The 72,089-nt window shown below is 39.3% G+C and overlaps 3 protein-coding genes across 5 annotated transcripts in view; 2 read left to right on the top strand and 1 right to left on the bottom strand.

The window, feature by feature from the left end:
• Positions 1-14,991: 14,991 nt before the first annotated feature.
• NUDCD1 (NudC domain containing 1) lies at positions 14,992-52,488 on the bottom strand. The gene is made up of 10 exons (XM_071553976.1): positions 52,278-52,488; positions 43,256-43,410; positions 32,412-32,597; positions 29,973-30,156; positions 28,217-28,396; positions 25,796-26,003; positions 23,759-23,903; positions 22,366-22,491; positions 20,113-20,272; positions 14,992-19,025 (listed from the first exon to the last, which is right to left on the bottom strand). The coding sequence occupies exons 1-10, from the start codon at positions 52,393-52,395 to the stop codon at positions 18,733-18,735; spliced, it is 1,755 nt and encodes a 584-aa protein (XP_071410077.1). The 5' UTR covers positions 52,396-52,488; the 3' UTR covers positions 14,992-18,732.
• Positions 52,489-52,584: 96 nt separating this feature from the next.
• ENY2 (ENY2 transcription and export complex 2 subunit) lies at positions 52,585-59,642 on the top strand. Its single transcript, XM_071553977.1, has 5 exons — positions 52,585-52,683; positions 53,089-53,182; positions 55,393-55,463; positions 58,394-58,468; positions 59,375-59,642. Exons 2-5 carry the CDS (start codon positions 53,115-53,117, stop codon positions 59,449-59,451), a joined length of 291 nt encoding a protein of 96 aa, XP_071410078.1. The 5' UTR covers positions 52,585-52,683; positions 53,089-53,114; the 3' UTR covers positions 59,452-59,642.
• Positions 59,643-69,558: 9,916 nt separating this feature from the next.
• The window catches only part of EBAG9 (estrogen receptor binding site associated antigen 9), a 19,902-nt gene continuing 17,371 nt past the window's right edge, over positions 69,559-72,089 (top strand). For 2 of the 3 annotated variants that reach the window (XM_071553973.1, XM_071553972.1), the window contains exon 1: positions 69,562-69,722. The gene's annotated coding sequence lies outside the window, so the exon portion shown is untranslated. Of the gene's footprint in view, positions 69,723-72,089 lie in introns of all 3 variants that reach the window. The other variant, XM_071553974.1, reaches the window with a different exon arrangement.

The following is a 72,089-nucleotide window of genomic DNA, read 5'->3' as shown; positions in this document are numbered from 1 at the left end:
GGTGCCCTCCTGTGGGTCAGATTCTTGCCCGTGGGAAACTGGGACTGCACTTACTCTCACTGACCTTCTTCCATTCTCCTTCAGTTCTTGTACTCGGGCTGCAAGGGCACGGGTGGGTTTCCCATCCCACCGTCCCATGTCTTCTCCATGTTTGGCCAGGAAGTACCACATCTCAGTTCGTGAGGTCTGTCCACTTCCTCTGGCTGGGGGGCGTCTGGCTCTGACTTCAGAGGTTCTCATTCGCACTGGTGCCACTTGGAGACTTTCCCTAATTTCCTCTCTGATCGCTTTTACCTCTGCAGGCAGCGTCTTGAGACTCTCAACCAATGTCTCTACAGCAGAAATACGGGCCTGCATTGGGCTGTGGGTCATGCTTTCATATATCCGGAGCTTATTTGCTACTGCGCCCACTGTTTCATGGTTCTCTTCCCTATACATGGATGCCAGGAAATCGGTGTATTCAGCTGGCCCCGAGCGTGAAAGGTCCCACCACATATGTGGTGTGCATCTGACCTTGTCAGGGTCATTATTGGCTTGCCCACCTCTTCCAAAAAGCACGTCCATCATTGCCATCTCCCTCAGACGTAAAATTCCTTCTTCCATCGTCTTCCAAGTCTTCCTAATATGATGTTCCTGCAGGATTTCTCTATAAACAAACTTCTCTCTTACACTCGTTAGAAGTCGTGCCCAGAGTGAAAGGGGCTTTGATTCCCTCACGAACACCTGTTCAATAGCCACGTCCTGGGCCAGAGCCCCCAAAAACCTGGCTTCAGCACCATCCAGTTGTAAGGTTTCACCCATAAGGTCCCAAACTCGGATCAACCAAGTCAGGATGGGCTCACCCGGGTGTCGAGCAATGTCTTTCCGCAAACTACGGAGATTATCAAATGACAATGACTCAGTGATGATCTCAGGCTCTGGGTCTGCTTGCTGTGGAGGTGCAGCAGCCCCCTCATCGTCTGCTGGATGGTCTAATTTGGTCTTATATTTCCTTTTCTGAATAGGGGCAACTTCCATAGGCTTGGCCTGTCCTCCTGGTTTAGCCTCATCCTTTTCTCCCTTCACTGTGGCATCAGGGGTTTTATTCTCTCGCTTTTCCCCCTTCACTGGGCTAGGTTTCTGAATGCATTCTGGAAAAACCCTGGCCCTACCTTCAAACATTCTGTAAGCTGCAGGGATACAACCCTGCAGAAAAACCATAAAGATATCTCTGGCATCCAGGGAGAATTTAAACATCTCAAAAGCTGTTGTAGCAGACTTGAATGGGGAATGGACAAAGGGTTGGGAGAAGAGATTCCCCTTTGTTCCTTCCCAAGGGTCCGTACTATTATCACTGAATCCCCAGAGGTAGCAGCTTAGGTTGCGGCAGGAAAACAGCCTGGAGAGCACCACCCACATGACATCCAAAGGCATCGAATTCATGGCACCATGGCACCATAAATCCAGAGTAAGAACTCAATAGTAATTGTGGCTATTTGAGTTTTGCTCATTGATTTGTTGATAAGACTTAAACCTGCCGCTCCTTTTGGCATGAATTTGTACCAACAAAAAGCCAATATATTATACAGGATGGTCCTGATGAACTCTAAGCTCAAGACCCACATGGTGCCACAAAATAGCAGTTATCCTTCTTTGTTTACAAGCCCCACACGTTGGGCGCCAAGAAATGTCTCGGTTTGAGGGGAAAAACCAAAATGTTTTACCCACAAGCAGGGGAGGGGCCTCCTCCTCAATAATCACACCACTCTTTATCAAATTTAAGAAAAGGAATTTTAATACAAGAAGGATAACTGCTATATATATATATATATATATGTAAACAGACTAGTGCAACCCACTTCCCCAACACCATAAGAGGAAAAAAAAAAAACCAACAACAACAAAACCCAGCAGGTTTTCCTCCGGGAGAAAAGGTTATACTTAAGTGTCCTTGTCACAGCCCGCTGGCTGCAGAGTGAGTTTCAGTCCCTCTCCAGCGAAACAGACGAGCAGTGGGCTTTCAGATGGACTCAGTCTCTTTCCCCTGTGTTCCCCGTCCAAGAAGCAGACAGGTACGAGCAACCAGCAGCAAATCCAAGGCAGGTAGCAGCACGGCAGGAAAAGGTAATCCGAAGTAGGCAGCAGCAAGACAGCCAGGGAAAACCCCAGCAGTAACCAGCAGGGCAGCCTGCCTCCTTGGAGCCCCCACTCCCCCGTTCCGCCGAGCCAAGACTGAGGAGAATATCCAAAAAAAAAACCAAAAGAGACAAACCTGCCCCCACCCCAGCGATCACAGTTAACTACTTCTTTTGTTAACCGCTGGCCTGGGCAGTTAAGTGGCAGGGGAGAGAATTTACATAATAATCCCAAACTACAACAACATAACAGTTGGTTTAGGTTCAGTAACCATGAAGTAGGTTTGTGGACACATTTTCAAGCGTTACTTAGAATTTTGGTTTGCTTCTGAATTGCAACCAAATTATTATTGATTCTTTCTTGTTCAGGTTTATGTAAGAAGCAACTAGTGTTGATAACTTTACACATGCCTTCCTGTCAGGCTAGTAGGAAATTGAGGGCTATTTGATTTTGAAGTACCATAGGAGACAAACTATGGACTTTCCTTGTGAAGCTGCAATAGCATCTGAGGTCTGATTTTGGATGATTTCAATGACAGTGTTTTTTCCAGTTGACTTATTTTTAGAGATGGAATCTCCAGGTCTCTGGAATTTCACAGGACTTTCTAAAGTTTGTTTCATTTATTAAAGTGCCAATTAGGGCTAATTGATTTCCTCATCATCAATTGCTGGTATTCAAGTACAAATACAGCATTTAGTTTTGTGAAGGATTTTAGATATGTGACTAGGTATCTTATACATCTACAATTTAACATTTTCATATAATCTAGACAACTTCATAGATTGCATGGAGGCAAATTGTACTGGGGTACAGTGCTAAAACACCCAAACTGGTGGCAATTGTTGTTCAGACACAGTAATTTCAGATAAGTCCTTTTGGCAGAATTTCATGTAGACTCACCATGCAGGTCAAAGCCAAATATATGGAGCTTGAAACCCAAGAAGAGCGAGTAAAATACTCACACATGTGGCAGAATTCCCACTGATGTTGATGGGTCAAGAATTTTTCTGATTTCAGTATCATTTTACTTTTACTGGAGTTAGAGTGACAGCTTTTGCAGGTTTCTGAATGAACACCAAGAAGTAGAGTTTACAACTATGAATTAATATTTTAATCAAATGCATTTAAAAATATTCATCTCTGAAGAACTCTGGTTGGTTATTTTGCAACAGTTCAGCACCTTCAAAAGACATCTTTTTTACTTCTTCCTCTTTGTTTTGACCTTCTACAGTTCCAAGGTCCAGAAGAAACAGAGAAAACTAGATAAAATGCATATCTTTTATGAAGAGGGAAGAAGACATTTGAAATTATAGATCTAGCCAGCTAACAAAACAGGAGACAAAATATTTTTATTAAAATTCAATACTGAGAAACAAAAAGAGCTACATTTATATCCAAAATTCATAAAACTTTTTGACACTGAAATGATGTCCTCATCAGCCAGCCAAGGAATTAAACTCTAGAAGAAACAATATAATACAAAATTAAATGAAAGGAAACCTCCCTAGTAAGTCACTTTCAGTGTCTCAGTGACATTAGGAAAATGTCTCAGCCAAAACACTGTGTAAGCTTCTGGATTACAAAATTTAAAAAAGATATAGACCAACTATGAACCTGGAGTAGATAGAAATTACAAGAGCTTAAAAACTAGTGATTAATAAGAAGGGGTTGAAGGATTTGAGATTTGATGTAGAAAAAGTTAGATTAAGAGATGATGAAATAACTATTTTCCTATCTTTAGGGATCTGATCTCAGTAAAGTGCTAAACCTTACAAAAATACATTTGCATCAGAGGCTCTCTAAGTGAACTCTTCTGGGGCTTAATTTTTAAGTTGACAAAACACTGGAACAGATCAGCAAGGAGAATTTTAAATCTCCTGCACCAGAGATTACATGTGTGTTTGCAGGAGACAGTACATGTACTCAGCAGTAGCTATGCTCAGTCTTACAGTATTGGAATTTTCAGCTGTAAACTTGTTCTGATATCCTGTGGCAAGAGCTCTCAAGAACTAAATAAATTAGACCAAGTTACTCCGAAAAGGAGGCTGTTTTCACTTTTTGTTCCCCTGATATTTTTGTTCCTTAACTTGTGGCACCAAGCAGACTTATTTGACTTGGGAATCAGTTTGGCTACAACGTATTTAGCTGACTTTGTGTCGACATTATTAAGTGCTATAATGCAAGAGGAGCTCCTGAGGACCTGATGTTTATATTGCATGAGAGTTTCTTTTGAACCAGATCTAATCTGATCCCATGGACCAGCTCCTCATTTAGCAGTTCAAGCACATCACATGAACTTCTGTAGCACAGATGTGCTACAGATTCAAGCGAAACCAATTTTTCCTTTTCCAGGATCACTCCATGGTGCAAACCAGACCACAGTAAGTGGGGCTAGCCACAAAATTCACTTCAGAAGACCGAAAACATTAACATAGTTGAACATTTGTTAATTCAGGCTGGCTATATTCTGTGAGGCTCTATACTATACAGATCTGGAAAGATTCATGAGATCTGCAGGCTTTGAAACTGCTCCACACTGGATTGATGCACATACTTGATGAATTTGACATTAGGGGTGTTCCCCAAGTCACTGTCATTAATACTGTGACCACATGATCACAATAGCTTAGCTAAAAGTAGAAGTAATTTTTACTTTGCTGGACACCAAAATTGATCAGTAATAACCATGTAGGAGTGCTCTGATATCTACCCTCAGTTGATAACATTGTTTCCAAAAAAGACAAAAGTGTGTACCTGAAGTGTTCTCCATTTAACTACCAGTGCCACATGCTTCAAATATGGTGAGCTGGAGCATAAAGGAAAAAAAAAAAAGAAAAGTAAGAAAATACTTGGTAACATCATAGAAGGCTCCAATCAGAAGGTGAGGTCATTTATCTAAAAGGTAGTCACAAGTAGAAAGTTATGAAGTAGAGGCAGTTAAATGCCACCCTGATGCCCGATCACGTCAGGTCTTGGAAGCTAGGCAGGGTCAGGCCCAGTTAGTACTTGGATGGAAGACCTCCTGGCAATACCAGGGGCTGTAGGTTTTAGTCCTGAGGACTTCACTGTCACCGTCCGAGCTTGCTTGGCCATGGCAGATGAACCTTAGGAGCAAAGGGCACGGACAGTTCTGCGCATGCTGTGCCTCACCTAAAAAATTCACTGTGCAGGCTTGAAGGACACACCCACGTGACTAGAGCCCTTCCCGAATCTTCAGGCAAGCTTGACATCTGGGCTGGTGAAAAAAAATTCCAAGAAGGTCAATACCTTGAAAACATGTGTGGTAGAAGAAATCTCTGTTGAAACAAGAAACTCAAACCAGAATAGGGTAAAGATGGATAGAGATGGGCAGTGACGAAGAGCATCCTCCATTTGTTGCTTTATTTCATTCCTTCCACCACACCCTCCTACTAAATTCTTCTCTTTCTTCCCTTGCCTCTATTTTAAAATTCTCTGGAATATAATTGTGAAAATACTAGACTGTTCCAAGGACTTTCCAGTGCTGGAAACAAATCTCTCCATTGTGGAAGCAGGAATTATAACATCTGGTCTTCCTGCCATTCAAGCAATAACGTCGGGTTTTTCTCAAGGCTCTCAAGAGGAAGAACAGGTCACAGTTCTTTTGTGATAAGCCAAAACTCCAAGTGCACCAAAATATTTTCACTATTTGTAGATTAAAGTTGTTGTTGACTTTTTCCTTTACATGTATTTTATAGACACACCTTTTACATTTTCACCTATGTATAAATATTCAGGGAAATTCCCTAGTCTGCAATTTTTAAAAATCATCTCAAATAAACACCACATTAGGTAAGAAATTTTTGTTTTCCTCTAGCCTACAGAAAAATTCTCTGGCACCAATTTTATAAATACAGAGAATCCTGAAGGTGTACCAAACCCACACAATTCCCTTGGTAGTTGCACAAAATCTTCCATACAGTTCCAGACTCTTACCCAGTGTCTTGCAAGGAAAGTCCTGTGCTATCTCTGACATTTTCTCCTCCTGAAGAAAAGGAGGCTCAGGAAAAACCTTATTACTCTCTCCAGCTATCTGAAAGGTGGTTGCAGTGAGGTGGGTGTTAGACTCTTCTCCAAAGTATTAAGTGACAGGACTAGAGGCAATGTCCTCAAGTTTCACCTGGGGAGGTTTAGATTGGATATTAGGAAAAATTTCTTTACTGAAAGAGTGGTCAGGCATTGGAATAGGCTGTCCAGGAAAGTAGTGGAATCAGCATCCCTGAAGGTGTTCAAAAGCTGTATGGATTTCTTATCCTTTCCTTTACATTATACAAGGAAAGAAAAACAACATCCAGAAAACAAAAATAATTAAGAACTGTCTTTCTTCTCTTTATAATAAGAATAGGAATATCTATTGAAAATGGGAAGCTCAGCTTTAGATCACTTCACCTGAAGTGTCTCTCACTACCCTGCGGACATGATACATGCGTTCAGTGCACATCACCCACCATGGAAGTGTAGGTCCCTTGTTGATGGCTGTGGCAGGAGTTTGGACCACGTATATTCACTCTCTGCCAGTATAAAGCTCCAGCAATGGAGGCTGATTACATGATTTGCAACAGTGCTGCTTTACTATGAAACTGATGCTCACACCTGTCCCCATATTGACAGGCCCTACATTTTGGGTTGCCTTCAGGAGCTGCAGCTCTGATGTTCATCCCCAGGCAGGATCTGGACACCAGATTTTGGTTTCCACTGGCTCAGGAGGCAGAGGACTGGGGTGGCCAGCCTGAGCTCCCCACATTGCTCCTGCAGGGTGAGACCTGCCCATGGGACCAGGCGGACAGACACCATCACCATGCCAGTGCTGATTTCATGACCACATTCCTTCACAGGTCAGAATAAAAGCACAGGAGGTCAGCATTTCAAGCCACAGGGCACGTTTTGTCTGTTGCAGTGACCAACCTTGTACTGGGCACCAGAATACAGCTGTGAAAAACTCCCTGTCACCACTGGATGTGTCAAGGCAGCCCTGTGACTTGCAAGTGGCCAGTGACTCTTAGCCACTTCAGACACAAAACAGCTACACCAGGCAGGGTGGGTGTGTTGAGAAGGGGATCTTTAAAGCAGTTTGATGCATCATCCAAGTCCTGTAGGAGAAGGAAGGCAATGTCCAGAAGTGAACTGACAGAAAACAGATATGAGCAGCAAGGAAGAAAAAAAAATCAAACCAAACCATCAACGGGCATCTGGGTCAGGATCTGAAAAGGCAGAAATTTAATTAATTTCAGACTAGATAATTAGCTAGATTTTTAGCCATGATAATTTAGAGTGTGATTTGTGATGCCTTCCTGTCATTACTGCTGAAAGTGAGCCTGAACAAATCCACTCTCTCTCAGAAAATAAAGACAAGCCATCTAAATGAACAAAGAATGTTTGGGCACTGCAGCATTACATTTAGCCAAGAACTAATCAAAGCAGAGGTACTCTTGTTTTCTAGTCCTTATCTCATCTGAAAATCCTCTTGCATTTCAGATGTGCCAGCACGTACAGAGGGGACAGAGTTCCATCTGTATGATGTTGTTTTTGCCCATGTAATTCTTCCCCTGTCTCTGCAGACAGGGTGTCACAGAGCACGTGCGCATCCCTGTCCAGCCGCATTTGTTCCTGTACCTGTCCCAACATACAGGCACAAATGGTGCTTTCATGCAGGGAATTCCACCTCCCAGGCTAGACTGAGCCTCAGTGTATCCTATCAAATGTTGAGTTTCTAAGATTTCCACGTACAGGCTGATATTCAAGGCCAGAATCTGCACCATCATCCTGCTAAAACTCTCCTCCAGTATAAGTCCATACTGTCCAGCAGCCTGGAATCCTTTCCATCCTCATGCTCTTTGATGCTGTCTCTGTAATTCAGTCAGGCTTCAGAATGGACACAGACTGTGTCTATTTGTTTTTAACTATTTAGCTAATGATATGCACACTCCTAGGAACAGATTGCTCCACAGGTATTAAGACCAGAGAATCAATCTTGTTTCATAGAAATTTCTTTGAGGGACTTGCTGAAAAAGAAAATCAGCTTTGACTGATGCCTTTGCCTCAGCTGTGGCATTTCTTGTTTTGTTGTTTTTTTTCCTCTTCCTAGCACCTTATTTTAATAGAAGTTATAAAAATCTTATTTTGCAGAGTACTTCATGTCTCTATTTAACTGGATAAAAATCAGTGAACATAGAAAACCAGGCAAAAATAAATAAATTTTATATTTAGCTAGAATATAAATCTTTTAATTTAGATGAGAGCATAATCAAGCTGAGAGCATCTTCACACTCCATGACAAAACATTTATTTCCCCAAAATTCAGTGAGCAACATTTGTAAATGGAACTTGAAAGCCATGACATATCAAAGGATTAAAGATTTCTCTCACAGAGCATGAATGGCTTGTGTGCAACACACTAGATGTCTCACTGAGCATACCACAGAAAACACACCATGGAGATAAAACGATGAAAAAAAAACAAAACAAAGAAGAGAAACCAAGTTGCTGAGATCTATCTTTTTTGATGTAGCAAAAGAAAAAACTGTAAATTTGAGTCTTAGGTCATAGGTTTTATTCCTGCAGAAGTGATACTTTTAGGACATAAAATATCTCTCTTTTGTGCTCATTCTCAGATTTGGATTCATCTTTTTTGCCTTCTCCCCTCCAGTCTTTCTAGTAACCCCCCTGCAGGTGCCAACCCTCTCAAGCAGAGAAAAAGAGAGCTTTCATGGGCTGGTTTGCTGCCAGTAAAGGCATATGAAAACCACAAATAATTGTGTCTCAGTTTTGAGTGTTTCCAATATTGTGTTTCTGCTTTGGCAGCAGAAAGGGAAAATTCTCTCCTAGTAGAGAATTACCCCTTGGAATGAATCCACACCTGATGGTCTCTGAGCGAGGGTCTCAGAGGGCAGGACAGAGTCAGGAGGAACTTCCCTGACTTACAGCAAACAGCAGCAGGTTCAAAGGAAATCCATGCATGGATTCCAACACACTGAAAAGGAGAGCTCTCCAGAATAGCTGCATTTTCAGAGTTTAAATGAAACACACACCAAAAAAAAGTTCTAAAAGTTCCATTCACCTCCTCTCACTACAAACCATTGTGAGTTTCTAGGGCTTCCTAGGAGAACACAACCATCTCTTATCAGCTACATAACTGAGGAACATAATGACTAGCAAGAGAACCAGGTGGAATGAAGGATCTTCAGCCTCCATATATGACATGAATTTCAGCACATCTTCAGTTATGGTGGAGCTGGCTATTCACCAGAACAAAAACTGCTTCACTAAGAAATGTTTAATCCTGTAAATCAAATATGTTTTAAAATGTAATTTACTGAGAAAGCAGATCACTAATTTATTTCTCATGGCATTTTTCAAACAACCCTTCCTCTTTCTTTCACATATAGCTGCAGTGATGAACTCCAGAACTCATTTGTTAATGAGGCTGACCTATATCCAATTCCTTAGCTCTCCTCACCCTAAAAAGACTAAGTCTGACTGTAAATGAATAAGTTTGAATCTTTTCCAGGAAGGAGAAATCCTGGCAGCTGCAAAGTGCCAGAATCTGGCATGAGACCCTGTGTAAACTGTGTCTGAGCTAGCATGTCAGGGAAAAGGCAACCTATGCATCCATTTCTCCATCTGACTCACAAGCACCTATGCATTGCTCATCTCAGTCAACACCAGAGCAGACTGAAAAAAGCAAGCTTTAGTATTTCCCCATGGGATCATTTTGTAATCCTGCATTAATAGCATTTGAGCCCAAAGGAAAATCCAGCCCAATAAAGTTTAACATGAGAGCAATGAACAAAGAGGTGCCTCTTAATAAAACTGGTGCCACCACTGCCATCATAGAACACCTGTCATGGTTTCATATACCTGTGTTTTAAACCTAAAAATGAGAAGAAAAGAACAAGCTCTGCCAAGTAAGACAACAGTTTTGTTTTTGTAAGCAAGCACCATAAATAAATGCATCTGCATAAATAAGAATCACCAAATCCTCTAGTTTAAACTGTCAGCTGGAAAATAGTGTGAACCTCTAATTCATCCTATGTATTAATCTTCAAAAAGTGGTAGCTAAGGCATTTCTACTATAATATAGAGCTGAGCGTACAGAGTAACTTACAAATAAATGGATCCCAAACAGCTGATGATGTGAAGGCCTGAACTTGCCAATATTTACTTTCTGGATGTAAGTGAAAACTAGACGAGAGCCCTAGCAGCAAATAGGGGTGACATCCCTCTAGAGAACATTAATTGAACCAAGTAGTTTATGATTTATGTCATATCTTTACCAGAAACAGCTTTCTACCCATATTAGATCTTGCCCTATGTTTCAACACTGTTAACCTGAAGACTTCTAATGGATTTTAAATCTTTAAAGTTTGTTGAGGAGATCACTGGGTTGCTGAGTTTCTGGGCTTCAGTGTCAACAAAGCAGTTAAAAAAATTAATCTGCCTAGTAAAGTCACAGGCAGAAAAATTAAAGTTGCAGCAACAAAGAACCTGTTTCAGCATCCCTACACTCACTTTCATTTCTTATTAACTCACCAAACCAAACAAAAACTACCCCCAAAACCCCAGAAGATGTCATCTGGACAGAATGACTGCTCTGGGCTGTTCAAGCTTAGAGACACACACACATTGCCCGAAGCCAGGAGGGCTTATTCATCCTGCTTTTCTCTGGGATAGAGTTAATTTTCTTCCTAGTTGTTGGTACAGTGCTGTGGTTTGGATTTAGGATGAGAGCAATTTTGATAACATGCTGATGTTTTAGCTGCTGCTGAGCAGTGCTTACAAGTTACTCAGCACTAAGGCAAAAGCTTTACAGCTTTTCATCCCATCCTGACATTGAGGAGTCTGGGGGTGCACAAGAAGCTGGGAAGGGACCCAACTGGGACAGCTGACCCTAACTGAACAAAGGAATATTCCATATTATACAGCATCATGCTCAGCATATATTCCAGGGGGAAGTCTGGCAGAGGACCATTGCTCAGGAGCTGGCTGGGCATGGTCTGTGGGTGGTGAGCAATTTATTTTGCATCACTTGTTCTGTATACCGTATTAATAATGTTATTATTATTATTACTATTAGTATTATTATTTTCCCTTCAGTTTCTGTCTTATTAAACTGTTTTAATCTCAATCCACACATTTTACTTTTTTTCCCCCAGTTCTCTTCCCCATCCCAGTGGCAGTGGTGAGTGAGGGAGAGGCTGTGTGGTGTTCAACTACCTACCATATTAAACCATGACAGCCATAAACCACACAAAGCAGGCTGAGATGTGTGCGTTTAACTGCCAGCACATGGCAGTTCGCTCTAACTGAATGGCAGAGACACCAAGAGCTGAGCATGACCAGGCAGATGAGAAGGAAAACGAGTTGTGCCATTTGGTACCAGTGCCACTGCTGATCACAGAGCCAGCAGCCCAAAGCTGAAGGGCTCAGGGCTACAGACAGCAGAGCACTGCTGCCTGTTTGCTCATAACAAAGCATTAAGGAATCATGTACCTAAAAACAGTTGCTTAAGGGAAATGAGAGACAGACAGACTGAGCCTTGGCCTGACCACCTTATTATATGTTTTATCTTTCAAATCCAACCACATACATACCTTATATTATTGTTTTAACTTCATACAGTCAAAATCTCTGCAGAGCTCTAAGACAGCAAGGGTTGGGTTCTTCAGGATGCTTCTTCCTATGCTATAATGTTGCTGAGGAAAGATAAGGGCTGCTAAACTCAGGAAGCAGTCAGAAGTGGTGGGGTTTAAGCAGCTGCACTCCCTTTGCATTGGCAGGTTGCTTTTAATATAATCTTTTAAAGTGCTATGAAGCACTCCCTAGTCCTCTCTGGCCTTGTTGACTTTGACCGCCGCCAGGATTTAGGAGGCAAAGCTCCACTTTCTTAGTCAGCATCACTCAGGATTGCAAAGTGAACTAGTTCTTACAGGTTTCAAGAAATTTAGTTCACATAATAAAGACAGAATAACCAACTGAAAATGAAATACTAATGAGAAATGCTAATCATCTCCAGTTCCAAATTAATATTCTCATATGTTTACCTACAAGTCTGTGAATAATTCTACTAGAAAATTTGAGTTGTGGGAACTCATTAATTGCAAGCATTAGTCACCTTGAAGTCAAAGCCACGTAACTGCTCTGTCATGGTATAAATCACATTTGATACAGAAATGTATCGCCAAGAATCAATCTACTGTGTGCACTTTCTTTCCTAAGTAGATACTGCAGTCAGTTAGCAGGTTAACTTATTTCTGCTATCATAGAAAATAGATTTGTGATGTCAGACAACTGAGCAAGAGCACTAAAATCTGTGTAGACACATTGGATGAGTTCACACAGTGAAATGTTGTGCTTAACTAGCCCACAGCTTCCTGTTTGGGCATCTGAGACCTGTCAGTATGTTGAATTACATGGACCTCAGGGACTGCAGCCATGCAAACAGACAGAGTGAACCTTTCAAAAATTAGCTGACTTCACTTTTCCCCCACTTCCCATTGGAACAGAGAGCAGCTTAAGCAACTTGCACACTAATTTTCCTCTGAAACACAACTAAGTCAGTGACAGATACACTGCTGTCCCCACGGCATTAAGAAACACCAGGTTGAAATTTTAAGGATATTGCATCTGTTTTTCATAGCACAGGACAAAGATTTCTAAGAACAGAGAAAAAGATATTGGGTGTACTTCCCAGAAAAAAACCCCAGTGAAACAACGATAAAGCAGCCTGAGTTTTAGGTGTTTTGGTGTGGGTTTTTTTTCTGTAGTTTGTTCATTTGTTGTATGTGAAAAGGAAGATTTTTGTCACATGACACATTGGATTCAAAGAGGTTCAGAAATATGTTGCTAACAGTAGCAAATACTTTTTTCCTTGAATATTTAGTTAATTACTATCCTTGTGAATTTTTCCGACAGCAGCAACCACCTGGAGCTACATCAGGCTAGAAACAGCACAAAAAGAGTGACTCCAGTCACACCAGCGTCCAGGTGGTTTTGCTGATGACTTACCCTTGTGAAAAGCATATAAAATAGGAACAGAGGAAGTCTTAACCACAAATATTCTCTTTCTGATTGATCCAACTGCTTTGAATGGAGTATTGCATATACCCCTAAGAGATTTTAAAAGGAAGCCTGTATGTATTTTATCTTGCCTAAGCAACCTTATTCTCCTGTGAAGACAGGCAGAGAGTATTGGGGTTGTTCAACCTGAAGAAGAGATGGTTCCATGGAGACTTTATAGCACCTTCCAGTACCTAAAGAGGGTCTACAAGAAAGGTGGATAGGGACTTTTACAAGGGCATGTACTGATGGGGCAAGGGGTAATGGGTTTAAACTGAAAGTAGGTTTATATCAGATAATAAATAGAAATTCTTTACTGTGAGTGTAGTGAGGTGCAAGAACAAGTTGTCCAGAGAAGTCGTGAATGTTCCATCCCTGGAAGTGTTCAGTGCCAGGCTGGTTGGGGCTTTGAGCAACTTGGTCCAGTGAAAGGCATCCCTGCACACGGCAGGAGCATTGTAACTAGATGATTCTTAAGGTCCTTTCTAACCCAAACCATTCTATGATTCTGTGATGATTCTGCACCGATTCCCACATTGTCACTCTTTTTAGAATCTGATATTGCAACTCACAAAAATGTCTTCAAAGCACCTATTTTGGTTTAGATGGTCACCAGCACTGATCAAATCAAGATCCTGAGTTCCTGGTCTCTTTTTGACTAGATGTATCCATCTTGTACCTAATGCCCATGTTAGATATCACATCTGCAAGTCTAATTCAGTTATTCAGAAAATTCCCATAAATTGTTCAAACTAAAATTACCATTAGGTACTCTATATTTATTAGAGGGGATACATAAAACAGGGAGAATGAATGGCTTCAGAGAGAACAATCATTAAAGGCCAATCAGCTGCAATTTTAGTGCCTGAGTCAACTGAATTAGTATTCAGTGTAAGTTATTTATTTTCACACTGAACCTCAATCGTTTTAATAAAAATAAATGCTTATTGGTCCTCCATCATTTCTGCCAGTTTGAGGCATCTAGTCAGTGCTTGGCCCCTGAGCTGTTTCAGTTTGGGTATAAACTGAGATATATCATATTTAATCCTCAGCAGAATTAAAATGCCACAGGATTCATGACTGATGTTTTCATATAAAGCAGTTACCATGACATTACAACACATTTATGTCAGACTTAGAGGTGTTCACATTGCAATGAGGGGCAGCACACATAGGAAAACTTAAAACACTAAGAAAGATAAAGCAAAACCATTGCAATGCAGATTCCAAGGGCCTTTAAACTAATAATCAGTATTTATTCACATTTAAGAACTGACTCCCAAGTGTAAAACCATGTTTCAGCATACAGCAAAGTATTTATACTGAAACTTCACTACAGTCATGAACAGGTTAACAATCTATGCTTTGCTGTCAGTGCTGTTTAAAGATTCTCCTCTCTGGAAGCCACCCCACCCTCCCCAATACTTTAAGGCAGTATGAATACATACAAGCATGTGCATATATAGATGTAGGTGACAACACAAATGTACATATACACAGCTCTGGCACATTCAGAATGTAACCAATACATTAAGAAATCGATTAGTGGAATAAAGTAGAAAGATAGGGTATATTCATCATAGTATAATGATGATTTATGTGACAGTCTAAATTGACTAGTTTTTTTTAAATTTACTTTCCTGTGTTGTTCCTGACAATTCCTTGCAACTGCCAATTAGATTGCCAGATTATACTGAAATATATAAAGGGTATTTTGCCTAGAGCATTAGATTAGTAAAGACTATGACAAGTATTTTCCAGACCTGCATCTGAAATTGTTAATTATATCTATATTTTAATTGATACCTAGCTGCCACTTCATGATAAATATCTTTCTGAAAAGTAATTATTTTCAGAAGTAGCTTAAACCTTTTATAAAGCAAAAAATATTACACCAGCAAACAATTCTCCAAGCAAAAGGGACTAAACCTTGAGTCTGAAATAACTGCAATAGTCTTGACCGAAAGGCTTGGCTGATGCTTGGCTCTTCTACCTCAAAGACTTCAATCAAGTTATCTTTTGACCTTGCTGACCTTTATCCATAGCTCAAATGAAAATGGGGAGGAGGAGAAGCAAGTACCACGAGATTGGATTCCAGAGACTGTTACAAATGACACATAGTATTGGCAGCACTACATTTTAAAACATAATTGTTATTGCATGCTATTATGTGATTGACTGCAGGCTGCATGTTCATCTAATCTCCATAATGAGGAAACACAAATTGACAAAAGGCAAGGAAATTAAAAAGTTCTAGTGTCCATTATTGAAACAAAGCACAGAAAACTGAAATAAAATATAAGCTTCAACCTTATTTTTTACTCTCACAGTCTGCTGTTCCATTAATGAAGAGCCACTTTTTGACACAGGACATACATAGAGACCAAATCCATCCTTTCTCTTCTCCTTTGCTGTCCTGCGAAATGCACCCACTCCTGTGTTGAGGTAGGGGAGGGGGAAGTGTGGGCACATCTCTGTCTTCCATCTAGAAGGGTTTGTCCAGATCTTTGGGGTCTTGTACACAAAAAAAGACACTGGCAAGAAGTGCTATGGGCACATTAACTCAAGAATACACCTGATTACTTATCAACCCCTCAGTAACTACCTCTGCAAATTTGTACGTTGCCAGGAATGGAACATTGACAAGATTGTATGGGGGACTTTCCAGAGATAAACAAGGAGTGCAATAGTGCACATCTTGGCTACAGCCATGGCCGTACCACACTGACATCCACGAGAAATTTGCCCTAACTGAAAGCTCCTTAATAAAAGCCTTATTTTAAGGAATTTCTTATTTCTATTTTTCTATTTTATTTCAGTAGTATAGAAAGGATATACACTTGAAATTAACATAAATACTTTAAAATAATTTAAACCCCTTTATTAATAAATGTAGCGTATTTTCCATTTATTTAAACTTAAAGAAGAATACATGATGCATTCCAAACATGCAGCCAAGGAAAGTACTGAAAAAGAAATAATGCAAGTCTGTAGTAGCCAAATATTTACTCAATAATTCTACAAACAGATTTTGATTTGAACTTCTCAGGAAGAACTGTCTCTTAAAATGTATTATTTCAAGAAACAAAATCCTAGAAAAATTGAAGCATGGTTCTCAGAAAACAACCTCGTCTAAATTTCTACATTCGATACTTTGTGTAAGCCTACTGATGCTGAACAAATGAGACTTGAAAGTGAACACAGAAATGGAAATGCTGATAAGGAGTGTATCCCAGTGGCTTTCAGCCATATCATAGCATCATAGAATGGTTTGGGTTGGAAGGGATCTTAAAGACCATCTTAGTTCCAACCTCCCTTCCACGGGCAGGGACACCTTCCACTAGACCAGGTTGCTCAAAGACCCATCCAACTAGTGTTGAACACTTTGAGGGATGTGGCATCCACAACTGGTTCCAGTACCTCAACACCCTCACAGTAAACAACTTCTTCCTAGTATCTAACCTAATCCTATTCTCTTTCAGTTTGAAGCCATTCCCTTCTGTTCTGTCACTACATGCCCTTGGTCCAAAGTCCCTCTCTAACTCTCTCACAAGGCCCCTTCAGGTACTACAAAGGTCTCCCCAGGGCCTTCTCTTCTCCAGGATGAACTGAGAGGTGGAGAGGAGAGGTGGTCCAGCAATCTGATGATCTTTGTGTCTCTCCTCTGGACTTGCTCTGAAAGGTCCATGTCTTTCTTATGTTGAGTCCCTCAGAGCTGGACACAGAAGTCCAGGTGGGGTTTCACCAGAGCAGAGAAGAGGAGTAGAATCACTTCCCTTGACCTGCTGGTCATGCTTTGTATGATGCAGCCCAGGACATATTTGGCTTTCTGGGCTGCAAGCACACATTCCCAGCTCGTGTCCAGATTCTCATCCATCATTCTCATTCCTTCTCTCCAGGGCTGCTGTCAGTCCATTCCCTGCCCAGCCTGCTTTTGTGCTTGGGATTGCCCTGCAAAAGCAGGCCAGGTTCCTCAAGGTAACAAATCTTTTAAATAATATCCTCAACTCTCATAGAAAGTAACAGTCATGAAACAGTAATACATTCACTGAACCTTTTCAAAAAGGATTTTCAAGACAGTTTTAAAAGAACAGAATGAGAAGAGATGGTTTGCAGATCAAGTCTGTTTTAACATACCCAGGTAAGAGAAAGGAAAAACTGTTCAATATTGGATATACAATATAATGTTGCTGTAAGGAGAAGGAAAATCAGGTTCCTTGGAAAGTTTCTGCATTTGAAGGGTTTCTAAAAGCCACAACTGCTTGCCTCCATCTTAAATTCTCACTTACTATTTAATCAGTTCACCAATACAAGTTTGGAGAATTTACAGGACAGTAAAACCAATCACAACTAAAGAAACACTTATTTTTCTCTTACAGAGTTCTGAAACAATACTGGAAGAGAGATGCAAACTAAAAGGCCACTTGTTGTATTTGTGACTCCCTCAGTACTTTGGTACCACAGATGACAGCAGCTTTCCTGCCAGTACATAATATACTAGGCATTCTCTGCTAGGGAGTTGTAGGCCAACTATGCAAAAAACCCCAACCCAGGTGGAGCTGTCATAACTGACCTTTTCTTTAAACATGTAAGGCCAATGCCAATTTAAAATAAAACCCAAAAATCTTCAGATACGACTATTCAACTCAATTAACCACAGTAGTTTGTTACACTAAATCATTGTCATTGGCCTGAGTACTCCCATCCCAGGTTACAATGTTGGTGCTTTTTCTGTCAGCCATTTTCTCACTGTAATTTATTCATTTGAGGTGAAGTGCAAAGTCAAACGAAAATGGTACAATTGAGAGCATAACCAGACCTTAACTAATAGCATTCAATGTGTATTTGCCAGCTATACGCTGACCTTTATTTTATTTCTGGAAAAAGTTACCAAAAGGTATTCTGGTGTCTCATAAAATGTGAACAGATTTCACTGCAAGTATGAGTAAGTCCCAAACCAATAATCTAAAAGGGGCATATAAAATGAAATTGTTCCATTTAATTACCTGTACAAGAAACATAATACTCCATTCATTTCATTCACATTTCACTCAATACTATTAAATGCCAAACTATCAAAACAGTTTTTTGATCAACAGTATTTGAATTGAGGACTTTTTTTTAATGATACATTTTACCTTGCACATCATATGCTTGTAACTCTTTATCTGACTACTGTTTGTCATAGGTAAACAGTGGCATTTAAAACCAGAAGTGACTTCTCAAAACTCAGAAGTATGGCAACAAAGCCGTTTGGAACAAACAATGCATAAAGCTATTCACTTATGCAGTAGCAGCCTCCGACAATTGCTTTGGCAAAGCTGTTGATGCAGAAGACATTTTCCCAAAGCTCTGAAAAAGCTTATTTCAGTGACAGCAAATTTGGAAAACTTTCTCACTATCTTACAGACAAAGTCTCATGAAAAAATTTGATTCCCCTGTAAAATATCCCCTTTTTGAATTTCAGCAAACTTGTCAGATCATCCACCTATCCAGTTCTATAACACATTGTTAACAGAAACTACAGCAGAGCACACTAAATAATTAATTCCCAGAGTTCACCTTTATTAAAAACAAGGTTTTTGTTGTGAGAACAAATAATCTCTCATTTGTAGCTTGAAAGCCTAAGATAGGATCATTGGCTTCCAGGGTTGCTACTAGCTGCTTAGCAACCTGTCCTACTTGTCTCCCTTCCTTCCTGTTGTAGAGAACCGTGGCCAGAGGAGTCGGCTGACGATAAATGAAAACTCGTCGCAAGCACTCGCAAAGAGCAGCGTAGGAGTAATCTGGAGCACACGCCATGAACTTCTTGTCTTGCTTTGATGCTTGAACATAACCTGTATAGCCCAAAACCAAGTAAAAAGGATAAGTAATATATTAGTTTCAACAGTACTTTCACTTGCTGATACAAAACCAAGCTCAGCTCAAAAGTTAATACGCAATTACTAACAAAAAAAAAAGATGTATGTTCTTATTACGTAAGGCAATAGTTTCTGGAGGGAGGTATTACCAATTCAATACCAAAATGTAATTCTTTTGTACATCATCGTAACTGCCATTTTTGACGCCCAGGTATGTATACCTAGGCAGAAGCCCCACAAGGTTTTTCATTTTCTCAGGATCATAAGGCACAGATATGGGCCATAAGGGCAATCTTGGCCCAGTATTAGCAAAATTGCTCTCTTCTCTTCCCTTATCTCCCATTGTGTAATTACATTTAAAAATTTAAATTTCTGATCCTACCTAATCTTGAACAGACACTTAAAACTTGTCTCCTATTTAGAACTGACTGAAAAAAACCAAATTACTTTTCAACACACTGTCATTTCTGTTAATATTCACTCAGAAGGAAAAGAATTTTTTCCTCTTTCATTACAGGACTCTATTAGTAAAACTTATTGTAGACTGATTTCTTTTCATACTTTTGCTAAGAGACTTGAGACACAATCTTTGCAGTTTTCTACCATCTCTCTGAAAGGTTATTTGCTTCACTTCCATTGAACAACGCATGGAAATGGCTACCATATGGGACAATGAGACAGGAAAAATCATCTTACATCTTAACCATTAGTCTACATAAACCTAGACATATAATCAACTAACGGCAGCTCATGAGTGTTAATGTGGTGACTGTGCTTTTCAGTCTATAACTCAAATTCACTGATCCAAGGAACTCTCCTTTTTGCCATGCAATATTGTGCTTACATCCTGTACATGGTCTGGAAAGGCTTATTTCCCTTCCAGGGCATAAATATTTTATTTCTGTGCTCTCTTATTTCTAAAATTAAGCTACCATGCTTCTATCAACAAAACTATAGTAACTTTCAATTTGGATTTCAATAAGTGAAATGTCAACAGAAGCCATACTAAAAGCATTTGGATAGAAAAGTTTCAGGTATGTGACACAGAAGTTAAATTTCCTACCTAAAGCATTAAAAGTTGCAATGTGTTCCCACATATTCTCTGGTTGATCAGAGTGAGGCTGCCAGAGAAGAGCATCAACATCGTGTCTCAGGCAGAAGCATGGCATTTCTCTGGGATTCGCAACAACTGAGAAAAGATACTGGTTGCTTCCAAGATTAATCTGAAAAGAAAAATACAAAATATTTATTCAAAGCAAAAATAGCAGATTCTGTTACACATACTGCTAAAGTTAGATGATCAACAGTTTCATGTTTGTTGACAAAATGTTTGAATACATTATGCTGCATCCCACTGATCAACAGCTCGATACATCACAGGTACTTAGCACACTTCAAACAGATGCAATTAAGTTCCTTGGGATAATATTTACAGAAACATCATGTCTACTACACAAGCAAATGGGAATGTGTTTTGTGCAGCAATGGTTTTCTAGGATAGAGGATCCTAACCTAGAATTTCAGATGTTAGGAAAGGATTCTCTCTAAGTAATCATGTTGGATTTTCTGCAGTGCCAACAGGGAAGGGAATACCATTCCTCTGAGGAAAAGCTGGTAGGCACTGAAACAAGGATTAGTTAGAATACTAAAATTATGAAATGTTAACATTTTTAATTTACTCACAATTGAATAATTACTAAATTTCAAATTAGCACACTCTTCAATAAATATGTTTGTAGGAGTTGTGGGTGAAAAGCTGTACCAGCCACATTTCTGAAGGAACAGGCCCCTGAATTGCTAACAAAAAAGTCCCAAACATAAAAGAAGAACTAAATCAAAGAGAAAATACACTTCTGTATACTGAAGAATATACTGAAATACTCATATTCCTAAATATTCCAACAAGGATCAAAACCTCAAATTCACATAGAGGAGGCTGAAATGAAAATTTCCTAGCCACAGTAACTGTCCTTTGAGCATACCGTTTTACACACATTAACCCTTGAATTACTTTTATGCCACCCATTTTAAGAACTGTTTACAAACATTTTGTGGAGTTTAAACTTGCTCCAAAATGTCTTGCTGCCTCCTTGATCCCGTGATCCCATGCCCCTCCTGATCTGTGAAATGTCTCTGGGGCACAAACTTCTTACCCTTCAGTGCGAGCAGTGGTGGTTTAGGCTGAGTAATCCAGAACTGCAGCCAGTCTGGTCTTGAAAACCTCAAGGATAGAGGGTTCACAACTTACTAGGTAACCTGATACATGCTACAACCACGGCTGTTTTTCCTATTATCCAGTTTGAACCTCTTGTTTCTACTTATGCCTGCTGTATTTGGTGTATCACTGAACAGCTAAAATCCCTTTGAAATGAGTTTCTGTAAAATGTCCTCCTACCAATAATGGATTTTATCTTCTGACAAACGTCTGTCTGTCACACTGTATTCACAAAACAGACTACTTTCTGTACTACCAAAGAAAAAAGACAAGAGCTGGAAAAAAGATCAAGGAAGAAAAAAAACCAAACAAAACATCAAGCTCTCTAAGACATAGACTTCAGACTTCTCTAGCTTTTTCAGAGGAAACAGAAAGTTAAGAACAGATCAAAACTTCTCCTGTAACTGACATTTGCTGTACAAAACAGGTTATCCTACACGTAGTTCAGGTGATACAAGGTAGTGATGAAGTACAACACCAATGTTTATTACAAGTTTTGTAGAAACATCTCAGAAAAAACCCAAATAACCTCAAGACAGTGAGTTAACCAGTAAGATTTTCATAAGATTTTACTGTTTCCCACTCTAGTCAAAGGACCAGAACAAGTCCTAACTCTACTGTCAGCCAAGATTGTGTACAGTCCAGATCAAGCCGACTATTGAAGCATTTTGCCTACATTGTGTTATTTTCAGTGGGATTGACAAAGAAGTATCATAAAGTGATCTACGTTTGGTAGAAAATATCAACTTTCTACGAGGCTATCTGAAAAATTAGTGAGAAAAATAGAAACTAAGCCATCTAAACAATGTTATGCCACTGATAAAGACCCTTTTCTTATAATTACTTTGACATAACTTTGCTTTTTTAAATGGCTTACTTGTGAAAGTATATGTATTTTTTAAATCAGAACATAAGGAGCCTTGTTGTTATATTAAAAGGACACCGAAGGACACATGGGTTGACAGTTTCTGTTGCTACTGTTGTTATTATGGAAGAAATTTATGTGTTTTCAAGAGTTTGCAGATTTTTGTATTGATAATAGAATTCAACTTGCCTATAAAAATGTTTTAAAGTATTTCTGCAATAATTTGCAGTACTTACTATATGAGTGACTTTCAAGGTATCACTATCAAATCTGCACAAGCTTGCACCATCTTCAAGAAAAGCATCACATTCTTCTAATTCCTGAGCATTACAAGGTGGCTTTTCCTTTTCAGGGTTTGGATTCTGAAAAAAAGACAACAAACTACACTGAAAATCCAAATTACTGAAAAAAAAATATATGAATCCCTTTTTATAACAAAATTAAAAATCAATAGAACTGAAAGAATCATTTGCACAGCCATACATACTGAAAGATTAAGCTTTTACGTACTTATTCAAAGCTAATAGAACCATTTCTGCTGTGGAGGATACTATGAGTGGTAGGTATAACAAAATCCATTTCAGTCTGAGGAAAGTTACACAAGCCACTAAAACATGGACAATAAATCCCCTTTCTAAGTAGCAGAAGTGTACACCCCTGAAAACCTAATGCACATTTAGTAAATGTACATCACTGTAAGCTTGTTTCAGCCTGTCGCTGGAAACGCTATTAAAAAAATGGATTAATTAATTTTGTAAGGAGCTCTAAATACATGCATCCTTTTAGCTTTGCTAGTAAAAATGTATGATAAGAAAACTCATCACTTTAATCTCAGTATGGGGTACAAAAGAAATTAGAAGTTCCAAATAAATCTATGGTCAAAAGATATACTACAATATCTTGATTACAAATAGTAAGAGAGGAGAGAAATCAATTTGGAGTACTAAACAGAATTTACTTTAATAACTCTTCTCAGCCTTATTAAAAGAAAGGTAATATCAACAAACACAGGGATTCACACTTCACAAGTTTTAGATGAGATGCCATTTTCTAATTAAACCAAAAGGGGAAGTAACAAGCAAACAGCAGTTAAAAATTACATTTTATTTTGTTCTAAGTAGACTTCCTGTATATCCATAATGCCAGAAAGATCATGAGTCATGCTTATGGTTTCCAAAATTTCCCTTTTAAACATGTCATTTACACTCACAGTCTGTAGGTCAAATACAGTATCCCTAGGAAGACAGCAGAAAAGTGTTGCTAACCTACTGATAAACAAGAAACAGACAGCCTTCAAAAACACTTAAATTAACTGCTTTAAAACAAACTGCCACATTCTAAATAGTGGGAACAAAGTTTATTTTCAGTGTTAAATTAGGCTTCTGTTTGGTGCACAGATACTATCATGTAAGCTAAATTCAGTCCCCTGTGAAGATATTACTGTTCAAAACACATTCAAAACTCTAATGCCATTAATTTTTTAACAATTTCAATTAAAAATGAATATAGTTAGTAGTCTGAATAGTCAATGAACTCATAAGCCAGGTCAATGCACTGCAAATTAGGATATTAAGAAAGATAACATGCAAATGTACGAGAATTCTGAATGTTTGATTTTCAACTCTTTACCATTACTTCAGAAGTAAGATGCATCAGGCTTTCAGCTATTTCGGAGCATTGGGAAGAGTCCATAATGAATTCCCCTCTTGTGTCACCAACTATTACCTCGGGCCACCAGGGCCCCTCATTCTTCTTAATTAGAGAAATTTCCAAACTAAAATGCAAAGAGAAGGCAAAGAGTAGCACATGAAAACATTGCACCCATTTGTCAGATTAGTCAAAAAGCCCTAAATGTAGATTAGAACACTTCACTTTCAAACTGAATTAATAACACAAGATCACATAAGAGAAACCATTAGCATTCAAATTATAAAATAAACTATTCTAACAAAAATATTCTAAAGAAAAACAGTCCAAGGATGTGATTTCTAAAATCCTAAGCACAAACCTCAGGGTTTTCAATGTAAATGCAAGTACCCCGAAACAGTCTCATTAAAATATTTCAAATACAGCAGATCACTTGTAAAGCAATCTGTTCAAACAGTGACAGACTTTTACTACAGAGGTTTATTTGAAACATAAGTAGTAGCTCCTAGGGCTATCTAAGTGTGCCCTATTTTTATATAACATCTAGAGCAAAAATATTGTTATTTTACAGACCTCAGAAATACTACAACAGTTAATTATCTATACTCTTGATCTAAAATCGTATCTCAGAAGAGGTAAGATTTTTGTAACGTGAAAAAAACGAACAATAAGAATAATCATTAAGCCATTAGGAATAACTAATTAACTAAATGGAAAATAAGACACTTAGCCTGATGCACCAACACAGCAATTCCATTTAAATACTGTGTTAGACAAACAAGCACATAGTCATAATGATAAAATTAAATTTAGTTTTATTACACTCACTTTTCAGATACACTTACAGGGTCTCCAGCAATGACAGCTCTAGCATTAAGATCTTTTTAGTTACTAATTACTGCATCATAGCACCAACTATTTGGTGAACTCTGTATCAGTTTCTGAAGCAATTACACTGGCATGCTTTTACAGAAGACATTTGGAGCAAGTTTCAGACTTTTAATCAATAGATTTATAGCAGTGCTGCAGTACAAACATTAAGAACCAAGTGCAACTTATTACACTGAAATACGGAATCATTCTTTCTCATTAAAGTAGAAGCCTGAGATTCACACAATATTACTCACTTGATTGAAATAAAAAAATGGAGTTAGCTGAGTTATTTTTCAACATGATAACTAATAATCAACAATCACAAAGTTACAGTTTTATACACAGCATTAGTATAATCTATATACAAACATTAGTATAATCTCTATACAAACATTAGTCCCTCTAATTCTTCTGGAGAATTATTGTCTTTTACAGTTAACCTTTTGGGCATCTGATCTCAACACAAAGGGTGGCTTTTGTAGGTAAACAGCTAACAGCTGTTGAGTAGATCAGCTGGTGGTGTACATGTTTCTCCTTGAGTTCATTACAAGAGTGAGTGTGCCAGACGAGCGTGGTGAGTGAATATGTGGCTCAGCCCAAGTGGAGTATGAAAACTAGACAACTTACAAAGAAAAATCTGACTGGTTTAGGGAGCTCTGAATTCTTTTTTTGCCCAATCCATTCTTTCGTATTTTTATTTCAGAAAGAAAATGAAAACTAAAATTTACTTTTCAAATAAAAGCATGAACAGTTCTATCTGATGTCTAAAGCGCATTAAGTTCATACAGATTCATCTTCTATAATGTACATAATATAAAAATGATTAGGAAAAAAATGTTGAACGGATTAAGTTGACTCTGCTTACAAATCTACATTTAACATTTTGATACCTCGGTGGGTTTTTTTCCTGGCAAGTAACTACAAAAGGAGCAGATTACTTTCACAATTAGGTAAAGAAACAGTATTATGACACAGAATTGCCAAAGCCAATGAACTATTTTTAGCAGAGGAAACAGACTCGTCCAAGAAGGGACATTGGGTTTAGCATTAGAAGAGCACATTCCCCCAGAGAGGACAAAAGTCAGATATGGTATACACTTTGAAACCAGCTCTTATCCATAGGAAAACTAAAATCATGTACAATACCTTTTGTTCTCTTTAATTATCCATGTGCAGCTTTCATGGTCCACAGAAGAATAGAGCTTTCCTTCCATCAGAGGAGGTTGGGCTCTCAGTGTAACAGATATGTCATCAGGGGAAAAACATACTTTGATGTCATCTTTAGTGATTTCTTGAGGCAAGTGAACTGTTATTGTCACATCGTCTTCAGTTTGCTGCCAGTAATAGAGAGGGTCTACAATTGGAAACATGTAGGAAAATATAAACTAGATTACAAGAATTACTGGATTCCACAGCATACAGTACTGTGACATAAGGAATTTTGAAAAAGAAACAGTGTTTGTAAAAGAGTGGAAATTAACTTTTACTCTGAACAATTTACACAAAATATATTCTGATCATAAAATGGAGAAACACTTTTTTAGCAGTCAAATTCATTTTTGCCCCTCATTTGGAAAGCAATTCACACTGATAGCTATACAATAGGCATAACTATTACTCTCAAGTTTACTGTAGCATTACAAAATTGGTAACCAAAATTTACTTAAATACACTGAAACATTAATGATTAATAATTTGGTTGAACATTCATCGGGTGCAGTGTTACTGACAAGCTACTGAATGCTCAGAAGTATGTGCCATCCAGAGATGTGAACACTTTTCTTACATATTTTGCCAGAGGCTATGCTGACTATTCAAAAGAAATTATTTTAGAAGACCAAGTAGTTTTAACCTGCCTTAGCTAACACAGATGAAATAAAACTGCCTGCCCAGAGGCAGTAATTGGCTTTTTCCCCTTGGTCTAGAACCTGTCTGATGTCTATCTTGACTATTAAACTGCTAGAAGTAGTCTTTCAGGAGAAGTGTCTATACAAAATGAAAGCAATGACAATATGACTTGGATAGTGCACAGTTGGTCATAGAAAATACAAATACAGATGAATATATTTTCTAAAGAGTAATCTTGTATAAGTTACCTTTCTATTTTGAGAAAAAGTAAAGTATGGGCTCCATTTGGAAGCTCTCAAGTTGCCACAACACAAGGTTTCATGGATCTAAGCTTCATACCAGCAACTGTGACACTTTTGCACTGTTGCCCATTGCTACGAGTTTCCTGTTTGCAATGGATCAATCACAGGTGCTACAATTTTACTTCCCAGAAACTATTAATATCTGAGACAAGACAGCCTTCAAAATCCTAAACACTGACACAGATTGTATCCGATATTAAAAGTATTTTAGGTGTGCAATTTTATATGGCCACGTAACTGAAAGTAGAGCCTCCCTTAGGTTTAGCGAAACACAAATTCTCTCTTACAGAGGTATTAGACTTCCCTCTAAAGTAGGATTTCAAGTTTCAGTACTTTCTTTATCATTAGATTTTTGTGCCATTAGAACTTTTCTAAAAGTATTGCTGAAAAGAGTATTTCACACATTACAGATTTCTGGGCAACACTGTATGTGCCCAAACATGCATGAAATGAACTATATTAAGAGCCATATACTGCTCTTTTCTGTGCTTTTAATCACATTTAGCCCACAACTCAAGCTCTTAAAATCCCTAAAGCATTGAACTACCTAATTCAGGTGACAACTGCATAGACATTGTATTATGGTGCTCAATGCACTGAAGAACTCCTTTGCCTCAAGATTTATAGGTACAGGCCATTCTTAATACAGTTACATGTACAACGTTATGGTTATCACAGTTCATAACATTAACACATTCCAGAAATTTGATCTTTTTGCATTGTGGTCTTAGGATTTGTTCATTTACCAATGCCTCATATTCAGAAGTAAAAATAAAAACTGTAATAATACAACAGAACTACAAAAATATACAACATAAGTGATACTTGACAATAAAAAACTTACTAATAGGTTTTTAGATATTTAGTTTTATTTTGATTGCAAAGAAAAAAATACGGATGCCTTTTGTTGAAATCATTAGTTTTTTCTGAATTGCTTTCCCACTGGAGAAAACATAATCCTTTACAGGTTTCTCATTCTTTAAAAAGGTTTTTTTTAAATTATTATTTGAATTTTACGCAGGATTAAAATACATATCAAAAAGCTTTCTTATGAATAACAATTTGTGGGGATCAATGCCCTGCTCCCATCTGGGAAGACTGGCTTCTTAATTTGAGTACTTCAGTCAGATGCATAAATTTAGGTGTTCCCAATCCAACTACTATCAAATACTTAGTATAGGTCTGTTTGCAAAATATCCTTCCTTAAGACAAAAAAAATTCTGTGTTTCCTGTGCAAAACCCCACCTTGAACAAGTTTATGCAAAAGACAAACAAACAAACAAAAAGCCAATTTGTCCAGAAGATTGATATAAAAACAAACTTATAGCTTGAGTTTCCAAACAAATGCTAAACTGACAAGATACTTTCTAAGCCAAAGAAGAGAGAAGCCTATCATAACCTGTCAGATAAGTCTTACCTTTCTTTTCATTTAGTACTTTTGCATCATCATTTTCTTCTAATTTGTCACTATCCATAAATTTGAATGGTTTGTGGGAAACAATCATTAGACCATCCCCACTCGTCTCTATTGCTGCGTAATGGGGGACTGATTTTCCTTGTAAGACTCTCCTTTTAATGATTTCATATCTCTGATCACCTGTAAAATGAAAAAAGAGGTGGTAATATTTTCTAGAAAAGAAATTATTGAGAAACACATTGCATTTAAGATCAGTAACCAGCAAACCTACCACTTAAATCACATTAGCGGATTTTAAAAAGAAATTTCTCTTCTATTTTCCAATGAGTTCATTAAATATTGGATTAATGCACAGTATTAAAAATATAATAAAAATTTGTGTTACTGCTGTCACTAACCAACAGTCTCCAGTTCTAGATGGGCAGTTACTGATTTAGTTTTTCTTCTAAGTTATAACCAACAATGTTCAGAGGTTTCTTTCTCTTGTTGAGCTGGTCACAAAAGTATAAGGCACCCTCATTTGGCATTCTGGCTCTCTGAGAAATATTTCCATCATCCAAGGTTTCAATAGCAGAAAACATGGATAAAGCCACTGAGGGCAACACAGCTGGTGACAGGATGTGTGGAAATGGCTCAAAGCTGCATCAGATGAGGTTCAGACTGGACATTAGCAAGCATTTCTTTACTGAGAGTGTGTTTAAACACTGCAACAGGCTTCCTAGAGAGGTGGTCAAAGCTCCAAGTCTGTCAGTGTTTAAGAGGCATTTGGACAATGCCCTTAACAATATGCTTTAACTTCTGGTCAGCTGTGAATTGGTCAGGCAGTTGGACCAGATGATTGTTGTAGGTCACTACCAAGTACCAACTCTATCCTATCCCTATATTATATGTAGATTGAGTAACAGTTGGCTATTAACACCACAGGATGCAATCAACTGTTTTAGTTCAAATCGTTAAAGATCTTGTTTCTAAGGGTATCAAAATTATACTTCTTGGAAGATAATGAGCAAGACTGTATCACAGGCTTCCGAAGAAGGTATCTTAACTCAATCCATGCATCTTTAAATCAGACAGTGAAGCATTGGGTCTTGGATCCTTTATGTAAATTGTGATATTTAAGGGACATATATGGTCATATTGAACATATAAAGTACTATTTGCCAAACTTTATTAGGATAATATATTAACTAGTAGGTATTAATATACTAAATAATATGTTTTTAATGTGTAGCTCTAAAATTAACCGAATAACTTCATACTCTTACTGTAGAAAAATCCAGAATATGCAGTATTTATTTTTAATGTTACAGGTCTTATATTTATCTCATACTGGTTCGAATCCCACTATATCATTAATTGGAAGCTAAAAATACAGTAAGAATACCCCATATTCAAAGACCCATATCCAGCTGTACAACATTTTGAAAAGTACAATAGACATTAATTAGAAATACTTTTGTACAGAAAACGCATTTCATAACATCAAAGTTGTATTTTGCTTTCTAATTATCTTCACCACACATGTATAAAACTTTATTTCTTCCTGTTTTACAACTGTCTGTCAGAATTTATGTCTGCAAACAAAAACTTGATCTCAAAATGTAAGAAAAAATTACCTATGTAAAAGCTAAGCTGAAGTTTTGGGAAAAGAAATATCAGAACTTGTGGAAAAGCAACTTCTAAGACAAAGAATAAAAGCATGACTTTTACTTTTTATAAATATTACTCAGCAGTAATATAAATGTAAACCACTTACCCTCTTTGCTTATCTCTGCAATTGTAACCCACTCCAAGGTAACATGAAATCCACTTCCTTTTGTGTCTAAGTCATCTTTTTCTACTCTAAGCAGCAGCACAGCTAGTGAATGTGTATCAGATTTTACAAATGAAACACTGTGTGCTATAATAAATGGACTCCCTAGTTCTTCATTAAACACAATCTAGAAGACAAAAATGTAGTAAAAAGTCACACAGTTAAACTGGAAGTCTTGATCTTTTACAGAAAGCAGTGAAAGGTTTCAGTGAACGTTGAATCAGTAGCAGTTTGCCTCCCACAAACCTCTCTGCCAATATGAATCCATGAATGTCATACATTTTTGGTTCCTCCTTCCATGACTATCAAACTACTATTTTCAAATATTTTTTATTATTATTGTTTATATTATACAATCTTATAAGGGTCCATTAAACAAAGCATGAAGATCCCCAAACCCATCTGCACTATGGCTGTTTAGTACCACAATATGTAGAAGTACAACTGACGAGCACAACAAGATCCATAAACACTGTCCATCAACTGGGGAAAGAGTCTCACACTCAAGGTGAAAATGGAGGCATTTCCCCAAGGCCCTCACTGCTTCTCTAGACACTCTAACATTCTGAAAATATTTGTAGACCTTGACACGTGCACATAAGAAGATAAAAAGGTCCAGAGCATCGCTGCCAGTATTTAATCATCAAACATAAGAGGAAGAGGAGGCTCTTTATTTGGTTACTATCTTTTGCATAGAGACTCTGTCTTCTTTATGAAGTATTATGAAGGGGAGCTAAAAAAGAAAAATCTGTAATGAAATTAGGGAGTATAATATTCACATTTATAAGAAGCTAGGGTTAGAATTCTTCTGATTTTTATTTATATATATATATACATTTATATATTCCATCTAATATCTGGATGTGACTAGGTAGGCAGGGTAGAGAAATATAACTGTCATATTAAAAGCACCACTGTGAACATGAAATAATTAAATATAAAAGGACACTACATCTTGTAGCATGAGACATTTAGCGTTAGGTATTATAACAGGAAGTTTTAATTTTAGAAACTATGTATTTCAACTTTTGTCAAAAAAGGACCCATTCAGAAAAACCACTGGGCACTCTACATACTCAAGAAGTCAATTTAAATGGTGACAGAACTTCAACATATAAGTCTTGTGTTTTTGTTACACTGACAACGCCAATGTAACTATTTATGTTATCAACATTCTCATACAGAAGGGGATAAAAAACAGTTGGTGTTTATTACAAGGCATCCAAAGAACAGGATGACCAACTTCATTTACTGAACTCTCAAAAAGTGTAGGGAGAGCAGCTAATCCACCATCCTGAAATCTTCGACTTCAGTACATATACCTAAGTTTCTGCCAACACTATAACATCCTTAATTACTTAAGAAATTTCCCTCTAATGAAGAAAACAGATGCAAAATGCAGGCACTTTATACCAGATTGGTCTTTTAAGAAGAAAGAGGAATTAACCACAGAACATGAGATTCACAGTCTCAGGTAGAAATGCATTAATTATATTTGTTGTGCCCAAGTGAGATAACTAATACCATCATTAATGCAGTAAGATCACTTTGATATGGATACAAAAAAACGCTCCTTATCACGACTCCTTAAAAAAATTAAGAATTTATTAATGAGAAACATAAAAACATACTTGACTTACACCAACAATTTTAAGTAAATATTTTAAGTACCAATACTTTTCCAGAGCTAAGTGCACATTACAAAGAATTTCTCTACCAGAAAGGTCGAAATAATATTGCTTAAACACGATACATGCTCTGCAAGTAACCCTCAGGGTTCCTTATTAAAGCTTTTAATCAGCACTTTTGTTTAAGTTTCATTCTAGTCTCTGTGGATATATTTCAGAAAAGGGGGAAATTAAATGGTGAGTATTTCAAGCACAATTACATGCACAGAAAAAAAAATCACACAGACCAGAAACCTCCTAACTTAAAAGTGAAAGTAGTTTTTTAGCTTGGTAGACAATAATTTCAAACTTAAAAAAAATACATATATTATTCCACAGGCCAACTGAAATAGTTAACAGTAAGAGATGAAAAGCAGGGGAAAACCCTGGACAGACATACGAACAGAAAAAGCAAAGGGGAAATGTTTTTCAGAAAAAGTTTAGCCAGATAACCACTTAGCCACCTTTCAGAAACACACACTTTTACTTAGACTGATACTTCTTCAGTCAAAAGGTTGTTCCCTTTCAAAAACTTGAATTTCAGGTATTTTGTTTATAAAGAAACCATTTAGTCACATTTCTGTATCAGTGATACAGAGTAATGATTTAAAGCTTACTTCTTCCACATTGCATACATGCAATTCGCTTAAGAAATGCAACAAAAAGAATTATTTGGTAGATGTACAACTCTTAAATATGTTAGTGCAGGACTTACTTCCCACTTTTCAGATGCACTGTTTCCACGCTGCCCTGATTTAATCAAATATAGTCTTCCTGTCCCATCAGAAAGGGTCACCAGTGTGGGAGATGAGAAGTGTATCGAGGCACAAAGGCGATTGTCATATGCAGTCAAGTCTGCCGGCAGCCTGAAAACTTCTCTTGGCTTTTGTAGAGCGGTGTCCTATAAACAAACAGTCATGAACTAAGAATCTGTGAAGTATTTATTAGTTCCAGTTAATATTACAGACAAATTGAGAATAACAAATCTCAGTAGCAATTTTTCAGCTTCTTTCTGCCACTGAGCATATTTAGAAAAAAAGTGGCTAGCAAACTTAATACCCACGTATGTGGAAAAGGTGGTGGAATTTCAATAAGCTGGTTTTCTTTGAGAGTTCTCTAATTGATATTTCAGCACCCTTTTTTTTAACTTCTATTTTACAGCATTAATTATATTTTGCATTAAATCAAGGCCTTTAATTTCTTTTCCCTGAGTATTCCCATATAATTAATCACTTACATCAAATAATTCTAGTCCCAGTAAAAATGCAGAGACTTAAATTAACTTGCAGAAGAGCGGATGGAAAGTAACCCAGTGGAAAAGTACTCAGGGGTGCTTGTCTACAGCCAGCTGAACATGAGCCAGCAGTGTGCCCAGGTGGTGAAGAAGACCAATGGCATCCTGACTTGTATCAGAAATAGTGTGTCCAGCAGGACCAGTGCAATGATGGTCCCCCTGTACTCACCACTGGTGAGGCTGCATCTCAAACCCGGTGTTCAGAGAAAGAAGGGTAACAGAGCTGGTCTGGAGCACAAGTCTGATGAGAAGCAGCTGAGGGAGCTGGGGGATGTTTAGCCTGGAAAAAAGGCAGCTCAGGGGGGACATTACTGCTCTCCACAACTAGCTGAAAGGAGGTTGTAGCAAGATGTGGGTCAGTCTTTTCTCCCAAGTAATAAGCAACAGAATAGGAGCAAATGGCCTCAAGTTGTGCCAGGGGAGGTTTAAACTGAGTGTTAGGAAAACTTTCCTCACCAAAACGGTTGTCAAGCATTCCTGCCCAGGGAAGCTGGTGGAGTCACCATCCCTGGAAGTATTTAAAAGATGTGTGGACGTGGCACTTAGGGACATGCTTTAGTGGTGGAGTTGACAGTGCTGGGTGATAGGTTAGACTCAGTGATACTAAAGGTCTTTTTGAACCTAAACAATTCTATGATTCTACTACTCACAGGATAACTCTATTTAGTTCCCTGTTGCAATGGCACCTTGCAATCTTTCTTAAGGCAAATTACAGATAGTTTTTGAGCATGAATAACAGAGACATTATAGTGAACAAATTGCAGAGATGTTGTAATTCTTCAACAAACAAAAGATACGCAGATTTTAAAAAAATTATACCTACTACTACATTTTATCGAAAAGATCCAGTACTCCTATTTTATTATCTTTACACAAAACAGCCTGATTCAATAATAGTGCAAAATTAATGTTAGATAACCAATTTCATCTTTATTTCCAGTAATTGTTCTCAGAAATTCTGCTTCAGTTCTGTGTCATGTTCTTAATTTCCTGCTAATCCTAACAGAAAAAAATGGCTTTCATGCTGAAAATTTAATTTACAACTGTTTTCATTAAGTACAGTGGCATGTCTTCCAGGGTATCTTTTAGGGATTAAACTCTCACATACAGCTTTTTCTTTGCTGAGCAAGGCTTTGTAACTCTCCTCATTATTTGGTTCAGGGAATGCCAACAATGCCACTGCCTGCTTAGGACTAAGATTTATCTATATTTTTTGTGTTGAAGTAATCTCTGAATACCCAAGAGGCTTGTTAAGGAAAAAACCCAACAAAATCCTCATGATTTGAAAAGAACTTGGCATCACAATTTAAAAAAACAGTCAGGACATGCTCTATCAGCAATGCAGCTTGATCAGCTACTTATGATGTTGATCCGGCTGCAGTATTCAGAGCACAAACAAAATATTCTCACAGAAAAATATGAGGCAAACATTCAGATACATCACAGTCACATCTCTATAATCTTTCAACTACATCTATAACTTAATTGCTTGAAATTTTTCAACTGAACTAATCTGCTGTTAAATAAAATAGGCTGTCAGTCTGTCACAAGTGGGGTCTCTCCGGGATTCATACCAAGCCCCACACTGCTGAACACCTTCGTAAATTACCTGGATGATGGAATTGAAAACACCCTCACCACATTTGGTGATGACACTAAACTAGGTAGTGGCATAGACACATTGTAAGAGAGAACCATCTGGCACAGAGAGCCAGACAGCGTGGAAAAGTGAGACAGCAAGAATGCTGTAAAGATAAGCAAAGACAAGAGCAAGGTCCTGCACCTGGAATGGAAAAATGAAAGCAGCCAGTCCAGGTCAGGATCTGGAGGGGGTGGTGTGAGCAGTCTTGCTGAAAAGGACCTGCGGGCCCCAGTGGACAGCAAGCTGACTGTGAGTCAGCAGTGTGATGCTGCAGCAATAAAGGCAAATCAGATCCTGGGCTGCATCTGCAGAAGCATTAGCAGACATAAGAGATGTGATCATCCCACTCTACCCAGCACCAGTCAGGCCACACCTAGACCAGTGTGTCCAGTTACGGTCCCCCACAACTGAAAGAAGACATGGACAGATTAGAAAGTGTGCAAAGGACAATCATGAACACCATCAAAGGGCTGGAAAACTAAAGGAGTTGGGCCTTGTCTCCCTGGAGAAGATTCAGGGGAGACCTCATCACAGTATTCCAGTACTTAAAGGGCAGCTACAAAGAGGCCAGAGGCCTCACTTCACAAGAAGTCACATAGAGAAGATAACAGCTGAAAGTTGCACCAGGAGAGATTTCATCTAAAACTAAGAGAATTCTTTTACCATGAGAACAATGAGTGACTGGAACAACCTTCTCAAGAATATGGCAGAATGTCCATCACTGGAGGTTTTCAAGATGCAACCAGACAGGGTACTAGATAATCTCATCTAGGCTCCTTTTGCCATGGAATCCTGGACACTATAATCTTTTGAGATTCCTTCCAACCCGGGTTGTTCCATAATTCTAAAACAAACCTCACCATATTTAGCACCTCATTCCTTTTACTGATTCACAGACTTCAGAATCTGATTTGAGGTCTTCAAATAGGTCTCCCAGTAATAACAAAAAAGAAAAGGAATTCTTGTTATGTCTTTTCTGTATCTTAAAGGAACATTTCTCATGAAGTTCTGGTCCTTTCTCCTCATCTTGAAGGCAGTTTTATATATATATGAATAATAAACTAAACAAAACTAGATACAATAGGTTTTGTAGGTATTTCACAAGCTAGTGTACCACTTGTATTTGAACAAATAATCTCTGGAAAACAAAGAAAAAGTGCCTGATGGGCCTTTAAGGATCAACATTTCCCTTTTTAAACCCAAGCTATCTTCTTAATCCAACAACAAAGAGATCACATAGAGAACATAACTAATGATCATAGAGCTAACTAAATTATTTTCTGTTTTGTTTCACTAGGCTCATTTCCAGTCAGTTAATCTACAACTATTTTTGAAGCTCTACAAATCAGAAACCTCTGTTTAACAAGAGGGAAATTCCTCCCTTGTCACTAAAAATCAGCATTAGTGTCACTAAAGTGAAAACATATTTAAGTAGATATATATTTGTGAAAATAGAAAAACAGAATCTGAAAAACATTACAAGGACAGTTTTGAAGATATTTACAAGTATGTAAAAGGAAGCACAAACAGAAGCATATTTTTGTATTGAAAACCTCGGTGGGAGGAAACATGTAATGCCACAATGTTTCTTAGGCCCATCTTTATTGTACTAAGGCATGACACTAAGAAAAAGCAGTGAAAACATACCAAACGAAAATAGTCTCTCATAACAAAATTCAGCCACAAATGGGCTAAGCAACTTCTGTGTCCCTCTATTTTCAGTCAAACAATCAGTAGCTGGAGGAGGGAGGGGGAAATAATCTGTATATATGTCTACTTCTAGCAAACAAAACTCACTCTGCTCTGTGAAATAAGGTAGTCAAAAATAGTACTTTGTACTGGGGGCACGTGCATGCAATACAAAAAGAGCACATTTATGAATGCAAAGTGTGCTACGGTCTCATTTGTTGAGATTCCATTTCAAATCCTTTGTATTTTCCGGATTTTAGTCAAATCAGATGTGCATTTAACACATGTTCAAAGGTAAGCAAGAGAAACTGGATTTGGGTAAGTACCATTTTAATAAGCAACAGAAAAAGAAGACCAAATGACAAACAGATATAGCCTGCTTGCCTTTTGGGCTTACTTGAATTCATATTAGAGATCACAGTGTGCTACATAAAGGTTATGAAACCTGCAATGGAAAATATGCAAATTTGATTTTTCATTATTGGAAGCATTCAGGGTCAGTTTGTAGATTCAGTTGTATCACTATACCCCTTGAACTATTCTACTGATTTTAACACATTCAGCAGGTGAGAATGAAAGAATTAAAATGAAAAAAAAGGAAAGAAACAGAGCAAACTCACAACCCAAACAAATATTACACAAACACTACATATAAAGAATTTTGTCTTTCTCGTATTTTATTTAATTTTCACATTTCACTGAAAAGAGTTTTTTCTACAATGAAATAGTTCCATTGTAACTAGCAATGATGACTACTGAGCCCAGGAAAAGAAAGTCGCAGTCCCATGTATCTTATCATGGAAAGAAGAAGCAACATTTTTTTTACCAGTGATTTACAGGGCTATACTATATAACAATACAGAAGACCACATTTGTCAGCCTTCAAGTGAATCTTAACAGTAAGCTTCAAGTCATTTTGGATGCAATTAGAAAAAGAATTACCAACTACTTAATCTTCAAAGTTCATATCAGATTTATCAGCACTAAGCAGGAATTTCAGAACTCAAAAAAACTGAAAAAATGAAAAATAATCTTCATTACAAAGCCTTTCAATAGGCAAGAAAGGAAATGCTCTTATTCACAACCTTTCTGTACAATAATTTAACCATACTCATTTATTAGAACAGTTTCTAATCTCATTCTGATGAGGAAAAGGACAGACTTCCTTGAAGCTGAAACAAAACCTGCCCTTAAAACCCTTCTGTGTCAGATTTGCTTTTTAACTTACTGTTTCTTTGTTTACCAGCTTATTACCTGGGGTTAATAGTAATTCCCTACTTCAGAAGCATGAGGGGATGGTGATGTTATGTAGTCATGTATTATACTAGCAAGAACTGGCTAAAACAACGACAGCAATTTAAACAGAAGTCAGGTTTAATCACTGCAATTAGGTTTAAATGATAGCAACACGGTTTCTTGAAGAAAAAACTAGGTAAAACTTCTTGTCAGACTCGGTTCTTCATCTCTCTTCAATGCTCTGCCAGGATTCTTCCCTTGTTTAACTATTTGTCACTCCAATCTCTCTCTTACCTTTTCCATTGGCCTTTAATTCCAGCTTTGCACACTTGTATAATTCTTGACAGTGTACTCTGCTTCCTTCCGGCCTCTGTCATTCTATTTATCTATTCCAGATTTCATCTGGGTGCCTTGACTGTCAGCTTTAAGCAGTTTGCCTCACCTGCCTATGGCACTAACCCTGATTTTGACCCTTTAAAGAAGCCCAGGTTTCAAGTTTGTGTAGAAATTCTGAGCAAATGGTTCCTCCACAGGCAAAGTCAGGCAGACAAAAGCCAGGCTGTACTTCAGTTGCTCACAATGAGGAGCCAGGGTGCAGGTACAAGAGGCAAAATGTAAAATGAAAGCTTAAAAAAAACCCTGTACTGTTCCTGACTCCCCCATGCCAGCCCGCATTTAAATATGCATGTCTTACCTTCATAGTTAAGGAGTGACATTTTACTTAGTTTCTTTGGCATGCCTGTAAGATTTAAATTTTTTAAGTTGCATTAAGAAATTGTATTGTTCCTAAGACACAAAAACTTTGTCATAATGTCCTAGTTGTGACTGGGATAGAGTTAATTTTCATCCTAATGCTTTGTTCTGGATCTAGCATGAGAATAATGTTGATAACACATTCATGTTTTGGTTGTTGTTAAGCAATGCTTTGTTGGGATTTCATATGCTCTTAGATCTAAAGTGTGAGTTGTGTATTGAACTTGTTTCTGTACTTAGCGTGTTGTAGCTTCAAGGACTAGTTAATGAGGTCAGCAGCTCCTGCCACCCTCTCAACAGATGTGTGTAATCGGCCAATTAGAGCAGGCATTGTCATGCAAACAGCATTGTTAACCAATTATCAGTGCCAAGGTGGCAGAGCTGCGGAGGAATTCAGCTTTTGAAGTGTATAAGAGTTTTGTGAGCGGATGAATGAAGTTGCCTGTTACTGCTAACTTCTGTGAAGTTGTCTCAGCAGGTCGCAAACCCGTCTCCCTCGGTTACAATGCTTTCCCCAAAGACTTTTCAGTTTCCCATGCTCTCCCTGTGAGGAGGTACCTAAGACGCTGAGAGAGAGCATGGCCAGGACAGCTGACCCAAACTGGTCAGAGGGTCCACACCATATGGCATAATGCTCGGTATATAAACCTGGGGGAAATGTCTGGGAGGGACCAACTGCTGTTCAGGGATGGGCATCCATCAGCAAGTGGTGAGCAACTGTATTGTTCATCACTTGTTTTAGCTTGGATTTTATTTATCTCTTTTTGTTATCATACTTTTCATTCTTATTTGTTATTGTTATTATTAAATTTTACTTTATGTTAATTGTTAAATTATTTTTATCTGAACACATGGGTTTTACCTTCCCATCCTACTGGGCATGGAAGAGGGGGAATGAGCAAGCAGCTTCATGGTACTTAGTTGTCAGCTGGGGTTAAACCATGATATTTAGTGTACAAACATGATATTTCATAAAAGACTTGAAATATAAATGGAGTTTCCAAGAAAAAGACTAAGAATGATAAAAACCAAAATATACCAAAAAAAGAAAGGAAAAAAATAAAAGCTGTAAGTCATAAGAAATCCCCACAAAATAGCAATAACAAATACAAAACTTTGTTTTTATGAAAAATCAAAATACCTAGGCATTTGACATATCTCTCAAACTGTGAAGAAATGTTCATACCCAGCACTACAAATAACAAAAAGGCAAGTATTTAAATCCCTGAAACAGAACACTAAAAGATTTTGTTGTTCTTGGCTTCATCTGCTTCCTTATTCTCACTTGTTTCAAACAGAATTCCCACATTGTGTCTGGTGCTACTATTCTAAATTGAAGTTAACTGAAAGTTATAGAAACAGTAGTCCATGGCTAATTCTTCTTGGAAATCAAAAAAAGATGAAAGTATAGACAACATTAAGGGTTTCAATTAAGTGTGAAAAGAGTTCCTGCCACAATTTCTCAATTTGATTATTTGAACATAGAAAGAAATAAAGTTGTCTTTGCATGAAGAATTTATGGTCAAGAAACCAAGGCCAATTTAACTGCTAGAGTAAACTTTTAATATTTTCCAGCTATGTTTGGAGACTACAAACATTAAGCAACCAACAAAGTTGAGTCAGATGCAAAAACATGCCCAAGCAAAAAACCCCAACTCAGTAATCCTGTCACTACTCTACCCATTGGATCTTTAGAGTCAATTATCAATTAATTCTGGCTTATTGAATGAAAGAAGTCCAATAGTTTTAATAGGAGAATGTGAAAGCTATTCTACAGTACTTCCAGCCAAATTAGGGTAACAAATTCCTTAACCTGGTATAAAAAACCCCCACCTGAATACTCATCCATCAACACAGAAAAACCACTTAGGCTGATCACTTTTCTTTTTCCAATTATGTGTGATTTTTAGCAAGTGGCAAGGTATTACAAATCCTTTTTGCCTTCACAGATGACATCTTTTTAAACACCTAAATTGAAGGGATAATTCATGATTTATGGATAACCAACACAGTGTCATATTAGAATCAAAGTTACAACAAAAATCAGACATAAAAAAAAGCCTGTGTCTCCTTTCACTCTAGACTTAGGATGAACTTGTCAACCTAATCCATATTCTGTTTTAAAGAAGATGAAATTAATTTTAATTGTAAGCTATACTCGGCCAAAACCAATCTTACTTGTAATATACATTTGACTAATATACGGCCAGGCACATTTGTAATGTGATACCTTGTTGATGTTTCTGAACACACACTCCTTTTTATACATATGCAAACATGTTTCCTTTGCAAAACAGCACTGTATTGTGCATTAGGACAAAAGATGGTGCCTATTTATTTCACAGTTTAATCGGCTTTATTTCCTAGTTCAGGTGGAACTGAAACTTGTGACAACATTTTAATCAAGTGCCATCATCTTGAAATTGGTCTTAGGGAAGAATAATTCTTACGTCAATTTACTGTCTGTTGTAAAGTCCTCTATCTGCTAAGAAATAAATTTACACACACAGTGTCCTCCTAATGAAGAAAGGTAGTGGGTGTCTGTGTTGTGCAGGCAAGGGGGACCTGCAGGGGTGGCCTCGGTGGGGAGGGGCCAGGCTGCCCCGTGGCGCACACAGCCACTTGCAACTCCATGGGAGTGAGTCACCATTGGGCACAGTTGAGTCTGCCAGCCAAGGCAGTGGTGGGAAGCAGAGGTTTGCCCGCAGTTGTCCCCCTGCAGCCCATGGAAAAGCACACGCTGGAGCAAGTTCCTGGAACAAGCTTTGTGTGACTTTCTTTCTCATCATTCTACGCTACTTCTAATTGGCAATAAATTACATCATTTTCCCCAAAGACAAGTCTGTTCTGCCCATCATGGTAATTGGTAAATGATCTTCCTGGTTTTATCTTCATCCACAAACTTTTCTGTCTTATTTCCTCCCCATCTTGTTGAACATGGGGAGTGAGAGAGTGTCTGCGTTTGCATCCAGCAGCAAGCCAAGGTTAACAAACTCAAGGACAAAACACAAAAAGAGATTGTGACAAGCCACTGCTCACAGAAGGCTTTCCCTGACAAGTTCCTTTCTTTTAGACCTTCCGACTAAGAATCCAGACGATCTCAAAAGATTTGGAAGATTATTTTGTCTCAGAAAGAGTCTGCCAAAGGCTCGAACTGTTTCCGTATTCTATGAAAAGCAAAGCAACGATTTTGCAGCTTCATTTCTCAGCCTATCATCCTCTGGAAACTTGTATTTCTAGAAAAGTCTAAAACTACAGTCTCAGGATTTTTCTCAGTTTAGTCCTGGCCTAGTAATTTCTGTCCCTAGAACCTTGCACAGACTAAACCACATGCTCTCAAAAATTCACACACCACTTTGTGTTTTCTGTTGTCCCAGAGGGTTAGAAGTCAAATTCCCTGCTGGCATGACAATGGATATTTCGCTTTCCATATAGACTTTTCTTCCTTAATGGCCAAGCACTACAATTGTATGTGCCAGAAACATGGTATCCATAGAGCCATCTCCTTTCCTCTCTGGAATGAAGAACAGTTTTGTAAAGGAAACTAAAGCATCATGCATTAAAATGGCTCAAAAGAAATACAAGAGTTGACTACTTAAGACCACCAGTATAAAAGCAGAAAACACGTTTTTCAGACTCTGCCTAGCTTGCTTACAGTATTTCAAGTTTCCCCAGGGTCAACAGCATCATTTTGCCACCAACAAGTGATGTCTAGATTAAGCCATTAGTCCATAAAGGCTTTCATTTCTAATTCTAAAATGTACAGTTTCTTTCTCTCCTTATATCTGAAAGGGCTGGATTTTCAAGTAAGCAAACAAACATCAAATAACGCAGGGGGGAGAGAGAGACAGCAACTAGAAAAGAATATCTACGCTTTTCTTCAGCTTGCCATCATGTCTGTCTTCCCCAGAAAGGAAGCAGATCCAACACTCCATATAAGCCTAGAAGATAAGGGCTAATGCGTGTCTCCAACACTGATAATCAGATGGCTGTGGAGCCAACCAAGGATTGTTGGTAATAACACACTGTGAAGAAGAACAGGATGTGGCTGGAGAAGGTGGCCATATAGAAGCAGGACCGCATATTTCTGGGAGAAGTACCCTTGTTCTAGCTCCTGGAGATAAGCACAGCACAGCACAGTGCAAGTGCAGGAACAAGACTGAGAAGTGGGCACGGACTGTAGGGGGAGATCAAGACCACCAAAGGACCCCTGAAGCCCTCAAACCCATTTCCAGAAAGGTTTGGAAGAACAAACTGCACATGAGAACTAATTTCCATAGCAAATGAGTCACCTATTTTCAGGGCAGAAAAACCTATCCAGTTAAAGGTACCCCACTCACAACAAGCCTGGGTGGCAACTCTAGGACCCTGGACATCATATTAGCTGGATCAATAATGGAGCCAGGACTAGTGATCTCTTTTTTCTCTCTTTCTTCCTTTCTATCTTTCTCACCCTTCTTAATTCTCCTCTCCCTCTCTTTCCCTCCTCCCTCCCCATCCCTCTCTTTGTCCTTTCTTTTCACCCTAGCTCCTTGTCCAAAACCCACTGCCATGTGCTTATCCTAGGAGGTCAGGGACTAGCATACCAATTTCCATGCCAAGTGTGTAATTCACTAAAAAAACTTAGTAAGCTTTTGTGAACCCTCTGACTTTTGTTGTTCCTTTGGACCATGAGCACCTTCAAATTCTGGGTGCCCCCTTCCCCTTACGGGTGGGACACCACACACTATTGCAATACTAATGCAATACTATTAACAAAAAGAAGCCAGACATCTCCCTTAAAATCCTTTAATCCCTCCTGTTAAAATGCATTTTTGCTGATCAACCTGTCTTCTTGGCAATAGCTTCCCCCAGTTTTTCCACTGGGATCCTACTTACCATATTTTTTCTCATCTACCCCCACCTTTTCAAATTCAAAAACTTAAAAAGAAAAGTTTATTCTTACCAGAGTCACTGACAGATTCATAACTCTTCCAAACTGATCAACATAGTAGACATTATCCTGGTACCAGGAATCAAGGTGAAGATAATTATACATGCCAAAAGCACGCATGTGGTCAAGGGTATATTGATCATCACGAAGTTGCACTTCTGCTACAGCTGGAGGGAAGAGAAAAAGATTATTTTAATAATAACTTCTTTACAATGTAATAATTTAAAATTCAAACTAATAATTTAAAAATAATTCTTCCATTTTCATTTCATAGGTCTGCTTTATTTGAAGAAAAATACGTTGTGTATATATAGTTTAAAATTTCACCATAAACTTGGAAGGAAAGTCATCCTGACTGAAGGGCACTGCAGTCATTTGCTTTGATCATGTAATAACTATTACCACTTACAGTGGCCTCCTGTGGTGGGTTCACCCTGGCTGGATGCCAGATGCCCACTAAAGCCACTCTACCATTCCCTTCCTCAGCTGAACAGGGAAGAGGAAAATATAACAAAAGGCTCATGGGTGAAGATGAACACAGGGAGAGATCGCTCACCGATTACTATCAGAGGCAAAACATAACTCGGGGAAATTAGTTTAATTTACTGCCAATCAGAGCAGGGTAATGAGAAATAAAATCAAATCTTAAAATACCTTCCCCCCACCCCTTCCTTCTTCCCAGGCTCAAATTCATTCCCATTAGTCTCTCCCTCCTCTCCTCCACTGGCACAGGGAGACAGGGAACGGAGGTTATAGTCAGTTCATCACACCTCTCTCCTTCTCTTTCCTCCTCATTGTCTTTCTCTGCTCCAGCATGGGGTCCCTCCCACAGGAGAGAGTCCTTCACAAACTTCTCTAACGTGAGACCTTCCCACAGGCTGCAGCTCTTCACAAACTGCTGAGGGGGTCCCTCCCACAGGGCACAGTCCTGCTGGAACAGACTGCACCAGCATAAGTGCCCCATGAGGTCACAAGTCTTGCCAGCAAGCCTGTTCCAGCATGGGCTCCTCTCCCCATGAGTACACAGGTCCTGCCAGGAGCCTGCTCCAGCACGGGCTTTCCACAGCATCACAGCCTCCTTTGGGTGTATCCACCTGCTCCACCGTGGGGTCCTCCAGAGGCTGCAGTTGGATCTCTATTCTACCATGGACCTTTATGGGCTGCAGGGGTACAGCTGCCTCACCATGGTCTTCACCACAGGCTGCAGAGGGATCCTTGCTCTGGCACCTGGAGCACCTTCTCACTGGAGCACTCCTTCCTCACTGACCTTGGTGTGGAGAGAATTGTTTCTCTCACAGTCACATTCTTCCCTCCGGCTGCAATTGTTCTTCTGCAGCAACTTTTTACCCTTCTCAAACATGTTATCCCAGAGGTGTTACCACCATGGCTGATGGGCTCATCCTTGACCAGCAGTGGCATTGACTTTGCCAGACAAGGAGGAAGCTTCCAGCAGCTTCTCACGGAAGCCAACCCTTGTAACCCTCTGCTATCAAAACCCTGCCACACAACCCCAGCAGGCCTATCCTGTCTCTTACCAGCATGTGTTGGGTTCCAATTTCTCAACAACCCTCACAAGAAGAAAGACACACGCAACAATGTAAAACCTACTTGTAAGTTTGTACATGGTATTACAGTAAGGGAAAAAAATTCTGCTCTATAGTAACTCCAGGAAAACAGCAGGCAAAAGAAACATTCCATATAACTCCATGGCTTTCATAGTCTTAATTTCTGAACCAAGCTTTAACACTTGCACAGCAAAAGATTAAAACAACACAAAGCAGAATTATTTTGTGGTAATTAAAAAACAATAAAAACAACAACAAACAAACCCAAAACGAAAACCCCTTCATCATCCTAGCACTCCCACTGAGGCTGGAGTCTTCGGAAATGTCCAATATGCCATCAAAATTTCAGGCTAAGGTTTTCTAATTGAAAGAAGCTGCAAAGAATGTCTGTTCCCTAAAATAATACCTTCATCAAGGCAAGAAGTATGCTACCTACAGTCACCCACTTGAGCAAGACTTTTCCAAACAGAAAACCTGTACTCAACTGGATTATCTTTCAAAGACTAACCAGGTTTTTATTTCAACTATCTGCAGCTCTTTTTTTCCTATTCCATATCTATACAGAGATCAAGCAGTAGTCCCAACATCTCAAAATACATTAGCACAGGTCTACTCCATCCTTCTGCAAACAGTCTCAGATAGACCAGAACTCCACTTCACACTCCACTACAGTCATCCCAGGATCCTTAGCCTTTCTACAGAAAACTTACCTCGAACGTCACACAACAAGCAAAGTATTTTAGAAAGTTATAAGTAAACTCTGTCAGTTCAAGATGATTAGCACTAAAGCCCAGAGAATAGGGAAAGCACCTCAAAGCTAATCCTTTTCATAGCAAAAATTCACAGTTATTTTAATTCCTAATTGTCCAACTCCTGTTTTATTCTCTTTTCTGCTCAAAAACAGAGTGAGGAAATATTTCTAGTATTTCATTTCAACCCCTCCCCATAACAGCGACCATTCACAACTCTGTGCAACAGCACTCAGATTTCTTAGTCTCTTCTATAGCACCTACTTAAAACCTACTGAAGCAGAAATAGTTTACTCTGTCAGAACACCAATTACTGTAAAGAGCAGTTCATCTGACAGTGCCATTAGTGCCACTGCAGCTATCACAAACCCAACAATCAGATACTCACTAGATGGCTCAGAACTGACCCCATTAGAGATACTGGCTATTAACATAAAAGTGGTTTTAGGAAACTGTGCAAGATTATACTGCCTAATTAACAAAAAATCCAATCATAATATATAAAACACTTGCAAAATGACAGTATAATTAGCAATTAGTCTCCTAATCACTGTTGATATTTGCAAACCAGCAGTATTAATTCCACTCAGCTCAAATCATTGTTCATATTCACCACACAGGAGGGATTTCCGTACCTCTGAAATTATTAAATTACTGTTCCACAGGCAATAGACCTTCAAAACAAGCTTGAATATCAACAAAGGAGTCAGAAGAAAATACACCTGTCAAAATGGCAAAGACTGCTACCCATTTCAATTTCTACCTTAACTAATTAGAATGTTTTATAGTAAATTATACTGTAAAAAAATAAGAATATATTGTTAAAATGCATTTTAAAGCTGTTTGTATCATCAAGCTTTATCATAGAAATATTTTTCCCAACACAACAAGGGATGACAAGACATGAACATTCTGTAAACAATTGAAGACTAAACCAAATACAATCCAGGATATACATTTTTAGTGAAACCAAGAACATCATCTACTTCATGCATAGTTACATTGACTGATCTTCTGAAATTAGAATACACATGCGAAAACACAAAGATTTTTAGCATGAAAACCCTAAAATTGTGAGGCTTCCTTTCTCCACTTCTCCCTTCCCCCTCCCCTAGATACGTTGCTCTTGTCAAAACTGCAATTTAAATACATACAAATAGTAAAAATAGTCCAAACTAGATGAATGTATAACTTCTCACAAAAATTCCTGGAAAAATATACTATTGATTAGCTGATTGTAAGGTGATAAACTTTATAAAAGTTAGAAGAACATGAATAAACTCTCCATCCTTGAGTCTTCCAGCCTGTAGTCCTAACAAGCCCTGAATAATAAGGGGGTCAAGAATACGAAATCCAAATCCCTTGTATTATTGCACTGCATAATTAATTCCACATAAATGGAAGTCAGTAACTATACAATTTCTAGATGATTGTTAAGTCAAGAAATCAACCAAACGTGTACTGTCCTGTCATGAAACATTTCAAGAGAAGTTAACAACTGCTTTTCGAATGCACCATACATAAATGGAGCTCTGTCCAGATGACCCAGTTAAAGAATCTGTTCCATCCTCCATTAATTGAAACCCATATTGTGATCAAGTGAAATCTGTACACAACTGCCACCTGCTATCACATACCATGTGATCAGATAGTTTATAGGAGATTCTACACTAGGATGAAGTTCATTCCTTCCTTTCTACAGCCTTCAAGATTTCTTGATGGTTCTTGGAAAAAAAAAAGAAAACCAACAGAGCTGAGTACAAAATAATAAAGGACAAAAGAGAGAAGAACTGAAGACTTTAAAAAAAGTAAATTCAGAGACAGATAAGTTAACATAAATGGAAAAGAAGAAATACTTTAATCAGACCATCATCTTATTCAGTCTCACAGTTACACAGTTTTGCAGGTTTTTATTTTGTTTTCAGTCAGGATTTTTTTTATTTGTTGTCTGGCTTGTGAGGGGGGTTTGTTTGTTTTGTTTTAGGGTTCTTGGGGTGGAATTTTTGTTGTTTATTTGCTTTTTAAGAGTCAGACTAGTTAACTTACTAGCCTCAGCTGTTTGGGTTCAATTAAGAAGCAGCAGTCAATGGCAGCTATTCAACAGAATGATATGTGATCTCTTTCAAATTTCTGATAAATACATCTGCCTTAATAAAACCCAGAAACATTTATTCATACTGCGTCACACCATGAAAGAAAACAAATACAGGGAATATATACATTAAATCTCAGCTTTCAATATTATTTCCCAACAACCTTAGTTAGGTGGGATATTGTCACTAATACAAAGGAAATCATGCTACTTTTCTCAAATTGTATTTATCTCCAGTTCTACACTTAAAAAAGCAATTTGACTCAAAAATACTTCAAAGATTTTCACTTCAAAGATTTTTTACTTAAAAGCAAAAGCACAAGATACAAAGCAATTCAAAACAATCAACAAAAGTAGTAACCTGATCTGTTATAATAAGATCCCTAACTGGATATTATAATAATTATTGCTCTGCACTGTCAAAAAAATCTTCTCTGAATAAAGAACATTATCAAGGAACTCATATTTTGAATCTATAGAGAAAAGTCTTATATCTGCCACCAAACACCATGAAGCCGAACTGGGGGGGAAAAAAAAAAGGGAGAGAAAAAAGGGTGAGGAACATCCTTCTCTCCCAGCCACTCCATTTTTACATGTATTAGTGAATACACCAAAGCAGCTGCACAATACTGCAAAATATGCAAAGTAACTATACCAGCATAATTTGTGGCATCAAGTATTATATATCAAGTATGTCATGCCTTGTTTTGCAATGCCACCCAGTGGAAGCAATTTTCTATTTCATACACACTGATCTACTAGTGGAAGAGATTATTTTCTAGTATCAGTATTCAAAGATCCTTCTAATACTGCATTAAGGCGTTTTCTTTTAATTTAAAAAAATGGTTTTATTCTTCATTGCATCATCTCGTTGTTGAGTAAAAGTACAAGGCTTGTTTAATCTACTGCAGTAAGTATGTTAATAGATAAACAAACAAAAAAAACTGTTTAATGAACACACAGGTTGCTGAAAACAAGCACAGTCTGACAGACACCATGTAATGAACTGGTTTTGCCTGGCCAAATTACACAGGTATGAATTGAACAAGATCCAAAAACCAGCATGGCATTTGTTTAAGTATCACTGTGGCATAAGCTGACTCGTGCCAGTTGCAAGAACCACTTTCTTTAACAGCAGTGCCAAGGCAGAAACTGTCTCTACATTATCTTATTTTTATCTCAAGAAATGAAAGTCCAGCACAACAGATACACACATGCCTGAGACCTGAAGCTTTATGAACTACAGCTGTAAACGTTTGAAAAAGATGGCTTGCAACAAGAGCCCCATGTCTGAGACTGTTTACTGTACCTTCCAGCTGTAACTGTATTGAAAAGCATCCACTACATTAGAGGTATAAAGTTCTGCCAGACAGACAACATGGAAAGGAAAGGCATCAGAGATATTTACAACTGAATAAATTGTAAGCCTCTAGAAAGAAAAAGGAATCGAATTACATCTGATCAGTAAACAGCAAGGGTCTCAATCCTTTAAAAATGTTGTGCATCTTGGGCATGTTCCTTGTTGGAGACAAGGATATGCCCAGCAATCTCTGCTTTGGACTCTGCTGAGATCAGACTAAGGCAGAAGAGATGACTGCAAACAAGACGCTCTTTCCTCCTCCACAAAGCTCAATGCAAAGGAAATATTTAAAAAAGTAAGAAGAAAGACAAAATTTAGGGTGAAGAGTTAGCAATTAAAGGTGTAATAGCTTGTAACTCATTATTAGTCAAAATATGTTACCAGGATGAGAGATGAGATGGGAAAGTTTAGAATTAACTAGGACAAGCAGGAGTAAGGAAGAAACAGGCAAATTTTTAAAAGTATAAAGAACATGCATCGTATTTAAAAGGGAAAGTATCAGAACTCTCCCATTCTTCTTCTCTGTGGCCAAGCATTTTAAGAAATTCACTAGACAATTTCCTTCTACCAGAGATCTAACAAAGAAATATTTTTTTAAAATTTATTTCTCTATCAGTTGCATGTCTGACTGCAGCAAATTCTTGCCGACCACAGTTTGACAGTTGAAGGCAAACTAGAACAGAATACTAAGGTGAACACAACACTCAGAAAATGGTCCACGTGACCATGACAACCATCACAAGTTGCCACGCAGTTCCATGTGCTGCTATCCACCTGTTCCAGTGGTAGAACCCTGTATCAATTCCATGTGGCAGGGGTTTTTTGTCATTTTATTTTATAGTTAGCAGTGAAGTTAATTAAAAAAGATAAATATAAAAACATATATAAAAATATTGACAAAGAAGATTGATACTTAATATTTAAGTTTGTAATAACACTGCATACATACTTCAACTACAGCTGAGTTAAAATTTGCTTCTACTTAAGAAGGAGCACCTATTTCTGCTTATTGTCAAGTATTCCAAGTACTCTAAACTTCACACATTCATCTTACTGCCACAAAATTTGGGATGTCACACAGGTAGAACTTCAACTCTCAGGCATTTGAGACAAGCACTTACAAAGTATTTTCCTGGAAAACCAATAAAAAAGTCAACAGCCTTTTTACATTAATCTTCCATATTCTACTACCATATTTTTTCAAACAGTTGTGAATACAATCAGAAACTATCATGCTGATGATAGTGTTCCTAAACATTTGACATTTCTTTCAGCTATTGTATTGTCACACTTTGAGAAAATCAAATCAAACACTTCACATAGTAAAAAGTATTAACTTAATAACCCACAAACTACTGAGTTCTTCAGCACGTTTCAGAGGCTTTGAATCTGCCCACAAATGTTCTGGAAAGTCAGACTTCTTGGCCTTCTCACATAGTATTACCTTCTTCTCCCCTCAAGTAATTTCAAAAAGCCACTATCCACGATCTCTGCAACTCAACCCATTATTCCTGTGCAACACAAAAATCAAGTTTTGGAAGGATACCCTCAATTTAACACGTATGTAGACCACTGACACCCGGAAGCACAAAGTTCAGGTACAGACTCTGCACTATGAGGAAACCGCCTTGAAAGAAGCAAAAGAAAACCATTAAGGAGGGAGAGGCAGCTGTACAGCTTAAGAGAAGACTGAAAACAAAATATCTGGAAGACAGATATAAGGCCTGATATATTTCTTGTTACTAATTTCAAAATACAACAACAAAATCTTTCCACTGTCCAGAGGACCAATATCTGCATCTATATATACATGAAGATAGAGAACAGAATAAGTGAGTTAATATTAATGAGTCCATAGGACAGATGAGTAAATTAGACTGAAATGACTGTGGGAAGTGGGAAAAGAAAAGAACACAGTCACAGACACCTATCCTCTATCACATAAGTTACTGTAACTACTACATAAAATGCCTGAATGGACAAGAACTGAATTGCTTCATGTGTCCATTAGCAACTTCATCATTCATGTATTGTAAGGAAAATTTGTAATTCTCTTTAGAACAGATGCACAACTGACTATCAAAGAACCGCAAAGCTTGTTTGACCACAGGCAGAACATCAAATAAGGGACAAACTAAGACTGCCCCCATGCTGTGTCATTGTCATTTTTGATACAACTGTAGTATGCATCCACTCACCTGCATTTGGACTGTCTTTTGAAAGGGGACACCTAAATCAGTCTTACAGCAAAAATGTCAAAATATGTAACAAAAACGTTACTCATTAAATTTTCCAGTCCTACCATAGATACACAGTTCCACCTCAGTGCCGCTCACTTGCCCTCCAATACACAATTTACCCACAACTTCCATTTTACTGCTGACAATTCAGCATGGCAAACATACCTGTCTGATACACTACTAATACAGTGTATTCAACATAAAATTAAAGTAACACATAATGGGTAACTCCGTAGACATCTATATCATTCAGTAAATATACAGAAACAGCAATTACTATGTTATGGTCTCAGCATTATGAAAAAAACCCAACAACTAATTTATCCACCTTACAAAAGACCTAAAATTCACAAATCAGGAAATGTAGAGTGCTGAGAGATTTCAGGGGCCATAGCTAAGATTGTAGGCCCATATTCAACAGGACTTCGTGCTAATGTACTTCTGAGCGAATTAGCCTGGTAATGGACCAGCATCTCAAATACTAACGATGCTTGGCAGAGAGAGTAGAGCATGGAACCCACAGCCTGAAGATCCACCCCTGAGCTGGGGGCAGAGAAAGAAAGAAAAACAGCTCATTTGCTGAAGTTTGGATAAGACATTAATTTGATATGTATTTCTCTAAATCGCATGTTCTCCGTTTACGCTGCACTCTGAACTACCTCAGGCGGTCATCTGGCCTCAACTCGCGGCACAGGCCACGACCAGATTTAGCACACGGAGTTCTTTACCCATTCAGAAGTTAAGCCCAAAGTCCCGGGGCCTGAGAGCCGCGAGGCAGAGATCTCACAGAGACCTCGGTCCACCGCGAACACACCCGAGGCTGAGGAGGAGGAACGACGGACACCCCTGACACACCGCAGCCACTGACACCGGGAGAAGCCGACCGGTCCCTCGGGCACCCTGGGGCACCCGCACCCAGGGTCGCGGAGCACCGCGGCGGGACGAAGGGAAAGGCGGGCGGGACGAGCCGCCCCACGCTGCCAGGGGATGCCCGGCGGGATCAGCCCCGCGCCGACTCCGCTCCTCACCTGCGTCCAGCCCCAGCTGGTAGCAGGCCAGCGGCTCCAGCGATAGCTTGTATCCCTCGAACTTGGGGTCCAGGAGCAGGCGCTTGGCCTGCAGGGAGCAGTGGGCGGCGCCCGCCATGCCGGAGCTCCGGGAAAACTTCGGGAAGAGCCGGGAACTCCGCGGGCCTCCGGGGAACGCGCGGGAGCCGTCGCCGCGCAACACGGGAAAGGTGGGCGGTGCCGCAGGGCATGCTGGGAGCTGTAGTCCAGGCCCGGAGACAGCCGCGAGCCCAGAGCGTGCTGGCCGCTGTAGTCTCCGACCCGGACTACGCTTCCCAGCGGCCCCCGCGTGGCGGGCACGGGGACGCGTAGTGCGTCCGGCGGCGGCTTCGCCTCCTGCGGGCTCAGAGCGGCGTCGCTGTGGCGGGTGAGGGGGAGCGCTCCGGGAGCGGGTCCTGCCCCTGCCTCTGCCCCCCCGCCTCTGCCCTTCTCCCCGCCTCTGCCCCTCTCCGTGCCTCTGCCCCTCTCCCTGTCCTTGCCCCTCTGCCCCCTGGCCCCTGCCCCGGTCCGCTCCCTCGCTCCGGCCGCCGGGCGGGAGGGCCTGGCTGCGCGGGGGCCGCCCACGGCGAGGGTAGGCCGGTGAGCTCGGGCAGGAGCACGGAGGGCGCCGCGCAGTGCCTGTCCCCGGGGCTGGACACACAGCGGTGCTCCGGTCATAACCGCGGGGTGTGCCACTGGAGACATCACTGCACCGCAGTCTGCCTCTGTGGCTTCTTTGTGTTGTGTGAGTGACACCAGCGCTTGTCAAACCTCTCTCCTCTGCTCTCTGCAGGTTTGTAGAAACCTCAGATTTCCAAAATGAATAAAGATGCCCAGATGAGAGCAACCATTAACCAAAAGCTAATAGAAACTGGAGAGCGAGAACGGTAAGATGGTGTCCTACTCCATGCCATTGAGAGGCTCTAAATACATCAAATATGAACTACATCTAGAAGTAAATTTACGTAACCTTAATTCTAAGTTCTTCAAATGCTTGTATGTGAAAGTCTTATGTATTATATAAAGCCATTTTAAAAAATGCCTTTTGAACAGTTTTATTTTAGTTTTGCACTTGAAAAGAAGCTCTTGGGAAGTAAAAGATGGGATGGTTGGTGTCATGTGATGGTTGGCTTATGAACACTTCCTTTTATTCTGGTATTTTATGTTGGAATGCCCTTGGTTCATACAAAAATCACCATTCAATGCAATTTATTGCAGTTAAATTTTGGTATTTCCTGATAAAGAGAATGAGATAAAACTTTTGTGTTTGCTTCTTCTCATGTTAGGGAACAAATATGTAGCAGAACACATTAAACAACACTTGTGCAAGTCATTGTAGAGATCCCAGTAAAGGCAAACAAGCAAATTGGGCAATGTAGTGTGGCAGCCAGTTCTTGGCCTTTTGTTGTCTCTTCATTCTGTTCTATTTGCATTGTGTTTACGTATCATTAGCATGCTTATCATAGTTCCCTCCTCATGGTTTCATTGCGCTTGTAACAACATACACCAAAAGCTCTGTTTTCCTTTATTTTCAAGGGCCTGCATTAGGAATTTTCTTCCTGGGTCATGGTGTAGCCCTGTACTTGGTGTAACCTTTAGTAGTCTGACATGGTATCTGTGCTCTACTTCTTTCCTGTTCGTGACCATCCCTTTGGACATCGCACACAGCTTCAGCAGAGCAAGCAATACCTTGAAATGATATTGGGACCTATTTTATCCTAATTTAAGAGTAAGAAGAGTTTTAACAGGGCATCAAAAGCTGTATTATGAACAGGATTTATGAGAGCTGTACTATGATCAGAAGGCAGAGCACTTGAATTTCTTGAATTAAAAAATATCCAGAAGCAGTTAATTTCACCTGTATGGTTACTCTGCTTTTTGTCCTCAGTTCATCTGCTCTCAATGAGTAAGAGATTAGACCTGTACAGGTCAGTGTCTTGCTGCAAACCTTTCATTAATAAAAACAGGGTTTTGTCAAGAGTTATTTAGAATGGTACAAGAGAAGCAGGATCGCTACCTGATGGAATAAAGGGTAAAGATATTAAAGCTTATTTTATCAGATCTTTGGCAGTCCCATGGCGTAAAGTAGAACACTGGACTCAGAATCCCAGGGACCCGAGTTTGAGTCTTAGTAGGGACCATCCCCTGGCAGGTCAATGCCTCCCTGCCATCCGAGGCTGTCAGATCTCGGATGCTCAGCAGGGTCAGCCCTGGTCAGTACTGGGTGCTGTGACAGTCCCGAGGACTTCACTGTCACTGTCCAAGCTCGCTCGGCCATGGCAGATGGACCTTAGGACTTAAACGGTGGGGCCAGTTCTGCCCACACTGTGCCGCACCTAAAAGATCCACTGTGCAGGCTGGAAGGGCACATCCACGTGGGGAGAGCCCTTCCCAAATCTTCATGCGTGAAGTCTGGCCACATATATGTACATCAGATCTTACTTTCATGTTCCATTCTATTTTTTAATACTAATTTCCACTTTTTTAGCTAGCTTTCAATATTTTCTTTTGATACACAGAGTAGAGGTGTCATTGTGGCAGATTGCTGTGTGTCTTCTTTGTTAATGCCTGAATCCCCGTTGCTTATGTTTACATAGCTAACCACGCTTAGGAAGATAGAGGATCCCTTCATTTTCACTGAACACAAGGTAATGTGTAACTGGAGAGAAATCTGCAGTTAGAGACAGTAGTGCAGAATTCTCTTTTCAGAAAGGAGGGGGGAAGGTTTTACTTATTTTGAAGACCTGACTTCAAGTGAAATACTCCCAACTTTGGAAGTCAGCATACATCTGCTACTAGAGTAGACTCAGGCAATTCTGGTGATCCAAGGGCTTCTACCTCTTTGCTGTGGCTGCAGCATCAACTCTGCCAGAAGAAATTCTGGGAATTGGCTCTTGAGCTACCAACTCCTCATAGTCCAACATGTTAACTGAAATTGGTACTCATTTGGTTTAGAATCCATGTGCTGTTCAGCCATTTCTGCTGCTGGTCTGGAGTTTTTGGGTAGTAATTGTAGGCTTAACTTTCATGCTGAAGCATATTTAAACTGTCGAGAATGTTTGCTGTTCTTAACAAGTTCGTATATTGTCTTTAACAGCCTTAAAGAGTTGCTGAGAGCCAAATTAATTGAATGTGGCTGGAAGGATCAATTGAAGGCACATTGCAAAGGTAACTGCGGTCAAGTAACTAATACCCTTTGTAGTCAACTGAGATGAAGGCTTCACTGCCTAACACTCAATTTAAGCGAGACCTGGGAAAGAGGAAAGTATCCCTGGCAGTTAGTTTTGTGTGCAGGAAAGCAACTTGCTATCTTGGCAAAAAAAAATCTTGGAAGAGCTCTGATCTGAACCTTAGAAAGCTTCTGAGACAAGGGTGGGAATTGATTCCCTAAATATTCATGATAATAAAGCTTTTTGTTTTGAGAGAGATGACTTTGTTACTGCAGGAGAATAAAAAACAAGGTAAAGGAAAATTGAGCAAATCCAGTGGTATGCAACTTAGAAACTCTGAACTTAGAGAACTTGTAACCTAGAGAACTTTGTCTGCATATGGGAGAGAAAGTGCATTTGTACTCTTTCTGAATACAATTCTTGAAAATAAGGTGATCTACGTAGAGGAGGGAAAACCAGCAGATGAGCCTCTAATTACCCAAACAGTTTGGAGTTACGTGTTTAACATTGCTACAAGTTACTGACTTCTAAATTGTATGAAACTGTTACAAATAATATTTAAGCATTCAGGAAGAATGAAATTTCCTTAAAGCAAGTAATAAATCCCTTGAGATTTCACTTTAATTCTGATTTGTTGTGCCTGAAAACTCAATATTCTGTTACAAAGTTGTTTGGTGGGTTTTTTTCTGTAGGACTGAGCGTTTTTTCATAGGTTCAGCAGGAAAAGCTGAAATTATTCATGCTTGCAGCTGTCTGCCTGATGCCACTGCCAGAGATTACCCATTTCAGTAGTGCAGATAATGAAAGGGATGTTTATTTGCCTTATCAACTGTATGCTTTATACTCTGCTACAGTCAAGTTATGTAAAATTATTTGGTACTTTGAACTGTAACTGCAGCTGCTGTGACTGAAAAAATATATGTTAATTTGTCTGTGTTAAGAGCCTAATAACGTCTAAAGAAAGGACAGAGAGACATGGAGCTCCTGGAGTGGGCCCAGCAGAGAGTAACAAAGATGATTAAGGGATTGGGGTATCTCTCTTATGACGAAAGGCTGAGTGAGCTGGGCCTGTTCAGCCGTCAGAATAGATAACTGAGGAGCTACCTTATCAATATTTATAAGTATCTGAAGGAAGGGTGGCAAGAGGATGGAGCCAGGCTCTTCTCGGTGATGCCAGGCAGTAGGACAAGAGGCAGCAGGCAGAAACTAATGCACAGGAAGTCCCACCTGAATATGAGGAAGAACTGTATGGGTGACTGAGCACTGGAACAGGTTATCCAGAGAGAGTTTCCCTTACTGGAGATGTTGAAGAACCATCTGAATGCAATCCTGTGCCATGTGGTCTAGGATGACCCTGCTCCAGATGACCCACTGTGGTCCCTTCCAACATTAAGCATTCTCAAACATATTGCGGGGGTTGTTGGGGTTTTTTTTTTTCAGTTCTTTTGTTGGGATGGGGGTTTTGTTGTTTTTTTGGGGGGGTTTGGTTTTGGTAGTTTGTTCCAGAGCTTCTTGCCATTATGGATTAGGACCAATAATTGAGCAATCTTGCAGTAATTTCAGGAAATTCAGCCAAAAAATGCAGTTACAAATACTTCATGTGATGTCAGTTCAGAAAACATATTTAGTGTCTTGGGGACAATCAATCCTAGGTACTGACATACAGTTGAAAACATTTAAGTTTAAACAATATTTTAGGTACATACTACAGAATTGAGATTATGTCTCAGCTTTGATTTCTGCATTTTTCAGTAGAGTCCAAAGCACTGTAAGTAGACAATTGTTTAAATACTGATGTGTATTAATCATACAATATATCTTAATATTTGCCTTTATTTTGCTATAGATGTATTCCTTGCTTTCCGAGTTACTTTTTGACTTCAGCGAAATATACAGAGACATGTTGTTTCAACCTGACAGGAAGATTAGTAAGGATTTACTGTCTGTGCTTTCCCCTTTTGTATGTTCTGTTGTGTTAAGAGACTGCAGAAAACAGGATTGCAGCCAGCTTAGAATATGAGATAAGATTAAAAGGGTAGGTTCTTTAATTTCCAGGCCTGGGGCCTTCAGGAATACACATTGATGCACGCACTCGAACAGTGGTCCCATGGTTTTTATAATAATGTCCATCCAATCCCTGTTCACCCATCCCCAGTTCTGCCCCATCCCACCCCCTGGCACACCCCATCAGGAGATGAGTCTGGGGTGGTCTGGGACTTTCTTTTCATCATCTTCATCTCCCCCATAGCATGTAGGGTACTTGGAGGCTTTCCAGTATTTTGGGTTTGGAGGTCACTCTACCTGTGTTTATGTCTCATGGTTGCAGGCCTTGAGGTGTTTTTCAGCCTTCCACCTTGAAAACAACACTAAATAGCTAATGGAATTTTGAGGGATTGATATGGGTATGGAGTTAGTATGTATAAACATTGAACTTAAGCTACTAGAAATACTTGTACACTAAAATTTACCTTCACTGCAATTACAATTACTTCTAAAATCAATAAAAATTAAAATCAAAAATAAAAAAAACAGGTGAAAGTTCCAAAGTCTTTTTCCAGTTTGCATTTATCTATTACATAAATAATATTTTCTAGAAGATAAGTGAACTGCTACAACACTCCAGTAATAGGAACATCTGGTAATGCTCAGATGAGATAAAACTTTGTAATGTTTGGTTTTAAAATATGAGCTAAACAAGATGCATCAGAAGTGACAAGTTCCTGTCCTTAAACCTGTGACATGGGTGAGAGACTAATCCACTGTACAATGCAGTAGGTACTGACTTAATAACCTACATTTAAGTCACATGCTGCTTCATATTCTCTGATGACATATGCATGGAGGTTTTGTATCTTAATCACTGGCACAGGTTTTGTCTTCTAATGAATGGATTAAAAGACTTAAAATATTGGTCTTGGTCTTCCCCAGATGTCATTAAAGAAAAAGGATTAGAGCATGTTACTGTTGATGACTTGGTGGCAGAAATCACTCCCAAAGGCAGAGGTAAGAAAATGCAAAACATGGATGTGGTACTACATTAATAAACATACCTGCCTCTATTTCATTAATGTTTCAAAAGCAGCATTATGAACTTGCCTATGTGGGATTGAAGGAAAAATGTTAATAGCTTAAAATTAACAAGAAATAAAATGTGAATATGTGTTAACAGTCATTCAGAATCTGTAATGAGCTGTGTGTGTAGACTGCTTTTGCAGATTACATTAGTCATTTTTTAGTTATTATTTAGTCTGTATTTGAGTTAATGGTCAACAAGAAAAGTTTGTGTATGCAGCACAGATATTTTAAAATTCATGATCCTTTAAGATGGAAAATCTGAACTTACAGCGCTAACATAATGGGAACAGGAAGAGTAAAGGACATAGCATACAGAGAAAAAAAATGAAATCACTTAAGGAAACTGCAGTCTTCTCTATATTGTTCATCTTGGACTCTCTAATAGGCTTTGATGTTAGTGGGAAAAACTTCATTAAGTTTTAAATTAAAATAGGCCTTAAAAATAACTTGCTGGATACCCTTACTCTGAGGTCCTGACGGAGATTTTTGGTCTTAAATTTGTGAAGATGAAAGGTAGGATAATCACACTTGCGGTGTTTATATCCTGTTGACTGTTGAATAATCCTTTCCCTCCAACTTTCTTATTTTCTGGACTATGATAAGGCAGAACACCCTACCAGTAACAACAGCGTTCTCAACAGACTCAATTTTAGCCTATTTTAAATGGGAAAAATACAGATGTACTATATGAAAATTAAGTGGCTTCAGTTACGTTAGGCCTTAACAGATTTGCAGTAACAAAGAAAGAACAGAAGTAGCTGTTGTAAAAGGTTGGTATTGGCATATTTTTTGTTTTGTCTTTTTTACTTTTTTGCCTTCTTATTTGTGTTTCAGCCTTGGTACCGGACAGTGTAAAGAAAGAACTCTTGCAAAGAATAAGAACCTTCCTTGCACAGCATGCCAGTCTTTAACTTTGACATTCATCTGGGTTATAGTGTTTCTGTTTCTGTATTACATCAATCATGTCAGGATTGGAGTGCAGTTTACATACTGAAGGATGGAAAATCATTAATTCTTTTTGTATGACAAATAGAAATTTCTTTGCACTGCAACAATTTCTTAAACTTGGTGTTACGTTAATAAAAAATTTTGTGGACTCATGGTTCTAAGGCTCTTCTCTCTGTCAGTGCACTGTAATATGGTGTCACCTGTCCCAGTTTTTAAACAGTCCATAATTTTATACAGTTGTGAAACATTGCTCAGATTTTCAAAAAAGAAACACAGTTAACAAGTATGTTGACCAGAAATGTGGGAGGGGGAAAAAAATGTGGGAAATATGATATGACACACTACTGAGTGTATCCTTTCTAGACTCCATGAAGCTGTTGGTGGTGTGCCTCTTGGTACTATTTTTCTAGACAAGGAGTTGTTTGAAGGCTGACTTGTGTTAGAAATATTTACTCAGCAATTCATAAGAGGTTGAATTCTTCAAACAAAGAAACAAAACCCCAAGGTAGTTGTATCTTGTATCTTCCAACAGTAATTCCCTTCACATTTACTTTACTTAAAGAGTCACTATTCTAATTCACAAGAACTACAGTTTTTTAGCTTTGCACATAACATATTACTGGTAATTTTTATTTATGTGGATCTTTGGGGCCTTTTGAAATTGACATATAGTTGAATAATTTGCCATCATAAGTCTCTCAAAGTGATGCATTTTAAATTCTTTTACCTGGAACTGTAACATCAGCCAGTTCTATAAATAGCTGCAAAAATTAAGTTGATGAAAAGAGAGGGTCAGGAAAGGGACTTTGACAAGAAAACATTTAATTTTCCCCGTGCAATTTGAGGTTTAATATATGAAGTGGAGGAGGAGCCTGAGTGAGGCATTGGATACTGTTGTGTCTAAGTGGCTACTGTGAAAAATACATTGACTCAACAGAAATATCCATGCTCCTAATTGGAGGAATACTCTAAGACGTCATTTAGAAAGTCATTCCTGTGGCAGTGGGCTGTGCCATTCACGTCATTGCTGTGAGCTCCCAGCCGAGGAGCCGCGCGGGGGCACCCGCGCCCCACGCGTGTGGAGGGCTATGACCGCTCCCCCTCCAGTCCCTCCGAGTCCCTCGGCTTTCGGAGAGGACAATAACGTGCCGTGATACAGAGCCAAGTGTGCGCTGCCTGCTCGCTGGAGGTGGGTTGTGCTCAGCTGAGAGGGTCACCGGCACCGGGCTGGGGCGAAACGGCAGCAGCAGGATGTCGGTGCCAGGCTGCGAGTGCTCCAGTGTCTGCTCAGACTGGTGAACAGCTGGGACAGAACAATCTGGCAAGAGCCAGAGGTGAAGTTTGGCACTAGACAGGAGTGTATAAACGACAATAACAATGTGACAAGATGTAACTTGTCAAGAATACCTTTTTGTCTACACAAGATCAAGTTCCTGTTAAGACTGTAACATCACAGGAGCCAGGATCAGGGATCTGCTGTGGATATTCCTCCTGAAGACCTGGGCTGTATTGTTTTAAATCTGTCTTCATGGCAGTTTGACCATACTTGCTGTATGTCACTGTCTTTATGCTGATAAAAAGGGTTTTTGCATTCAGTGATGTGTCATGGATTAACCTCAGCCGGCAACTCAGACCACACAGCTACTCACTCGCTCCTCCCTCCGTGGGACAGGGGAGAGAGTCAGAAGAGTGAGAAAACTCATGGATTGATATAAAGACAGTTAAACAGGAAGGGCAAAAGCCATGTGCAAACAAGGAATTAATTCATAACTTCTCATTGGCAGCCAGGTGTTCAGCCATCTCTGGGAACGTGGGGCTCCTAATTTACTTTGGAAGACAAATGCCATCACTCTGAACATTCCCCCTTTCTTCTTCCTTCATCTTTATGTGGTGAGCCTGTCATGCTCTGGTCTGCGATGTCCCTTTGTGCAGTTGGGGTCAATTGTCCCTGATATGTCCCTTCCTTGTGTACCCTCAGCCCCCTTGCTGATGGAGTGAGGTGAGAAGGAGAAGAGGGGTTAACTTTCTGCAAGCCCTGGTCAGCAATAACAGAAACACTCCTATATTGATACTGTTTTCAACACAAATCCAAAACACAGTCCCATAATAACAACTATGAAGAAAATTAACTATATCCCAGGAAAAACCAGCACAGTATGTTAATTCCGTGTTTGATTGCAACTTCGCATTTGCTGTATGTTCTGTCTGAATTCCATATATGTAAATTTATTGAGTTTTTCATTCTAGACTTGATGTACCCAATGCTAGTAAGATGGAGTACAGAATATTTCTTCACAAAATTTAGCAGAATATATGCTGAGTGTGTTTTATATATGTCAAGGTTGTAAAATACCATCTGTATTCTTACTCTTGTTCTTAGAGGTCTTTGCTTGTTTTCAATATTTTGCACATGACTTTAAAAGTCTTCACTTGATGAATGGCTGCAACATCTCATGGATACACAATAACATGCTCCAGTGTTTCTGCTTGATTTCCTTCACTGTGGTGGGAGAGGGGCAGATTTAAGGTATTCATACACAGAACTGTGAAAGGCTTGTTGTCTGATTAGTAAACATTTGAGATTCCACCTAGAACATGACAGTTGAAGTGCAGTTGCTGTAAGTGCAGTGTAGCTCTCTGCAGGCAGCTCATACTTGGCACAGAATAAAGACTATATAAATGTTCAGAAATTGTGCTGACCAATCTGAAGTTAAAGGCTTGACGAATAGCTCTTTCACAGGCTGTAAAGTTCTGTCCAGGGTGGCTTAAAATGCAAAAGCATTCAGAGACCCAGAAGGAAGAGGAGAGAACGACTGCCTTCCAGATATACACCAGTGGCTCCTGTCTCAGGGTAACACTGACAGCTCTCAGGTACAAGCAGCCCAATGCTGCATGTTCCCCATGTGAGTTCTGTTAGTCACACCAGTGCAGCCTCCATTCAGCATCTAGGCAAAAAGCATGTTGGACAACATGTGCAGACCCAAATTACACTGGAGTGTCCTGGTCAGAAGTATACTCATGAGTCTTCTAAGAATGAAGTTAGATTGGGAGTTATATCAACAATATTTTTGTTTTAACTGCAGGTTTATTCTCAGATGCACAAGATGATTTGTTTTGCAAACTGTTCTCTGCAGAGTCTGTTTCTACTCATTAGATTAAGTATTGCGCACAGTAACATTCAGGAGTCAGCCAGAACACTGTTCTGCTGAGGAGTTTTTTTTCACACACTGAAAAATAAGATGATCTGTGTTGTTAAAGGTTCCATGCCTGTAGCATATACAGACAGATACATGCATTAGCTGATTTTTCTTCAAAATTTCAGCATTTTCAATGTAGTGAAATACACTGATTCCTTACAAAGGCAGACAGCATACAGAACTACATAGCTATGAAGCGACAACTCAGGATTGATGGGAATTACCTCAGCTATGGGCATATACTTCTTTTAGCACTCTAGTAGCTGATTGAGCTCGGTCTTTTCGTAGACAAGTCTGCAAAAAAACAAAATCAGTTTGTAAATAGACATTGAAATAAGAGGTTGGATAACAGTTACAGTAAACTGGTATAGCTCTGGATATGTATTAATCCAAATTCTATGTGACAGGGAATTGAACAATCCTACTGCCGACAATGAAAGGCCAATAGAAAAAAAAGTTAGCTTAGCCTCTCCCTTAGATAGACCCTGAGAGGTATGAAATGACAGTGAACTGAAATTTGTTAGATTTTCATTTGTTTGATAATTATTTCCCCATGAATACTTTTCCATATTAAGATAGTCCAGTCAAAAAATGTTACAAATTAGAGACACCATCAAGAAATTCTGTCAGCATGTCAAACTTACATCTTAGATAGATCATTATGATTTTGCCATCACAGGTTTTCCGGTTGTTGGGGGGCGTGGGGAGAATTATTTCTCTCCTTTTCCCCATATTCTTCATTCTTCTTTACTGTTGTAATGTTTCAGTATGGACCTTTATCACTTGGAGAACATGTTAAAATCCAGTATAGAGTTCATCAATGCCCTTACAAAATACTTGCTGCTTCTCACTTCTTTCTGAAGGGTCCTTTGGGGTGATAGCTCTGCACTATGCTGCCCATGTCCTCATCTTATAGAATATGTTTAATTGTAGTGATTGTGGCCCCTTGAGAGTTTGGCTTTAACTTACTTAGTGATTGAGTTTTGATGGAGCAATGAAAAATATCCAATGCTTCTATCTGCTGTGTTTCTTTGGCTCTATTTAAATTTCTAAATATTTGCAATTGAAATTAGAGTTGTGTTCTACTTGGCCTGTTTTTTTCTCAGCTATTCAATTTCTAAAAGAAACAGCTGCGACTGCAGAGCCAAATGTGTAATGTATGGAGCTCAAAATGAGGAAAAATAAATTCCTTTCCTCATAAATAATTTATACTTCACCACTTTAGTGTAATAAAGAGGTTAATCAGCATTCTGCTTGGAATGACAAAAGGCCTAATCTCACTTTAGCGTATTTCACATTTCCCATGGTACTTTCCACCTGAACAGCATTATTCTTTAAAATGTTCTTTATGGTTACCTTATAAGTAGAGAAGGGATTTAGTAGCAGATCACAAAAAAATCCCTCTAAGAAATCCCTGCTGATTTCTGTTTGTTGGAGTCACTAGGAAAGAGGTATCTGTTATTTCAATCATTGATCCTGAGATAAGGTATGAAGTTGCTGCTGCTAAAATCTGCATTTGGCAGCCTGTGGGTGAATACTGTCAAGGGCAGAGCAACCTGGCCTCTTATGCTGGCTGGCTCTCATCCACTGCCTGTGTACAAAGTCAGTGTAGTGGTGGGGTTTTGCATCTAGTGCACAAGGCAAAAGCAACCTTGGAAAGCAATGGCACTGGAAATCGTAGTAAAAAATAATTTCTTTCCATGGGATCTTTGAATACAAGTTACTAGAGATAACTCTGACCTTAGATTTTATGCTGCAATGGTGAACTTAAGAAGTTAAAAAAGGAATACTGAAAGAGAAAAGGAAATTACTGAGTAGCACTGCTTGCTAAGCTTTAAAAATCTCCCAGTGTTACTCTATTGAAAAGAAAGCTGATATAAAACATGGTTGTGATGTGTCATAATCTCCTCAGGGAGGAAAAAAGGAACCTTTAATCTAACAGAGAAAGGCATAAAGAGTAGATGGAAATAGAAGTCAGACAAATTCAAATTTAAAACTACAGCTGCTTAATCGCCAGAAAAAAATTGTGAAGAAATATGGTGGATCCTTCATATTTCAATGCTTTCCTGAGTACAATATGCCTTTATGGAAGACCTGCTTCAGTTCAGAGTTATTCAAACTTTCTGGAAATACAGTATTCGCTTATGTGTGTTCCCTGGAGCTGGCAGCAGTTGCTCACAGAGAAAGGAAAACCAGAATTCTTTCCATAAAAAGTAATGTTGCTTTAGTTGAACTCAAGCAGAAGTTGTTAGCCCCAGTATAGGTGTAGCTGGGTGGAATGCAATGCCCTCAGAAACTACGATGGAAGAGGCAGTAACAGTTAAGCATTACAAAATATTTTTTGTAACTTGAATTGAAAAATGCTTCTCTCTAACTAATGTGTTTGTTAACTTTTCCAGGCACATTTCATTCTGAGATAAGTTTCTGCCCAAATCCTGGATCAATTTCTAATATTTGAGTTGTTCAGATTACATTTCAAAATGCCTGTTGACATATATTTTGCAGGAGATGTTTCATCAAATAATCAATGGACAGAAGAGGACTGTTGTTCCTTTGTTGAATAAAGATCAGAAAGAGTGTGATCTAAGCCCAGTTTCTGCCTACTGACTGCTGTAATGATAAAGATAAAATGCTTCTTCACTATCATAAGGTGAAAAGGAAAACTTGATAATGAAGGAAAAAAAATATTTATTTCCTTTCATCATACCCCTTCTTTGATTGCTGTCTCCTCTTGACTGTATATGCAGGAGGTTACAGAGCTATATTCAAAATGAGCTACTGGATTTTTGCCCCATCAAAACTGGGATCTAGATTTCTCAGTGCAAGTTTTACCAAATCAATAAAGTTTGTCTGAAGCTGACATTGATTTTAGTCAGATTTTGGGAACTCAGTATTTCCAATGGCCACTTGGTCTTGATATATAGCACTCAGATGAAAACCCAAATTTTGAACCTTTTGGGGTATAACATAGGTCTTTTTTGATTAATTGATTTGTTTTAAAATGGGAAAAGAGAGCATTTTTTCCTATTACGTTATTTTCCTAACTTTAGAATAATTCTTCTTGAAATTAGACAATTAGGTCTGGCAAAGGGCATGAATAAAAGAAACTCATGTTTTACCCATAAGTAGAAATTCTTCTAAGAAGTGCTGAAGTATGAATAAACAAAAACCAGTTTCATTATTCTCTCCTCTCAAAAAACAAATCAAACAACAAAATAAATAAAAAATTAGAAAGAAAACCCTTTGCCTTCCTAAATTCATCTGCCAACACAACTTCATGATCTTACTTTTCCATGCTATGCACTCTTTCTCCTGTTCCCCTAAATGCAAATCATACACATGTTGGCATCCACACACAAGCATACCCATATAGATAACTATTTTTATAAAGCAACACACTAGATGCTCAAGTATTTAGTGGATTTGAATTCAAATACTAACACAATGCCTAAAATCTAGCTTTCAATAACTTGAAGTTATTGAATGTAATTTTTTTCCTTACTAAGAAACACAAGAAATGCTGTGGGGGTAAGTCAAGCAAGATTACTTAATAGCTGCATACTACAGGATGGAAAGGAAGATTTCCCATTTAGTAATGAAATGATAAATTAGCTGTATAAAAAAGAGGTCTCATTATCCTCTTCCTAATTTGAAGTTCAGAAATATGAGGAATATTGCTGGAACAGGGAAAACTGAGTTCTTGTACATACTCCCAGCATCAATTCTGCATGTTAACTCACCACCATTAAACACAGAAAAACTCTAGGAAGGAGGAGCTGATGGTATCAGCGAGAGAAGAACCTAAGATAATCTGTTCAGGAAATTTCTCAGCATCAGGCTAAAATCACACATTCTTCATCACCTCTATTCTTTACAGCACTGAACAAACAATCAGCCTGTTTCAACCTGACGTGGGTATTCCTCTAGATTTACAGGGAGTTCTGCCCCACAAAAGGTCCTGTCAGCAGTCTTGGCTCCAGTGTCAAGGTCAGTGCTCACAGAGAGATGCTTAAAGGAGGCAGAACTCTGGATCATTCTCAGCAGAGGACCAAAACTGCCCACTCCAGCAGAAGACCAAGCCTGCACAGTCTCCTCTGAGCTTAGGGAGATCTAGGCAGTTACTGCTGCTCTTTGGGCTCTCTTGGCCACTGCTTCCAAAAAACCCTTGAGGTGTGCTGCTTTTCAGTTTTGAACATGATTTTTTATAAATTATATGCTTGATATAAGTTAGTTTGTTGAATTTTCCTAAAAAGACCTCTTACCAAGATAACTGGTCTGGAAATTTCCTCTCCAAGGCATATGAATCCTTGCTGAAAATAAGGGAAGGAATTTAAAGTATGCTGGCAGACACAGTGGAGAGTAGAGCTTCAGCCAGGAAGAGTTTTAGAGAGAAAAGAGGCTTTCATGACTACTTTACTTACTTGAGAAAGGGGGCAGATTTTCACACAGGCTAGGATACACATTTGCCTAAACTTAGGCAAACACTTTGGATAATGCTTAAATTTTACCCAAAATAGTTGCTCAGAAATAGTGCAAAGGAATGGAAAATATATCTAACAATGGAACCGCCTCTTTTCAACTACTGTTTTAAGATGGTTTAATGACAAAATTCCAAAGAGCAGAAAATGAATTTGTAGCAGCAACACAGAAAATTACTTCTGAATTTTATAGTAAGAAGCTGTAATTCTTCTGTGATTAGAACTATGAAAACTCTACTTTGACCAGAACCAAACACTTGTGGAAGGTAAAATTTCTTCTGCAAATGTAAAACTCAGGTTACTACACAATTCAACAGGACTGTAATTACGGAAAGGTACCCTCAGTTAAAAAGCTATTTGTAGCTTTAATAAATGACTTAACAGCAAGAAAGCACACAAGTAAATGAAGCACATATCCCATAGGAAGGAGAATTCATATTGAAAGAGAGACTGTATCCCTTTTATAAACAGAATGAGTGTATTAAATAGAAACATGAATGTATCAGTATGATGGAAACATCAGCCTTTGAAATTATGGAAATTGCTTTAGACATAAAAGAAGTGACACTAATAAAATATAGTTCCCTAAAAAGCTTTATTAGTTTACTATAGCAGTACTGCATTTGACGTGGCAATGAAATACCTAATAATTCAGAAGATTCTTTAGGAAAATTAATTGATCCAAAGGAATCCAAGTTTAAAACTTCAGAAGAGAGGGTTATGACATTTTACAACAAAGCAGTATTTATTCCTGGGAACATTTCTTTTAGGAATTAAGATATGTTTATATTATTACTAATTTTGAAATTGCATAATTATGTTTATAAGATGACAGCTATTTTTCATTAGCGATCTGCCAATTTCCAGAGTTCTTTCATTAATGCAATAGCCACATTCAGGTCTGTTGTGCATTTAGGAGGATGGTGTGAGTGAACCACTCTGACAGTTTTTATATTACACATGGGTGTTTATATGCATAAGTTAAAATGCTTCCTTCTCACTGTGGCATATTCCCTTTTGAGTATGTAGACTGTAATGCCAAAATCTGAATGTGTTTTCAAAAGAAATGTAAATGGCTACCATCATAACCTGACCTTTTCCAGCATGTCACACTAGCAATTTTGCTCTTCTGTGTGAATGCAGATGATTTTCCAATTTCTGCTTTAGACAGAAGGCTACTTGAAGAGGTTTAATTCTGATACACAAAAGGTTTTGAAATGGTCTTCAGCTTGAAACTAGAGTTTCTCTTCCTGAAGGCAGGGTCTGCAGGCATAAAGGTATCAGTCCCCACCTGAGCAACATGGTGGAATGCTGCCCTTGAGCATGGCCACAACTGTGCCCTGGCTCGCTGTGGACTCTATTGATCTTGGATCGGTACACTGACTCCGTGGCTTGTCCTCAGATCTGCTTGTCACCAGAAACCTGCCTGGCAGTCTGGACTCTGAGCTGTCCCCAGACTGCCCCGCTCATGTCCTGACTGACATGGTCTTTGCCCACAGCCAGCCACAGTGTGCTTCGCTTCTTGTCCCTTTGGGGTCTGTTTCCTGAGGAAGAGCTGTGGAAATGCACTCACAGTGTCAGTCAGGACACTGGAAAAGGAAAGTGATGGAATCCTGTATGACACCAGTGCCTTCTCTGAAGAACCATCCTCCCATCATCCATGATCTCGCTGCCGAACCCAGGACACAGGGAACAGCAGCAGGCTATCAGAGGAGGAAGTCTTTAAAGATCACAAAGAGAACTGTGTATCATGGCTTGGAGTTGAAGGGAATTTCTATTAGTGCTGCACTAGAATTGCCTAGGTTTCCCTATGAGAAGGGTACAAAATCTCCCATGACCTCATATCCCAAGTGAACGCAACTGGGGGCTTAGAGAGCTCTGGAAAATCTTAACACGGGATCTCTTCACCAGCCCTTAACATGGACAAGCACTTCCTGAAGCACCTTGGTGAACAAACAGGGACACTGAGGCTGCACGCGTCGGAAGCTACTTCAGCGATGTTTGTTTCTCAGTAGCAGTCAAATTTGCAGCCCAGCACCGCGCCGACCATACAGGAACACCTTTAATGCCACCTTCACTGCCACGTGTGCAGCACCGTGATGCAGCTAAAGCACATGGCTCTATCGCAGCTCCCGCAAGGCACAAACACCCAACCCCGCCTTCCCCGGTGGCGGCAGTGCCGATGCGGGCGGGGGATGCGGGCGGGAGATGCGGACGGGGGTTGCGGGCGGGGGATGCGGGCTGGGGATGCGGACGGGGATCCGGGTGGGGGATGCGGACAGGAATGCGGGCGGGGTTGAGGGCGGGGATGTGAGTGGGGATACGGGCGGGGTTGCGATCGGCCATGCGAACGAGGATGCGGGCGGGCGGCCGGCCCGCCCCGGGGCGGGGAAGCGGCGCGGCCGGAAGGGGCGGGCGCATCTCCGGACTGACGGGGCCGAGATGGCGGCAGAGCGGCCCGCGCCTGGCTCTGGATGAGGGGCGGCCGGAGGCTGCGGGAGCGGCCGCCTCGGCCTTTGGAGCCCCGTGCCCGCCGGCGAGGCCTCCCCCCCGGGGCAGGTGAGCTGGAACGATCGGTCTGGTCCTGCACTGCCGGGTGCCGCTTCCGCCTTGGTGGGCAGGGGCCGGGGCGCGGCGCCCTCGCGGTTCCCCCGGGCCGTTCCCCCGCCCCGGCCCCGCTGCCCAGCACCGCCAGGCCCGCGGCCTCTGCCCGGCTGGCTCGGGCCCCGTCCCAGGTGGAGAGGGGGGAATCTCACGGGCTGGGAAGAACGTGGAATGACGGACGAGTGGATAGGCAGCGTTTGGGGACTGGAGGCTTGGCACCCCGTAGGAAAGGGCGAGGGGTACACGTGCTGTGAGAGCTGGCGGTGGGACGGCACTGCTTGGGGTTACTTGGTGTGAAACTCTTGGTTGTTCACGCTGACCGGCAGGTTCCGTAAAAGGTAGTGTTAACGTTTCTTAGCACTCCTTTAAAGATTTGAACTTCGGACAGATCACAGAAAAATTAAGTGCTACCATCTGGTTTCGATGCTCTCTAATAGTACTGGAGCCTGGCCCGGTCAGTAGACACTGTTTCATGGTATGAGTTCAGTATGCAAGTGCCTGAGTTGTCCTAACTAGAAACATTAGTTTCATCTAATGAGAAATAGCACAGGCTGCTGTTTTATGGCTCTCTGGAAATACAGATGTGCCCTGTGGACATTCTTTAGGCCATCTTGTAGTGTACATTGATTGTAAATAGATGGTTCTTGTTGAGAGGTGATTTTGTGGTAGTAGCAATGAGAGTGTGTTAATGTGTTGTCTCTGGTGTTCCATGTAGTTACAGAAAACTTAAGTTCACGACTGGTGCAGAACTGAGGTTTCTTTATCTCTGGTTCTGTGTCTGAGAACTTCTGCAGTGTTACCAAGCGAGTTATGTGAACTAGTGCATTGTGTAAAGGATTTGTTTCAAAAGTTGCAGTGTAGTATCATGGGATTGTGTTACTTAAATTTGTGTTCTTCATGCTGGTTTTCAGAAGAGTAGCATAGATAGGTAAGGAATTGTCAAAAGTCAGTGGATATAAACCTTGTATTTTAACTAATGTTGCCTTGAAGAGTACAACTTTCATTCAGAACAGAAAGCTTCAAGAGTTCACATTAACAAGATTTGAGCTATATTCTTTTTCTTGGAGAGGAAGGCGTGAGATGTGGTGGTGTTACTATAGAAGTGTATGGCTTTAGAAGTAATATGTATAAAAAAGAGTTGAAACTCCCTGTGTTTTATACCAGAGTGTTGGGTGTCTAGGAATAACTTAGGAGCCGCTGGCAGTCACCAGTTTTTGCTGCCTTTAGTTAGAGGGACAAAACATTCTGTCTTGAGTTTTCACATCTTCTGCAGCTCTTGATAGTCTTGAAATCTCCTGGATTTGAGCACCTTGGATGACTTTACCTATGATTTATAGGAGTGAGCTGTCTTCCCACCCAGTTACCTCAACTGCCTAGTTAAGGTGCTTGCACTGGAAGTTGGAACATTAGTGTTGAAACAACAGTGCATATTACAGATATGCCCCAATCACCTACCTAATTAGATAGAGGAGATGCCTCCTAATCTTCCCTTTTGGTTCTCTTCGTCTGTCTAATGCCATGGTAGTGTGGCTTTGAGGTTCAGTCATGCCCCTATTATCTATCCATTTATCAAAGTCAGTGATCTAGACTGGTAAGTTTTTTCCTTCACATTCAGTGTTCCTAATATTATGTTCCTATATAAAGTGAAGAAAAAAACTCCAACCAACCACAATTAAATCCAAACACAGGAATCAACCAGAAAGAGAGAAGTTGAACCCCTGGTTAGGCTATAGAATCGTGGTTGCTGTCTTTGAAATGCAGGAGGTGCTGGTTGTGTCTTTCAATACCTGACTGAATGCTGTTCCTCAATCATTATGTTGCCTTTTTCAAAATACGGAATGTTTTTATGCGTCTTGTAACAGAGATGATTTGGAGAAGGGTTTGTACAGGTTTTCTTAGCTCTGTCTACTAATCTTCATAAAATTCCATCTTCCTATTAACTCATACTGCTCATCATCAGATTGACATGACCACTCTACTTTTGTAAAATTTCATACAAAATAAACTTTTAAGAAATCCTATCCTTGCCACTGAAACCTTGCTTGTTTTTTTTCAGCTGTTCTAGTGAAAACACAAAAGAACCACTGGACCAGTGTGGAGTTTTGGTGCTGACAAATGTAAACACTCAAGGCCATGTTAGTCTTTTGTACTAGGAAGTTAGCTTATTCTTTTGCTTTAGAAGAGTGAGGCTTTTTTTTGTGGCTTCTTATGTAAATATGTATTTGGAGAGGAACCTTTCAGTTTCAGACAAGTTACTTGTAGTCCTGGTTTAGACTCCATCCTTTGGCTGTTTATCTAGCTGTGTTTAATATGGGTTAAAGT

The sequence above is a fragment of the Pithys albifrons genome, chromosome 4 (assembly GCF_047495875.1).
Source record: "Pithys albifrons albifrons isolate INPA30051 chromosome 4, PitAlb_v1, whole genome shotgun sequence".
In the NCBI taxonomy this organism is placed as follows: Eukaryota; Metazoa; Chordata; class Aves; order Passeriformes; family Thamnophilidae; genus Pithys; species Pithys albifrons.
The sequence above is the reverse complement of the archived record's forward strand: the minus strand, read 5'-3'. Positions and strand labels throughout refer to the sequence as shown.

What these genes read in the sequence shown, in the direction of transcription:
- NUDCD1 (XM_071553976.1), bottom strand. Translation starts at nt 52,395, where the DNA reads ATGGCGGGCGCCGCCCACTGCTCCCTGCAGGCCAAGCGCCTGCTCCTG. An exon ending in GTGCATCTGAAAAGTGGGAA is followed by an intron (nt 30,157 to 32,411) that starts GTAAGTCCTGCA and finishes TTTGTCTTCTAG; the next exon opens with ATTGTGTTTAATGAAGAACT. An exon ending in TGCAACTTTTAATGCTTTAG is followed by an intron (nt 19,026 to 20,112) that starts GTAGGAAATTTA and finishes TGGGCTATACAG; the next exon opens with GTTATGTTCAAGCATCAAAG.
- ENY2 (XM_071553977.1), top strand. Translation starts at nt 53,115, where the DNA reads ATGAATAAAGATGCCCAGATGAGAGCAACCATTAACCAAAAGCTAATA. An exon ending in GAAACTGGAGAGCGAGAACG is followed by an intron (nt 53,183 to 55,392) that starts GTAAGATGGTGT and finishes TGTCTTTAACAG; the next exon opens with CCTTAAAGAGTTGCTGAGAG. An exon ending in ATTGAAGGCACATTGCAAAG is followed by an intron (nt 55,464 to 58,393) that starts GTAACTGCGGTC and finishes GGTCTTCCCCAG; the next exon opens with ATGTCATTAAAGAAAAAGGA.